Source organism: Populus alba, chromosome 6 (genome assembly GCF_005239225.2).
Source record: "Populus alba chromosome 6, ASM523922v2, whole genome shotgun sequence".
NCBI lineage: Eukaryota > Viridiplantae > Streptophyta > Magnoliopsida > Malpighiales > Salicaceae > Populus > Populus alba.
Genome location: NC_133289.1, coordinates 10,664,094 through 10,735,202, shown reverse-complemented (window position 1 = coordinate 10,735,202; position 71,109 = coordinate 10,664,094). Strand labels below are relative to the sequence as shown.

Here is a 71,109-nt window from a genome sequence, read left to right as displayed (position 1 = left end):
AAGTCTTCCAAATTATATAGTTTTTTGAGATTCTTTTAGCCGTTGACTGATTTTGTTTATGGAATCAGGGTTGAACATCAAAGGTGGGGATAAAACTCAAATAATTGCAGTAAGGTTTGCTTGAAACTGACTAGCTGCTAGTCATTGTCAGGAGATGAATAGCCTACTCAGTAGGCCATCACAGTCACTCCCGTGTAGCATGCAAGCTGATTTTGCAAGTGTTCGATTGGTATCCGACGATCACAGCTAGTATTGGTATTTCTGCTAGCGGTCACCATGCAACTAACCTTTCCTCAAAGAGTTTCTATTGGGTACTATCTGGTTAAGTGCATTTGATAGAGCCTCAAGTTGAATATTGTCTTTGCTGTTGTTTGACACACTGTACTTTCTGTTGATGTGCTTCAAAAGGAAGTGTAATTGACTTTGGTTTTACTCAATCAACATTTTCAGGTGAAGAAGTAGTTAGTGTTCCTGTTGAATGGTTAGTGAAAAGAGGCATAAATTATAAGGAGGTGCAGCTCTAAGCAGCAATGTAATTTATTTATTTTGGCTTTTACTGGGAGGCTCCTCTGTTGCTTGGAAGTGATATTAAATATCATACTGATCAGTAACATGGAAACTGAGTTTGTAAATGCTAACCATCTACCGCATTTTCTTCGTCGGGTGTTTCCTGCTGTGGGACCTGGGCTTCTGATTGCAATTGGATATGTTGATCCTGGAAAGTGGGCAGCAACTGTCGAAGGAGGTGCACGCTTTGGGTTTGATCTGGTGCTGCCAATGCTTATTTTCAACTTTGTTGCCATTTTATGCCAGTATCTCTCTGCTCGAATTGGTGTGGTAACTGGAAAAGATCTTGCCCAGGTATCATCCTATTTCCTCAAGGATTCTATGTTTCTTTCATTACTTTTCTCTACTTGTTAATACCATGATCACACATGTTCTATTCAAAGATGAAATAATTTTGTGTTGTTTTTGTGTTCCAACATGATTAGTTTCTCTTGAGCTCTTTCTCCCTCTTGCAAGTGGGAGTAATGAAATATTAGAATTTGGAAATGGGAATTAGATTGGTTTAAGTCCACATGGTACTGCTCATGCCCCTTGCATTTTAATGGAACAGGTAGAGGTCTACTAAGGACCCTGCTATCTACCCTACTGAGAACCTGCTTTTGCATTATTTTTGTGTTCTGTGTCATGATCCTTGCATTTTAATGGTTGTGCTTTTCTTTAGTATGGCCTAGTTTTGCAATGAATGGAAAGATAATCTACTTTCATTAAGTGATTTATTAGATAATCGAAAACAGAGAATTTTGAATACTATTTGAAATTCATAAGAACTCTGACTAGGAGTTGGGGGCTCTTATCTTTGTTTTACAAGTAGGTGTTGTAATAGCAATAGGAGTAGCTGGGGAAGCAGATGAGAACCTGCTTTTGTAGTATTTTTGTGTTCCGTGTCATGATCCCTGCATTCTAATGATTGTGCGTTTCTTTAGCATGACCTGAAGATAGCAGGGTTCTTGGTAGACCTCTACCTTTTCCATTAGATTAATGTCTGAGCAACACATCTGTTTCCATATAGAAACTATTTATCCATTTGTATGTACATTCGTACATGTATATGTGGAGATGTTTTTCCAGCTATTAATTGTATTTTGAAGAATATTGGCCATTTATGATTATTTGGTGTGTTCACTTTCTATTCTGCAGCCCCCTTTCCCAATTATGATTTGAAATCTAATTAATTCACCTCTTCTTTATGATGCCATTAGATTTGCAGTGATGAGTATGACAAGTGGACATGCATGTTTCTAGGAGTTCAAGCAGCGCTTTCTGTGATTGCATTGGACCTCACTATGGTAGTTCCTCTCATTCTTAGTTATTTGGTATATCTGGTTGCCTTTTCCAAAGATATGGATTTAAGGCATCTGGTATGTGATGTGATTTATACTAGAGATCCCTTCTTGTAGTCCTAACTTGTGAATTGTTTTCAATAGATTCTCGGCATTGCACATGGTCTTAATCTTCTCTTTGGAATGGACTTATCCACCTGTGTTTTTTTAGCTGCTGTTGATGCTGTTTTATTTCCAGTTTTTGCTACCCTCCTGGTAAGTCCAGTTGCTTGCATTCTTTTATTTGCTCACCTTATAAATATCTATTGATTTTCTTACCTTTTTTTTCTAGGAGAGATGCAAGGCAAGTTTCCTCAGCGCATGCATTGCAGGCTTATTATTACTTTTGTATTTCTTCGGAGTTCTCATCAGCCAACCAGAAATCCCTCTTCCCATGAACGGGATGCCAACAAAATTAAGTGAGGACAGTGCATTTGCTCTGATGAGTCTTCTTGGAGCAAGTATCATGCCTCACAATTTTTTCCTCCATTCTTGTATTGTGCTGGTAAGTTTCTTTTTCCTTGCATTTTTTTCTTCCAGCCCTTCTGTATGTCTCTGGCCTTGTGTGTTTTGGCAATACCATTCTGTATACTGTTCAGAGACTCTGTTGACGTGCCTTATTTGGCATGCTGTTAGTTTTATCTCAGTATCTGCCAGTTTTTTTTTTTTTTTTTTTTCAGTTGAGCTTTGAGTGTCTATTTGACATTTGAGTTTTTAATTTTGGTGCAGAGAGGATTTATTTTGTGTTTTCTGCTCTTCGCCACTTGAATGTTGGTGCTTATTTTATTTTATGTCATTTTGTGTCAATTATGCCATGCATGGATGTTTGAGAGTTGAGTCCAAGTGTGCACTTTGCGATTGTTGTTGCCTTACATGGTTTTCTTTTTCTAAAAGAATTTCTAAGTGTATGTTTGGTATTGTGGTGTAGGGTGCTTTTCGCTTGAAAATGCATCAAAATGATTTTTTCCCCATTTTTGACATGAATACATTAAAATCATCGAAAAGCACTAAAAAGTAGCATCAATTTGATGCTTTTTTAAGTGAAACGCACCCAAAAGCATAAGCTACCTTACTCGCAAACACTCACTTAATGGCTCGTGACAATGATACTGGCAATTGGGTTAGTGAGGTATTTGATATGAGAAATCTGAGAATCTGTACCTGTCCTGGGCTGATGCTTTATGGTGTCACTATCCCAACAACATCCAGCCTGCTTTTTTTGTTTTTTCGAGACAACCAAAAGGCCAAATAAGCGTATTCTGTTGATATAGCTTGGTGAATGGATATCAATTTTCCCCAATAATGCAACTATTTCCCGTGTCTGTATGTATACATATATCTTTTGCATTGTTAAGGTCGTGGGTGTTTATAAAGCTAGTTAGGTGCGTGTAAATGTTTGGTGAAGGCTCCTATGGAGCAAGGGTAAAAAAATAGACCCCATAATAGATTTCAAGACTCAGAGTTACAACCATCAAGTTGTCCATGTTTTTGGCTAGTTGCGGAACACATCATTCATGGCATCACTAGTCTCCAGGTTGGGGAGAAAAGGCTTTGGCCAGAGAGGTGTTACACACTACCTGTAGCAGAATCGTTATAACTTAGAATTTGATAAATAGGATTGTGGTACTGATTTCTTATAATTGTTGAATCTTTCAAAAAGTGCTTATTTGATGTTTATATACTATACCTAAGAGGAGCCCTGGATTTTGATGACATTCAACTTTGGGGTAGCAATTATGATAGACATTGTTTTGAGATTGCCCATGGAGACCCTCCTTTGTTGGGAATACAGTATACCTTTGGTGGAAACAAGTTGCTGAAGTCCAAAATTAATTTTCGACACAACTTTATTTTGTTTGGGTGGTGGTAAAAGCCACAAACTATTTCAGAGGGAATTCTAGGCTGGTTTTCGCATCTCTTTCTTCTGTACTCGAACAACAATTTTTAAACAATTGCTGCTTTCATGCAAATGTGTCTGGATAATGAGGCTTAAGCTTATCTTATCAGTTTTTTGTTTGTGATGCATTGCATTTGAAAAATAATTCTCAACCTTTTCTTATTAATTTCTTGGTGTGCATTTGGAAGCCATGATCTCATTGTATATATATATTTTTGTTTTCAGAGACATTTGAGTTTGCTTGTTTCAATTGCTTAACAAGCATGAAAGCTTCTTACTCTTGCACAATGTTGGAAAATAGAAATGAATTTGACATTTGCGCCTTGTTGATGCTTAATCACTGTTATTTAATTAAGCTCCACCAGTGTCTTCCAGTTATTTGGTTTCATATACTTTTGAAATGAGTTCGATATTACTTGATAGCTTTTGTTGGATTACTTTCTGAAATCTGATATCTTTAATTTTCTTGCAGCAACATCAGGGACCACCAAATATTTCCAAGGGTGCCTTGTGCCTTAACCATTTTTTTGCCATTTTATGCATCTTCAGTGGCATCTATCTGGTAAATTATGTGCTTATGAACTCCGCTGCAAATGTGTTCTACAGTACTGGCCTTGTTTTACTTACTTTTCCCGATGCGATGTCACTTATGGAGCCGGTACAACTCTTTTCTCATATTCATTACTTGTGAAGATGTATTTTTTGGCATGCAAGCATTATTCTGTATGAATTTGATGAATACTTATTACTTTGATTCCAAATAATGATTTTTTCAGGTGTTCAGAAGTCCAGTAGCACTCTGTGTCGTTTCACTCATTTTGTTTTTCGCGAATCACATCACTGCACTTACCTGGAATCTTGGTGGGCAAGTAGTGCTTCAGGGTTTTCTCAGACTGGATATTCCTAATTGGCTTCAACGTGTGACAATCAGAATTATTGCAGTAGTTCCAGCTCTTTATTGTGTGTGGACTTCAGGAGTTGAAGGAATATACCAGTTGCTTATATTTACACAGGTTATGGTAGCTTTACTACTTCCATCTTCAGTGATTCCCCTTTTCCGTATTGCTTCATCTAGACAAGTGATGGCTGCCTACAAAATTTCTGCATTCTTGGAGTTCTTAGCGCTGATTTCATTCATGGGGATGCTTGGCATAAAGATTATTTTTGTGGTGGAAATGGTTTTTGGGGATAGTGATTGGGCAGGCAATTTGAGATGGAGCACAAGTGGTGGGTTGTCAACCTCTTACACTGTTCTTCTCATTACTGCCTGTTCATCATTTTGTTTGATGCTTTGGCTAGCAGCCATCCCATTGAAATCTGCAACCCACTTGGATGCTCAGGTATGGAATTGGGATGTACAAAATACCGTGTCTGAGCCATCCATACAGGTAGAGGGGGAATTTTTTAGTGAAACCAGATATACTGAAGAGGAACCCATAGGGGGACAAGAACAATTATCAGGTCCAGGGAAATCTGCACAGAGTTACTCGGATGTAACTGTTGCAAATGCTGATCCTGATTTGCCTGTGACAATTATGGAGTCGGATCAGGAACATCATTTGACTACTATAAAAGAAAATCATTCTGAAATTACTTTCTCTAGTCCTGGAACATTCTATGAGGAGGAAACATCACCTATAATAGAGTCAGCATCTCTGTCAGCTGCTATGAATGTGGTCCCTGGCAGTGAATTGCTTGGTGCCAAGAAGACTGATATTGAATCAATTGACCCAGTTGATAAGACTGTGGATATAGATGGTGATTTCCATGCTGAAAAGGAGGACGATGAAGGGGATAGCTGGGAGCCTGAAGAATCATCCAAAGGGGTTCCTGGAAGCACTTCATCTTTGACATCTGATGGTCCTGAATCATTTAGGAGTCTTAGTGGTAAATGTGATGAGGGTGGGAATGGTGCTGGAAGTCTTTCTAGATTAGCAGGGTTGGGTCGTGCTGCAAGACGCCAATTAGCTTCAGTTCTTGATGAGTTTTGGGGACAATTGTATGATTTCCATGGGCAAACAACTCAAGAAGCAAAGACCAAGAAACTGGATGCCCTGGGGGTTGATTTGAAGCCTTCTTTGTTGAAAGTGGACACTACTGGGAAAGAATTTAGCGGATATTTCTCATCTGTTGGTGGTAGAGCATCTGATTCTCTGATCCATTCAAGTTTGGGTGACTCTCCCAATCATTTGAGGGTGCAGAGCAATATCGACTCATCTTATGGAGGTCAGAGGGGACCATCCTCTTTATGGTCCAACCACATGCAGTTGTTGGATGTTTATGCACAAGGTCCCAGCCACAGTATAGCTGACTCAAGTGAGAGACGGTATTCTAGTGTACGCACGCTACCATCTTCTGATGGCCGGTGTATTCAGCCAGCTACAGTGCATGGTTATCAGATTGCATCCATCATCAATCAAATTGCTAAGGAAAGAGGTTCCAGTAGCTTAAATGGTCAAATGGACTCACCAGCACCGATATCACCATCCTTGGGCCCTAGAAACTACAGGGACCCACTTGCTGTTGCTATGGGGCAAAAATTGCAAAATGGACCAAGCTCTTCACAACCTCCAGGATTTCAGAACCTTGCAGTACCTAGAAATAGCACGTTGCAATCTGGAAGACTTTATCATGATGTTTACTCTTCTGGATCTGCTGATGATGCTGGCAAGTCAGCTAATACAAAGAAGTACCATAGTTTGCCTGACATCGCAGGGCTTGCTGGTCCTTACAGGGACCTATATATGTCTGAAAAGAATGCTCAGTGGGACAAGTCTGTAGGATTTGGTTCATCGGTTAGTAGAACAGGTTATGAACAATCTTATTATTCAAATACAAGATCAGGTGCAGGAGCAGGAGGCCCTTTGTCGTTTAATAGACTCCCAAAAGGACATGGTGATGCTTTCTCATTTCACATGACTCCAGACCCTGAATCACTCTGGTCTAAGCAGCCATTTGAGCAGTTTGGTGTTGCTGACAAAAGTCGTGTTGTTGGGAGTGGATTAGGAAATCGGTCTAATTCTATCAATCGTGAAGTAATTTCTCCTGTGGATCCTGAGGCCCAACTTCTTCAGTCTTTCAGGCGTTGTATTGTGAAGCTTTTGAAATTGGAAGGATCTGACTGGTTGTTCAGGCATAATGATGGAGCTGATGAGGATCTGATCGATCGCGTTGCTGCAAGGGAGAGATATTTGTATGAAGCTGAAACAAGAGAAATGAACTGTGTAGCTCACATGGGTGAATCTCCATATTTGTATTCTGATAGGAAGTCTGGTTCTGTTTTGAGGAATGATGATGCAGCTATCACCAACATTTTGGTTTCCTCAGTTCCTAATTGTGGGGAGGGCTGTGTTTGGAGAGTGGATTTGATAATAAGCTTTGGGGTCTGGTGTATTCACCGCATTCTAGATTTGTCACTCATGGAAAGCCGGCCTGAGCTGTGGGGGAAATACACTTATGTGCTAAATCGTCTCCAGGTAAATTTCTCTGATCTTTTGCCATCTATTTATGCGATTTTGATCAAGGGATTTTGACCCCTGCATAAAATGCTCCTGCTTGTAGATCGTCCAGGAAAAAAAAAAACCTTGCTATGCTCTTGAATGGTGGGCAACGCATTAATTTCCTGCACATATTTGCATATTGTTGTTCATGTTGAGCCAAATAGTTGCTGGGCGTCTAGGTTTTTATTGTTGCAACTAAATCATCTGCAACATCCCTTAGGTAGCAATATATGTGCTTCATTTTTCTTGGCTCTTGAAATCCTGTTCTGGTGTGTTTTTTCATTGAGGTTTTTTCTTACCCGTCCTCTAAAACTGACAGCTATACTTTATGAATAACAGGGTATCATAGAATTGGCATTTTCAAAGCCCCGTAGTCCCATGTCCCCATGCTTCTGCCTTGAAATCCCTGCATCCCACCAGCACAGGTCAAGTCCACCTGTTTCGAATGGAATGTTGCCACCTGCTTCGAAACCAGGTAGGGGGAAATGCACAACTGCAGCAACGCTTCTGGACTTAATTAAGGATGTAGAGATTGCCATATCTTGCCGAAAGGGACGATCAGGAACTGCTGCTGGCGATGTTGCTTTCCCAAAGGGAAAAGAGAATCTGGCTTCTGTGCTTAAGCGCTACAAGCGCCGACTATCCAGCAAGGGAATTGCTAGTAAATGAGCAGTCTGGGTAGAGCAAGGTTCTGACATCAGCTCCTAAGAGCTCGTTGCTTTTGTTCCATCAGTTTGCCCAACTGGATGGTATCAAGCTGTTTAATTTTGAAACGCAGCTTACTAATTCAGGAATTCTTACTGCTCAGTTGTTGTGGGTCGCTCTCTCTCTCATTAAAAGGTCTGCTGCAAAAATTAATTTTCCTTGTATGTTATGTATACATAGGGATATAGATAACTGGATATGTAATTGCAGCAGAATTAAAGAAAAATGGGTAGAAAGGTGGAAAGTTTGAGTAATTGCATTTCAGCTTCTGTAACTAATAACCACCTTATTTATGTTAAAAATCTTGTCAAGTTCTGTAGAGCAAAATTATCCATCTGTTCTTGTCTTAGTTCGAGATTGAGAAACACAAAATAGGACAGGAGTGTCAAGATTTGGCTACCTGATCCATGACCATGAGTGGCATTGAACTCTTTCACTCAAGGGAAGGTAATAAATACAGAAAAAAGGATCTTGCATATGGGATTTTTTTTTTTTTTTTTGTTTTTAATGTTATTGGTCCTGATACATGGATTCATTCAGTCGAGGGAGACCAAGTAGTTTGGTTGATATTTTTTTAAAAACGTTTTCTTTAGAAAAATATTAAAATAATATATATTTTTTATTTTTAAAAATTTATTTTTTGATTTCCCCTCATTAAAACAATCTAAAATTATTAAAATAAAATAAAATTAAAGAAAAAATAAATTAAATTTAATAAAAAATATATTAAAACTCGTCCCGAAACATGTTATGCTTATATTTCTAAACGGTGACAAAAAAACAAAACAAGGTACCTGTAGTTTTGATTTGACCATTATAAATTGAAATCACTTCAATCACCCTTCCTTCACAGGACGGGGTCGGCAAGAGTGTTGTTTTCTACCTCACGTCACCGTAGTGATGATGACACGTGTGGTATGGAACCCATTATCTATCGCTCAGCAAGAAAATATGCCACCACGCACGCTTCTCCATTGTTTATGAATTTTGCTTTTCTGCTTCGTATCATGCGACCGACGAGGATTTCTTGCTGAATTTCAATCGCAAACAATTCACAAAGAGGTAAGCTCTGCCTTTTCTGATCATAAGAAAACTCCTCGTACCATAATTCACTTTTTATTTTTTTATGGGAAACCAGTTTCTTTATACACAAGGAGCAGTTTGGATTGAGTGGGAGTGTCGGTAATTTAGATGTATCTTAATTTATTGGGAATCCATACTTGAACATGTAGCTAGAAATTTGAGTATCAATGAAATTGAAAGTGGAAAATGGGTTTGTTTCCTGTGCCAGTCAAGTGATTTTGCATGTTAAACATGACATATACTTACTTAGGTTTAACCTGTTAACTGTTCCTTTTCATCTCCACTCACTAAAATTAACATCAATACTGATGTTGTTCTTTCCAAGCGACGACGACGACGACGATGATTAGTTGATCCCAATATATACGTATGTTCTTACAAACGGGAGGCAAAAGCCCTAAAAGGAGGGGAAAGAAAGGGGTAGAGCCCTTGAGCCAGCTTTCTGTGGGGATTTTGGCAGTTGGGTGTCAATCTCCATGTGTGCTCTTTAGTTGTCAATGTGGCACAAACTTCTCACATCGGATCGGAGAGTAATTGTGAATTTGAGAATATATAAAGCTCTGCACTGCGTGTCCTAAGATTACCCTAGTTTTTGTTTTTCTTTTTTTACGTAGGGTGTCTGGTCCCCGTTCAAGAAAGAAAAAAGAAAAAAGAAAAAAGAAAAAAGAAAATCTGTTCATCCTTAATGCCAAAATCTAGGTTTCGAGGGACATTTGAATGAGGCAAGCTCGCATGCTTGTTTTCTATAGTTCTTAAGAGTTAAGATGCTGCTTTGTCCAGATGAAGTTTTCATTTGCACCCCAAATGTTCATAGGGATTCAATGCAGAAATGCTTTGTTTCATGCTTCTATCTTTTCGTTGCCATGCCCAATTTATGGTGTTGTTTTGACTGGGTAATTCTCGGTTATGCCATTTGGATTCTTGGCCGTGAAGAGAAAGGTGTGATCTTAGATATGTTTTAATTAAGATGTCTATTGGAGAATTCTTGTTAAAACATGGTTAATGAGATTTTTTGAGGTTATATTAAAAGTGAAGTTTACTTATAGTGTTGAAACTTTATTCGAATTTAATCTTCAATATAAACTTGAAATATTAATATGATTTCAAAAAATTATAGCCAAATAAAAAATTGATCTAAAAAAAACTCTCAATTGACATGTTTTTGAGAAAACTTAAAAATCTTCTAAGACGCCTTTCCACTTAGAAAAGAAATGTTTATATAATAGGAAGATTCGAATTTAAAATCAGGCTCATAAAGCACCCAAGCTTATAAAAATAAAGATGACCTAAGTAAAGTGAGTTTTGGATTTAAATTCATGTGCATGGCCTGACTCGACTTTGCTTGTGCTTAAGCTCTAAGCTTTATTGTAAATTAATTTTTTTGTGCTATAAAAATTTCTTTTTATCATCTTAATTTTAGGCTCAAGTTTGTTTTATGAAGAATTATTTTTTTAGTCCATTCTTTTGTTCAGCCTATATATTAAGTCTGATAATTTTTTTTCATTTTTTGTCTAGAACTTGCTTTTTATAACCTAGATAGTTTTTTGGACATACTTTCTAGCTCTTTAAAACCAAATCTATTAGGTTTAATTATGGTTTTATGATGGGTAATCAAAGTTGATGGTGGATTCAAAATCAATTCTTATTAGTTTTGATTCTAAAATTCAATATAAAAAAGGGGTTGTAGGAAAAGTTTTCTAAATTGTTTTTTTTCTAGAATTTTCAGATTCTTCCTTTATATTTTTGGTTTTTCTTATTTGTTTTGAAGCTTTGGATTTCCTTCCAATCTAGATCTTATGATCGGTTTTGTTGAGAGATACTTGAGTATATTTTCTTATGTTTGTAGACTTTATTTAGAAATGCATTTAAACAATGCGGTGGTGGTGTAATCTTGAAAGGCTTATTGCAACTAATTTTTTGTACCAAGCTAGAAAAACAATAAAATTTTATGAACAAATGATTCATTATTGACAACAAAAATTTTAAACTTGATATACCTTTAAGTGCTTCAACAAGCAAGTATTGTATACCAGTTTTGCTTAAGTAGAAATAATATATATTCATAGCATGCATGTTATGATTGTGTTAATTTTTTATTATTCAACATTAGATATGTGCTAATGTAGCTATAACCCATGCTATACATAAAGCTAAAACATGTGGTGCTTTCAATGTTAACAAAAATATCATTCACCCTCTTATATTTTATTATGAATTACAATAGTGCAATTTTTAAAATTTTCAATTTGATTATCGAACTTTTTTGTTTTGCACAATTGAGCCATTTAAGGATCAAATAAGAACCTAATTGCATGTCATATATATGTATAAAAGGGAGGGTTAAATTGAGAGAAAAGGGATTAAAGTGAAAAAATGATAACATTGGTAGTAAATTGAAAATTTTTGTTAAAAATTTATTTGAGTCCGCTATTTTTTTATCTATTGGGTTACAGTCCCTAAAATTTTACAAAATTCAATTTTGATACCAAAATTCATTTGACTCATTTTCAGTTCTTTTTTGGTTAGAGGAGAGAGAGAAGGTCGCCAGATTCCAGCTTAGAGAGAATGTTTGTTAGTGGGGAATTCGACCCAAAAAATGATCATTTTTTTTTATGTCAAATGGTTCTATATGATTTAGGGAGTTAAGATTATGTGTTTTTTTTTTCTTGAAAACACCTAAAAAAATCATATTTGAGTTCAAGAAGATTTTTTTTTTTGAGTGGATTTTGGGTTTTAGGGCGGCTTTTTATGTTTTTTCGAGGTCATGGATTTGTTTAGCAAGGTTTCTAAGGTATTTTTTAGGTGTTTTGGGCCAAAAAGGGTTTGAAAACTAGTTTTTAGGTAAAAAAAACAAATAACCTTGTTTTTTTGCCTACCACAGTGGCTGGATTCCAAGGATGAACAAACGACGCGTTGTTCGTCTCATTAAACTTTTAAAAAAATATAGGCCCAAGCGAGGGCCGTTGCTTGATTAGGACAAGCGTTAGGCCTAGCCTACTAGGCCCAAAAACGTCTGACTTGATTTTTTTAAAAAATTTTTTTTTTAAGAAAAGAATAATGCATTAGTAGATCTTTTTTTTTCAAATAAATTTTGGGTTTATATTTTAATTAGTTTGTGATGATTTTTTTTAAAGTATTGGGTGTGTTTAGTTTGGAAAGAGGTATGAATGATTTTTTTTTATCATGTAGTTGTATAAAACATGTTTTTGAAAAAAGTAATAATATAATCTCACTGGAGTGAGGAATCTATAACCCGGTTCATAGGTTTTGTGTGCTAGCCTGGGTTACTTGGTTTATAGGTTCAATGAGTTGATCTACTGGCCCGATATGGTTTTTTGGTTTGTTGATTGTTTCTAATAGTTTTTTCTGGATTTTATCCTTTAATATTGGATTGGTTGAAAAATAAACTACATGATTTATTTATTTCTTTGATTTCTTTAGGGTTATTATTGTTTCAAATAAGTTTTTATTTTTAAGTTGATGCTCAATTTTGTCACTATATATTTTCATCATATAATTTAAAAAAATTATAACAAATAAATTATTAAACTCAATGGAGATCATGACACGATTTTCTTAGGGACTGATCGATCTAATATGTTATTGTCTCAATAGTTTTTGTGAAAAAAAGTTGTTATCTTGAAGTTTTGTTAAAAATTAAGCCATGTTTTTACAAGTTAACAAGATTGCATTTTGATCCATGAAATCAATCAATTTAATTTAGGCAAACTCTTGTGCAATTAAGTTTAAAACTCAAGTTAAGTAAAGAGTTGGGTTGTGATATTGTAAAATTTACTCATTAAGCAATATTTAATAACATAGTCAAAAAATTCTTTGCGCTCTTATTGTTGTTTTTACATTTTAAAAAAGATTTTCAATCCATGGTAGAATATGGGCCATTGACCCGCGTGTTTCTCTCTCTCTCTCTCTCTCTCTCTATATATATATATATATATATATATATATATATATATATATATATATATATATTGCATGTTTGTTTTGTCATGATATATAAAACAACATGCATTGAAACTAAACTTGTATAAATACTAGTTTAATAATTCTTGGATATCTTTTTTATTAGTATGCAATAAACTAAATAATACATGGTGATTAATTAGTCTAATTTTTGGAAAACAATGTCATTAGATTCTTAACAGGAGACAAGATTTCAAACATTTTGGTTAGGATTAAATTGAAAAGGGTCCTGATAAGTAAGTTGTATATTTGGAGCTAACCCTATTCGTCGATAAATATCCTTAATCTCAAGTGACAATGTGCAGGAGTAGCCGTCCTCCTGAGATCCTCGATCAGATCCAAAAATGGGCTATGTGATGATAGTGTCCTTACCTGTGATACTATTCATCTTAATAGTAGCCCTTGCATTTTACCTTCTTGGCAGGGCTCGGGGTCGAAGTGAAGCAGCCAGAATTCCCCAGTACCATGGGCCTCCTGCCCCTCCTGCCCCTCCTTTCCAATTCCAACCTCCGCCACAGGAGAAGCCATCACCGTCTCATGTTTAGAATTCCCCAGTATCATGGGCCTCCTGCCCCTCCTTTCCAACTCCAGCCTCCGCCACAGGAGAAGCCATCACCGTCTCATGTTTAGAATTCAGAGTTGGTGTAAATTAATAGTCTCTGTGTGTGCTTTTCCTATAAGCAAAGGTTTAACTTAACATGGATGCCTGAGCAGTGAGCAAAGAACTATTCTTTAATTTGTAACAAAAAATTAAAAGCTTTTATTTTATGCTTTGTAGAATACTAAATATATTAACTAATATTGGTGTTTGTTTCTATAAATTGAAGTTGATTTCTCATTGTGGAGCACGGGGATGATATATAATGAAGGTCTATAAAGATAGAGGATGTACCCTTCATCTTCCCCTTTACATATACCTTTTATAGTAGGGGTGATGATATTTGATTTTGTTTGGTTTTTATATATAAAAAAATAATCAAACCAATATGTTTTTTAAAAAACCAAAACCGGTTTAAACTGATCGGTTTTGATTTGATTTGGTTTGGTTTTTTAGGATAAAAACCGGTTTGACTTGGTTTTTTTCTTGTTTTTTTTTTTTTCGTTTGGGTTCGGTTTCAAGGCTTATAAAACTGAACCGAACTGGTTGGTTTTTTTCAAAATTTTAATCGACGGTTTTTTTTTCAATTATTGTTTTTCCAGTTTTTCTCGATTTAATCAGTTTTTTTAGTTTTTTTTATAACTCCTACTTTATATTATTCTCAATTCGGAAATAATTCTCAATTTTTATTATCATCTTATTTTAGAGGTGGACTTCAATGGGAGTCTATTTAATTTTTTTTATGATCAGTTATCATTAAATAGAGTGAAAAAGACATACAAAAAAATTAAAACATTCTATATTCATCAAATGATTTTAGGGGAAAAAACCTGTACAAACAATTTTAGATGGATATATATAAAAAATAATATAATTATAACATATTATTCTTATATATATAAATTCGGGTATAAATTTGTATTAAGTTGGAGCCCACTTTCATATCCAAATAAGTTATTTATTTTCTGTTGCTTCGCTTCATTCGGACAAGTTATTTATTGATTTATATGATAATTCGGGTATAATTATCATCCCTAGTCAAGTGTCTACCTTATTAGATAAGTGGCAGGCTGCGGAATTCAAAGGGCAGTCTTGATTTGAAAATTTAGAAATTCATGTTAAAAATAAAAATAAAAATAAAAATAAAAATATCTAAATTCGACTGTCTTTGACTCATTGCCAATCGTCTCGACCAGACCCGGTGACCACACATGTTGTCTGATTCGATACCTGGCTCAGGCTGTTCCTTCTTAAGAACAAGAAATCCCTCAGCTGCTCTTAAAAATTTGCAAGGCAAAGATAATAATATTATAATTAAGATCCATTAGATTTTCACTTAACGCCTAACAACATTTTCTTACGTCTCCAACACGTTTGGGCTTTGAATTTCTTATTAAAATTGTGGTCATAATACATAGCAATCATGACTATGAAACGAGCACTTGTTGATTATACTTATCATAATCCAGGTTGGTGTTAACATTTTATTAGATAATGATTATTTTTGTATTTTAAAAATATTTTTTAAAAAAATTTAAATTTAAATTTTTTTTTTGTTTCAAATTAATATTTTTTTTGTTATTTTTTTTTAAATTATTTTAATGTGTTGATATCAAAAATATTTTTTTAAAAAATACAAAATATTATTTTGATACATTTCTAAATAAAATTTATTTTAAAAAATAACCACAACCACACACTCAATCAATCATACTTAAATTAAATAACTTTATGATAAACATCGGCATTTATTTATGCAAAGGCACAGTGCTCTCACCTCCCTTGGGAACTTCTCATGTCATCATAGCCAAATCAAAGACTTCCTAAAAATTAAATTGTTATGTTTAGGTCATAAATGATCATGATTATTACATAACATATATAAAGTTTCTTAATTTTTAAGTTATACATTCTTAAATTGTAAAATTCTCAAGTCTAAGATTAATTGTAGAGAAAACTCTAAAAACTCCGTAAGTTTTGAAAAGTCTCTTCTTCTTTTTTTTACCATTAATTCTCTTATGAAAAATAGCCTGCAAAGTTGCTTAAATATACAAGAAAAACATCAAGTTAATTATTAAAATCCTAATCTAAATAGAAAAAAAAAAATCTAAATACACCAAGGAAAATAAAGAAAATCCTATGCAACAACTTCTAGGTTGAATTTGGTCATGTTCACGAACTCAGTTGAATTTGATTATGTTTTGATTTTATTACATGATGTCCTAATTAAGGGTAACAAATGAGCAAATATTTGATATAACATAAACTATATAAAGGTATTTGAGTAATCAAGAAAGTACTCATCGTCTTATGTGAATGAGGAAAAATACTTCACATGTTCTCAAATTAAATTAATTGTAAATCCTTGTGCAAGGCAGAATGAGATTTAAAAAGAGTTTCAAATATTATTCAAATAATTAATGACTATGTTGTTGAGAAAAAAACATGATTTTTCATAGTAAATACATTTCATGCTATGATGTCTAAATCAGAACATTGTTGATGAATTGATAATAATTACACTAAGAAACTAATTACTAAAAGGTTAAGTCAAACAATTTATGACTTTTCTAATATTTGGAGGATCATAACAGGTTGTTAGATATTCTACTTGATCTTTAAATATAAATCAATTAATTGTTGAATTGATAATAAATTAAGTTGTTTAGTTTATTTGATCCTATTTTATTTAGGATTGTGATTTATATTTGAGCCAACTTATAAAAGAATCTAATAGGTTACACATATAAGAACCATTAGTCAGAAATTAAAATGGAATGATTATTTAAGTGTGATTTAATTTAGAAATTGAGAACTGAAGTCTAATTTATACAAGAAATTACAATTCTAAACCTATAAAAATTAAGTACAGACTTGATTGAATAAATTTCTAAAATTATTCCTAAAATAATATATGTGATATCATTCAGGGCAAATTGATATTTTGCTACTTATAGAGTTTTCAGGTTTTCTTATAAATAAAATGTTATGCTTCTTATTTTTTAAGTAATACTAAATTGTATGGTATATAAACCTGAAAAAACACAAATGAAAATAGCTAGTACTTAAAGACATAACAATTATATTATTCTAAAAGAGTTTAATATTTCTTATTGGTGGTTCGTGTAAATTACCGTTAGAGGTCAAAAACTTGGACAACTTGTGGTTTATGACAATCCAGTCTTTAAGCAATTATTCAAAGTCAAAAATAACATTTGATCTTAAAATAATCTTCATAAAAACCCCAAAAAACTCTAGATTTGTCTAACGAAATCCTTGGAAATCTACAAAAATTTAAATTTTACCATTTCTTTATATATGTGTTTCGGAAAACCCAACAACTATCTCATTTGAGAATAACTCATCCCTGAGCTCATCATTAAAATTGATATTTTCCATTTCAAAGAAACAAAAACTTTGAATATAGCAATTTTGATTTCCATTCAAATGCATGTTAAAGAATACCTAGAAGTTCTCTCACCATGTCATTGATATCTTATGCAGTTTATTTCACCTTTAAGTTTTTGATTTGGTCAACATTAAATCTAGTCTTAAATATTTGTTCTCCAATGTATGTTTCTAACTTTCTAGCTCTTTGATATGTTTTTTATGCAAGCGTGTATATTTTATTGTGTTTGGTATGGAATAATTTTATGGATTTATCAGTATTTTTGTTTTTCACACATACTCTTTAATGTTCTGATCCGTGGTTTTAGTCCCACCATCATTTTCCATAGAGAGAAATGCATCTGATGGTGTGTAATTGTGTTCTTTTAACCTTTTTTTTTGGGCAAGATTGCCTGACATGAAGGACTCACCTTTTTTTTTAAAATAATTTAAGATTATGAGAATCAATACATGGTACTAATTTAGGAGATTTCTTGATTTTTCCTTCATTATTGGTAGATAAAACATCGATAAGTAGAGCAGTGACGGCAACAATATTACCTGCAATAATGTTATTGTTATTGTTATCACTCTTGCAATGTTGAAACTATCTACTTTAAAAAGATGCCACCTCCTTTACATTTTTTTTCCTCCTTGCTATTTGAGGAGGTTAAACAAAAGGCAAATTATAATAACCTAATTGTTTGTTCATCCTATATAAAATCTTTTCATAATTATCATGTACAAACTCCTAAATTAATGGTTGTATCAAAGCTTGCCATGATGAAATTAGAGGCTTATTAGTACAAGTTTTATATTTTATAACTTCAAACCACCATTTTATAGCACCGCAAGCAAGTTTACATATGGAAAATTTTACTTTTCATTAACAAGGAACCTTATTCAAATAAAATTCTAACAACCAATTAATAAATTTTTACTTTGAAAAATTCCTATAAAAAAGGAATTTCATTGAATTTACGAATGCATCTACGTAAAATTTGACTTTGAGTTAAGTCTCCAATGCTACACCTATTGTAAACACCATTACATATAAACTTGATGTTTATATGGGTTTGTAAGAATAGATCTAGGAATTGGCTAATTCCGAGGTAAGTTTCTAAGCACATCCCTCTTCTTCTCACAATTCTCGTATATCCCTCTTATTAACTGAATTTGATGTTCCAAGCTATTTTATATTGATATCATTATTTGCTCCAAATGGTCTAGCTTTTTCAATTAGATTCCTTGCATTGCTTCTTGAGCCTTCATGGTGCCCTAAATGACCTTCACTCGTGCATTGTGAGGTGGGTTGTTATCATTTTCATCCATAAAAGAGACCAATCTACTATGATACCAATTGATGCAATGTACAATATGAATAAGGCTCCTTAATCTTTAAGTTTTACAGTTATAAATTGTACAGAAAGAAACTAAGGATGTTTAGTCTAATGTTACAACCCTTAACCATAAAGAAAACTCTGAAAACTTAGATACATCTAAAAAGTCTTTTTTTCTTATTATTTTAAAATGAATTTAGATTTGATGCAAGGACGTGTAGTCATTAAATTGATTTATAAAGTAATGAAGTAGTAAAAACTTCAAATTGGATTTGGGTTTTACATGACTACATCTTGGGTAGAAGTCTTTAGGTTAGTCATTTCATGCTCTCTTGCAAAAACAAGTCTCCCAGAGGACCCTTTAATACTTCAATAAATAAATTATAAAAAGGAAGAAAAGTATAACAAAAAGGATGAGAAAGTAGGAGAGTGTATGCCGTGATGGTTGTGTGGACTTGTGTTGTTTGTGTATACTTCGTGACTCGATGTTTTTATATACCTTAGCTACGTGAAATTATCTCATGTAGTGTGGAGTTGTAGCATGAGTAATCATGGAGAATAATTATTTTACCATGCAGGTAACCTGTAAAATGAATTCTTGGTTGTTGCATCTTGTTGTGCCATTGGTTATAAAAAATGATAAGAAAAGTTAGCGCTTTATTGGCAAGGTTACATCATGTTTACTGTTGGTGGTAGTTATTAAAGAGAAAACTAGGCACCACACTAACATCTAGGTGTGGTGTATGCCAATACTAAGCCTCGAGATTGAGAATTAATCCATGATTTGTTGTTGGATGAAAGCCCAAAGCTTTGTGGATTAAGAAGCCTTCTTGAGTAAAAGGGCCATTAGAAGACAAAAACTATCCAAACAAACACCCATGTTAGCTTTTCATTCCATTGTATTATTATTATTTTGGTAACCGTGAGTGTCAGAGTTAATTTACGTGCACCTCGACTAATTTTCTAGGACCCTGAAGTTAACAACTAGGTAAGCTTCGAGTAGCCCTAAGGTTTGTGACACTCAAATTGGTGACATCTGGGGAGCAAACTCAAGACTTGACTAGTTGAGTTACACCTCTTAATGTTGCTATATTATTATTATTATTATTATTATTATTATTTGATTAACATGGGTGTCTGATCAACTTGTGCGCACCTCAACTAATCACACGGGCCTTGAAGTTAACAACCATGTAAGCCTCCAATGGTCTTAAGGGGACTCGAACTCGTGACCATTGAGGAGCAAACTCAAAGCCTGACCAGTTGAGTTATTATTATTAATTTTTTTTTATAACCCGGGGTGTTTGAACCAGATTACGCACACCAAAACTAATCCCCGGATCCACTGAACATCCTGCAAGCTTAGTAGGCAGGTAAGGCACCGCGAGGATGACAGACGTACATGCTAAGGCTCGAATCCAAGATGCAGAGACAAGAAAACCCTTGCCAGGACCGCTGGGCTACAAGCCTCAGTGCTATTATTATTAATTTATTTTTATTTTGGTTTCATAAAAATAAGGTTAAGAAATGTCCAAATAAGGGCGGGAAACTTTATTGTGTCCGGGTCATTCATTGCTTATGCGCCCAAAAAAACTGAATAACTATGAAAAATTAACTCCGATTAAACCGGCGGTTCCACCACCAAAACCGGTGAACCGAACCGGCTACCATTTTAACAATTAAAGCCAGAAACGTCCAGGCTCCTAGGCAGGTACAGTAAACTAGTAAAGTCAAACCTAAAGCGGGCCGCCCCACACCAGACCCTGACAGGCTGGTACTCTTGAGGATCGAACTCGGGACAGTCGCAAGGTAAGTCTTGCAGTTGACCACTGATCCTCTTGCTAGACCTTTCTCAAGTGTATTATTATTAATTTATTAGTATTATTGGTTTGGTGGTATCTTTGATCTTTGATATTTGTGGTTGATAGTATTAGTAGTTAAGGTATGGAATGTCTCAAATAAGGGAGATTTAGATATTTCTAAATCTGGCAATATACTAATTAAATGAAACTTTATAGCAAACTAATTAACGTTGTATATCATTTTATGGAAACTACATCGATTGAGACTCGAAAATTTGTCATTCATTGTAAATAGTCAAAGTGTAAAAAATTTCTATATAAATTGCTGGGGGGAGGGGGCGCTAAAGACTACATGAGTGGCTTCTAGTTATTCGGCTCCCAAATTATGTTTTGTTGTGAGGTAATTAAATAAAATACTATGTTGGGAGTAAAATTACTTAGTTGTTTGATAATTTATTATTATATTTTTTGAACTAAGATTTTCAAAATTATAAATAAATAAATAAATTATTTGAAGACATGAGAAATACTTCATTGAAATCAAAAGTTATAACTAATGTAAGTAAAACAAATATCGAAGCTTCATATAATATGTTTTTAATCACCATTATAATAACTATATATTAAGATAAAGTATGCAACAGTGGTGTTTTTTATGATTTAAAATTATTTAATTTAATTCTTATCTTTTAAATAAAATAAGCAGCCTTCTGTCTTGAAAATCATTACCTCTCATGTTTTTTTGAACTGAAAAACATTATATTTTTACACCTGTTTTTATAAAAATTACTTTTCACTTTTAAAAACTAAACAAGTAATTTTTAAAACCCTTACCATTATTTTTTTTGTTGATATTATATTGCTTTGCTTAAAACAAGTAGTAAAAGCTATAAAAAAATATGAATTTTTTTTTAATGTCCCCAGCTTACAAAGATAATCTCAAATAGACTACCATTACCTCTCATGTCAATGGATTTTTTTAATAAAATTTCTAAAATCCTCTAGAAGCAATTTACGTTATAGAACAGATTTTATAACAAAAAATAAATGCTATGATGTTATTCATACTGAGAAATCCAAGGACGAGAAGGAAAAGGAAAACATAAAGAAAAAAAAGAAGAAGAAAGAAGGACAATTTATGTGTGCCAAATAATTTGTCGGTTAATCTATAGTTTTTAGATCTGGTCCGGTTCAAGATCCGGATTTTGAGTTTTGACTGGGTTAATGGGTCAAATTATTTTTTTAAATCAAAATAACATTGTTTTAGTAAAAAAAAAACAAAATAAAAGTCAACAGGTTGTAACCGGATCTTGCCGGGTCAACCCGCTGGTTATACCAGGGTTTTTTTTTCTTCTGTTTTTTTTTCAATCCGACCTGGTTTCGCCTCGGATTTTGAGTTGACCCGGGTCGGACCGTATTTTAAAATATGGGTTAATCTCTAAGAATGGCGTGTCAATGATTGGATTAGATTTTCATCATTATAACGTTATTTTTCCTATTACATGTCCAGTTTTTTTCAAGCTTCATCCCAAACCTATTTGGACGAGTTTTCGAGCATCAGAACTCCCTTGAACACCATTTATACACTTCGTATGAGATTTTTACTTCACACGTAGGTCTATGTTATTAGATATACTTTTTAATTTCATTCTTACTAAAATTTTGTGAGGAGATTCTTAAGATTTTGTTTTTTATAAGGTTAAGATTTTATAGCCATCAAAAATCTTGAAGACTTTCAAATAATGTCCTAAAGTTATTGTTTGATATTTATAATGTTTTTCTAGTGGATTTGAGATTTTTTTTTTATTTAGTTCAAAATAATTGTATTATTTTTTTCAGTTTTATTTGAGATTTTTTTCTTAGTTTGTTTAGGATTTTTATTATTTTTATTATTATTTTATTTTTAGATTTTCTTGTTGGTTTATATATATAAGTTTTTAAATTTATTTAAGGGGTTATAAACCTCTTATAAAGATAGACAATTTGAACGGAAAATATTTAATAATAAAATTTTAAATTAAAATTTTTATGTAATCTCTAATATTTATAATTTTAAGTTCTTATGCTTTCTAGCTTCCTTGTGTCATTTCTGTTTACGTTATTAGTAAACACACCTTTTCATTATTTCAAGAATTGTTTTATAAAGATGAAGTAGATTTCATTCATTCTTTTCATTAACTGAACAAAATTTATAAAAGTGTTTTAAGAAATTGAATTCCATTTCAAGTTTCACAACTTGACGAAGATGTGGAAACTTCAAAATTAAATTGAAATTTCCATGATTGTTTATTATCTGGAGTGTATAAACTTGAATACATAATTTATTTTTGCGCTTAGTTTTTTCTACAAAACAAGTTTTTTATTAAAATAAAAGATCCTCCATACTTAAGTTAATAAATTAGAAGAGAAGAAGAATACATGTAAGAGTAAAGAAAGTAAAAAGTATATGTTAATGTAGCGCATTTTGCATTGTCTAATGAACTTGTATTAAACCCAATTTAAATAGCTTGAATATTTACCTCATAACATGAGATATTTATAGACTTCAATCATGTCAATTTACTTTGCAGAGAGTAGTATTGTTGTATCTCTTTATGAATTGCTAGTTGTTTTACCATTAACAAAGAGATTAATGTTTATTATTGGTTGGGGTACCATGTTGTGCTATTAGTGGAGTGATTGTTGATACGCAATGCCTCCTGGATGGCATGTGGACATGAATAACCATTAATGATAAAGGAGGCATCTATGCTTTGCATGGAAAATTTGGTGTGCGTTAGTTAGTAGATGGGGCACAATGTCGTTTTATCTTCTTGGAATTAAAAATACAAAAAAAAAAAAAATTAAGATGCATGTTTGGAGGTTAATACTAAGTCAAGGCTAAAACAAACACAATGAATAAAACTCGGTGAAGAAGGTGAGGTCATTTAGGCTTAGCCTGAATAACTAGAATGCATGACTATAATCATTATTACTAATGTTGTTTATTTTTGATGCATCATCACAAATAATATATGTAATTTTATGGTAATAATCACAAGTTTTTTAAAAATGAATCGATGCAGTAAATAGCTTTTCGTGCCATACATGTCAATGATTTTTTTGATTTAAAAATCATTTTTGATATTGATTTGAAAACATAATATTAATTTAAAGTTATTTTTTTTTTTTAAAACACTTTTATGCCCAAATTTGAGTTATTTGAAAAAATATATTGAAATAATAAATTTTTATTTTTTAAAATTTATTTTTGATATTAACATATCAAAAAAAATATAAAAACAAAAAAAAAGTTTAAAGTAAAAACTAAAATTTAAATATTTTTAAAACAAAAAAAAAATATCATCCTCATTTAAATTTGGCCCCGGACGGTATCCTCATCATAAATGTAGTCTATTCGAATAACAGTCCGCAATACGAACAAAGCAGTGACGTGAGACAGCCCCGATATGCCATCGCTGCCTATAATGTGTATCACACAGCCATCTTTTTTTTTTTATTATTATTATTATTATATTACTTTTTGATTAATCGTACACAGTTAGTTATCAATTTAAAGTATCAAATAGAAGTAAAGTGGCTTAGCTAGCTAGTTCAGCTGATCCCCGCCTCCCTAAAGTTACCGCTCTCTGTTAGGTACCCAACCATGGCTTTTTTTTTTTTTTTTTTTTAAAGAATAAAAAGAAAAGGTGGAAACTAAAAGCCCAGTCTAGGTTTCAAGAAGAATGGTCCTTTTAATTTTTTTTTTTTTTTTATCTGGAGGCAGTTTGGAATTTCAAATGATGTTTCATTACAATTTTAATTTTTTATAATACTTTAAAATTATTTTAATATATTGATATAAAAAATAACTTTTTTATTATTGGTAATGGTGTCTTTGGGTTATTTTTTTGCATACAAAAACCATGACTTTTTTCACTTGAATTTTAATCCGGATTGGAATAATGATCTGATTACTATAAATTTTTTAATTTTATTTTTTTTTATAAAAAGATAATTTAATTTTTTTTATTCTATTTTTTTTTGTATTTCAAAAATAGTTTTTAAAAAATTTAATTTTTTTTATTTTTTTTTTCAAATTAATTCTTTTTGATATTTTTATATTTTTTTGATGTATTAATATAAAAATAATATTTTAAAAAATACAAAATATATTATTCTAATATATTTTTTTACTTCAAATCATTTTAAAAAATTATTATTATTATAATCTAAATTAGTGTTTGGCCAGGGCCAAGCATTATTTTCCCAAGAGATAGACTAGCCTTGCTAGCCATGGACCACCTGACATGAGAGTTACTGACGGCGTGGAAGTTTTATTTCAAACAAAAAATTCGACTTCAAAGAAGAATGACCTTCGTAAGGACAAAAGGGTTTGGCATTGACAAGTCAACAACCACAATTTTATAATTATCCAGGACCACGTCTACATTCTCCATCAAACGATTGTACTACACCATTGCCATGGACCGAAAAAACTTTAGATTATTTTTAAAATAATTGTCAGTAGTTACTCTATGTATATATTTTTATATAACTAGCTATTTAGCATGCGTGTTGTAATTTTTTTTTTTAAACAAAAACTCTGGATATGCATATATTTTCTAAAAATATTTAGTATAATTAAATAACTTATACAAATATCTAAAATAGAAACTGATAATTATTTATATAAATAAAGAAATCATTAATAATAAGCAAAAAACTAGAAAAATTGAGAGATGAATGTAAGTTTTGATTAAGCAAAATGAGATATTTACTTATTTGTGTATATTAAATTTGCTTATTAAAATCAATAAAAAATAATAGAAATATAAACAAATACGGAATTGAAAACATTATGCAAGGTAAAACATATAAGAAATTTTATTTAATAATAAATATTTTTTTATAAAAGAAAGCTCACTTGTATAAAATAAAAATAATAATTCAAAAATTAAATACAAAAATGTCATTTAAAAATAATTATTAAAAAAAAGGTTTGCAAAACCCACGATCTAAGCCATGATACCAGGATAAATCGATAGAAAAAATTAAAAATAACCACAAAACCAATTATTTTTTAAAAAATAATATTGAAAGTTAAAATCATAAAAGAAATTGAGAAAAAAGGATCTTGAACCGCATGGACCTATCAAATTGTTACTCATGTCAATAGATCAAAAGCATCACAAATGAAAAAACTCTGAAGCTCATTCCCCATCAAGTCAAAGGTTGAATGATGAAACAGGAGAAAAAAAATCACACAAAAATTGTGATTAAAATAATAAGGAAGAAAATTGAAATAAAAAATAAATTAGAGGGTATCAAGAAATTTTAGATCAAAGGGTTAATTAAAAAACAATTAAACTTTAACCAAAGGGAAAATAAATCAAAATAACGAGGGATAAATTGAAAACAATAAAAACATAAAATATTAATTGGAGGATGAAATTGAAAACCAATAAAATTTTAACAAAAGTGTCAAGGAAAAAAAAATCAAAAATCAAAAGAGTAAGGATTGAATTGGAAAAAATAATATATGATAAATTATAATTAAAGGACTAAATTGAAAATGACTAAAACTTTTATAATAGGACCAAGGGCAACAATAAACAATAACAAGCAAAAGGACTAAAATTGACAAATCTAAAGAAAAGAGGAAAAAGGTGCACATTCTCTAGAAAAGAAAGAAAACAAGGCCCAACAAGAAATGACATGTGCACGGTCTTTAAATTATTTTTTGAAGTTAATGGGTTGGGTGACATTTTGTTCGCCTTATTTTTTTCAAAGAAAATAAATGACATGTCATCTAGATTCCCCAGATTCTAGCTAATATGGTGCTCAAAAAAACAAGATTCATGTTTTTTTCACCTAAAAGCTATTTTTAACCTAAAAAACATAGAAAACACCACAAAAATCTTGTTAAATCAATTCAATGACTCCAAAAACACAAAAAAACAAAAAAAAAACCTCAAAACCCAAAATTAATTTGAAACAAAAAATCATCTTAAGCTTGGATCTAGTTATTTTTAGAACTTTCATGGTAAAAAAAAAAAAAAAAAATCAAAACTCATCTCGTCATATGAAATAATTCGACATAAAAATTGATCATTTTAGTGATCGAGATTGTCGTCAATGATAACTTTCTCGCTTTATTACAAAATTCAGCAAGTACCTCTCTTTCTTCCCACAAAAAGACTGGAAAAATAAGAAAAATAAAGTTTGGTATTAAAACTAAATATTTTAAAATTAAAAGTACCACTTAATTTTAAAGCTAAAAAAAATGAGGGACTAAAATTAAATTTTCTAGACAAATCTCAAAATTACCACCTATTTTATCCATTTTTCACTCAAGACCTCTATTTTTAGATTCAACCCTCACTCCAAAAAAGAATGCAATTGAGTGTTAATTTGGATTTAGAAAAGACTAAATTATGCAAACTAAAAGTTTAAATATCAAATTGAATTTTTTTTAAAATCACTATTCCAATCCATAGTGATATTTGAAATAATGAACAATAACAGCCCTACAATGAAAACACAAGCTCTTTTAGTTTCTTATAATTAAGATATAAAGATAAAATCACATGAGGATTTATAAAATAAAATAAAATAATATTAATTTTATCTAATCTAAAAAATTCAACCCTCTCTTTTGCTTATCTTTTTTTTTTTTGTGCGTGTTAGTGTTTCTTTTCTTCAATATTAGTGTGTAATTATTGATATTTATTCTAAAACTTCTCACCATGGACTCTAGACATTCTTCTATTTCTTGTAAAGAGAATCCCTTATTATCAAAAGACATTAAAAAAGGACTCCTCCTTGATTTTGCATTTTTGTTATGTGTATTTTCTTGTAATTAAAAACTGGTACTTTTTATGAAATAATTTATAATTTCCAACATAATAATACATACTTACATAGCAACACCACACAGTTCAATTTAGCAAGATAACTAAAAAAAAAGACTACCAATTTAGCAATGTAGGATGTTTTTTTTTTAAAAAATATTTTTTTAATTGAAAATATATTAAAATAATTTTAAAATTTTTAATACTAGTATATTAAAATTATATAAAAAAATCAATTAAATACATTTTCAAACAAAAAATAATTTTTAAAAGTAGATTCCACTAAAACAAACACACACTTAATTTAATACGTGCAAAACAAGAACTAAAATTTGTCAGCAATAATTTTTGCCTCTGTTACAAACAATGTCGCTATTCTTCGCAGTCTCTCTCTCTCTCTCTCTCTCTCTAAATTTTGGTGGGACTTCTAGACCCTAAAAAAAAACCATTAATGTCCCTTCCATTAATCACTGAAAAACTCATAAGTTCTAACACGCTTCGAGTTCATGGGATCTCTCGTGCATTGATTACTGTATGCTTTAAATGCCGAGCTTCGATCACGAGAGGAAATAAAATGGAGAAACCCACATGGAGATTGGAGTTGTGGGCACAGCAGTAATGGAGCTCTCACGGACCCAGCAGTTATTACTGGACATCGTGTCCAGCAAAGATGGAGGAAGGAGACGCAGATGACCATATCATGCAGAATGAAAGAAAAGACAAATGACCAGAAAAGAGAGAGCACATCTTTCTTGACAGGAGATAAAAACTCTGGACCTACAGTCATGCCACGCCAGATGCTGACACGTTGATTAATAAGCCCTGCCCTGTTTTCTATCAAGGATTTTATTGGATAAATCACTGGTGATTGGCCACGATTCATCGAGCAATCAAAAAGCAGCCTGTAAGAACGAGGGATGCCCAGGAGCTCAAAGTTCTTTCTTTCTTTTCTCATATTCATATCCATGAGAATAAAAAAATATGTTATTTAAATATTTTAAAATAATAAATATCTTAAAAAAATAATCATTATTCAGTCAGTTGTTAGCCCATTGATTTGTAGCTTGGCAGAGTTTCAAAGGGGATAGGTAAAAGGAGAAGTTTTGATTATTTTTTGTCAATAATTAATTTGCATTTATTTTGATAATTTCGTCGTGAGTTAGGCCTTCCTCCTCACCTACTCTACAAGGAAGAATGGACGGAGGTTGTTGCCTACGAAGACTCGTGAGTGCCCAACAACCACAGATGTCAACAACGCCTCTCTCTCTCTCTTCTCTTCTCCAAGTCTTTTGCTCTCTCTCTCTCTCTCTCTCTCTCTACTATTTATTTACATACCAACCGATCTTTAAAAGGATCCTATTATTATTATTATTATTGAAAATACTAATAAAAGTATGAGTTATTCACCGTGCATACGTGCTATTTATCCTTTTATATTTTACTATGTTAATTTATTGTTTATATATTTTTTTAATTTTATCTTCAAACTTTATTTTACATTGTTGTATCATTTTTAGGGAAGATTAAAAGACAATTGAATAAAATTTATTAATTAAAAACAAATTTGAATAATAAAGGGTCAAAGAAGAAAAAACACCACAAATAGATGATTATTTCAATATTTTCGCAAAACATTCACTTCAGTCCTTAAACTTTACTTATTATACCTATTTGATCCCTCAATATTTTTACCATTTAATTTTGTTACAAAAATTTATTTTTTTATTGTTTAATTTCTAATTTGAAAGAAGAAAGAGAGAGGTTATTATATTTGATTTCAAGTTGATTTTGAATGGTAAAAGAGAAAAAATTTACTTTAACATCGATTCATCATCAAAATAATCTATTTTTGATGTCAACAATTTTTATTTGTCCAAAAGAATTTTGTTTAGGTGTTTTTTCACCTTGAAATTACCTAAAAAATTAAATTCAAACTCGGGAAGATTTTTTATTTTGGGTTTGTGTGTGTGTGTGTTTGTGTTTGTTTTTTTAAGGCCATTTATGGTATTATTAAGGTGTTTAGGCTCTTTTCTATATGTTTTGAGTTAAAAAAAAAAATTTTAAAAAAGTTTTTAGATAAAAAAAAAAACTTTATTTTCATGGCTACCATAATAGCCAAAATCTAAAAAAAACAAGACGATGCATATATCATCTAATTTTTGAATGGACAATCTAGTCCAGATGATAAGAACGACTAACTATCGTAGTATTGAAGATCGTGTTGGGTTAGAATTGTTTTTGCTCATTCTAAAATTAAATTACCAAATCCTGCTTGCTAGATCTCCAGATCCAATCACACAATTTACAATTTTTTTTTTTTTTTTACAAATTTTCTCATCAAGGCGGCACATAAAATTGACAGGTTCAATGAATTGGTTGAAGCAGTAGATATAAGCAGTAGAATTGTTGGCAGTCAAACAAGTACGTACAACGCAACCCACAAACGTAATGGAATATTTTAATCCTCACGTGCCTATAACATCAAATATCCTCAAATTATTTTGTTTTATTTTTTTTGAATTAGTTTTATTTTTTAAAATTATTTGATGTATTTATATTAAAAATAAATTTAAATAATAATAATAAATTAATATATTTATATAAAAAATACTATAAAAATAACTGTTTTAACAACACCGAAGAAGATCCAATAATATGATGTTAGAATAGTTGTTAGCATTCGTTATGGTCTGTGTATACCCTTTTTCTTAATATTAAATATAGCTAGAAAGAGCATCTTTCACAATTTTTAACCTTATCGTAAAATAAAAAAGGCTTTAATCATATGATTACATGTCTACCAATATCCACGCGTTCATGTCTATGTGATCACATTATCCCAGCAACAATGTGAAAGTATCATTCATTTATTGTTTAAGATCCGATCAACTAGAAATTCAATTTTAATATGCAAAATGGATAGAAAAGCGTTTTTCAATCTTGTTGACGAGGGTAGATTTCTTACCTAAACTGTAATTAAATGAATCACATGACGGCGACAACAACCAAGCCCACTAAAGGGTGAGTTGGTGGTTGTTATGCCGCATGACGCCTACACCTTTTTAAATAATTACGATGAAAAAATCATCTAGTTGGTATTTAATGATAAAAGTCAGAGATTAAAGATTTTTTATTTTTATAATTTTAAGTTTATTAATATTAATATTTATTAAAGACTTATGATGGATAATTTCAGTGTCTATAAAAATTAATCTAAATACATATAAGTTAATCCTAACATTGCTATATAAATAAATAAATAAATTCCTTCAAAGAGGTTTTTCAAATTCAGATAGACAAAAATCAACTATATAGCAATTCTTAACTATCAACATTACATCTTATATTATCAAGATTAGCACTCAGCTGCTCTACACCTTAAATTTCTGATGATGTCTGGAATAAGAGAGTAGTTTGAATCTAAATAATAAGAGAATAATACGACAACAACTTCACATTATTGAAGTAGCTAATTAACATAATATTTTTTCCAGCTCCAAATAAATATAATTAAGAGGATATATTATACTTTCATGAGTTATAGCTAAATTAATATTACTATCATTTGTCTCTCTGTAAAGACTAGACTTCAATCTTTTTTTAAAAAAAGATAGACAATTAACTGGAACTTTTAGCTACATGTATAATTTTTTTTAGTGTGCTTTTAAATTATTTTGATGTGAAGATATTAATAAGAGTTTTAAAAAATAAAAAAAAATAATATTATTTTAATTTTTTTTAAAAAAATACTTTTATAAAGTAATTGCTATCACAATGTTAAACAGGCTTATTCTTCTGGTTCATTTTTTGCTGGTTTATTATATAGTATAATGATCCATTACATTTCTATATTTGGTAGTATAGTTTTCAAAATTATAATATAATGGAATATTATAATTGTAATTACTCACTGCATTACAATTACAAATATAAGCTATGTAATGAATAATTTTCATGGTTAGAAGTAACATATAATATAAACCACAGTGAACCTCTTAATTACATATTTTTTTTAATTGATAAAATTGGTGTTAACAAGCCATCCAACTCAAAAGTTACGAGAACAGTGAATGTTTAGTGATGGTTTTATTTTTTAAAATAATTTTTATTGAGAAATATATTTATAATATTTGAAAATTAAAACAATAAGAAAACATTAAATTACCACAAAAAAATAAAAAAATTTTAAAAACACAATTTATGCTGAAAAACAAACATGCATTTATTCTTTAACCGATTAGATTTTAGATTTGTTTCTTAAAAATTAATAATTTAAATCATCTTAGATTGCTGGAGGTTTACATGATCATTAATTAAATATGCATATAATTAATCGAGATATGAATAAACTAATCTTGTTATTTATATTAATAATAAAAAAAAAAATCCAGCAGGCCATTTGCATGATTATTAGGAGGATCCATGTGGTTTTATTAATTACAGGAGCCTATATATATATATATATATATATATAAAAGAAGGGCAAGACGAAATTTCTCATTCTCATTTCTCACCAACCACAACCTCACCACCATGCATCACACTGCCACGATAGTCAAATTTACCCTTCTACGCCAATCGCCAATATGGATCCACAAAGAGACCACGCTCCATAATATTGACCCTTGAGATTATTCAAGATCAATGGCCACAATTGAGTTTCAACAAACCCACTTTGTCCCCTCATGCTTACCTACCGACCTCCATGTCTCTATGCATAGTCTTCAAGACTCCCAACAATCTATTTAAACCTCCTTCCCTCCCTCTCTTCTCCTCAGGAAATCCCATCTTCCCAAACCAAAGATTTCCTCTGCTGCCTCTGCTCTTCCTCTCACAGCAATCATTCTTCGATCTTCTTCTTCTCTCTCATTTACGCTTTAATTTCTTCTATCAAAACGAATGGAGACAATCACCAAGAATGGCTACCAAAACGGTTCTTCGGAGAGTTTGTGTACCCAACGTGATCCACTCAGCTGGGGTGTTGCTGCTGAGGCAATGAAAGGAAGCCATTTGGACGAAGTGAAACGTATGGTAGCTGAGTATAGGAAGCCTGTCGTGAATCTTGCTGGTCAGAACCTGACCATCGCTCAGGTTGCATCTATTGCTGGCCATGATGCTAGTGATGTCAAGGTGGAACTTTCTGAGTCTGCAAGACCTCGTGTCAAGGCTAGCAGTGACTGGGTCATGGATAGCATGGACAAGGGAACTGATAGTTATGGTGTCACTACTGGTTTTGGTGCTACTTCCCATAGAAGAACCAAGCAAGGTGGCGCTCTTCAGAAGGAACTCATCAGGTGAGCAGATTTAAAGACTCCCCATTTAAGCAAATGCTTGTTTATTTTTTCCCCCTAACGTGGTTGGTGTGAAAGTGAGAGAGAGGGACTTGTTCACACAAAGAGAAGAGTTCTTCAAGATATAGTAGAAGGAGAGAGAGTTGGTAACTAGCTAGGTCGAGTTGACTCGATGATTTTTATATCATCTCCTCTATCAGGAGAGATGATTTAACATCGCTAATCCCTGAAATATTGATGAAGAGGTGGGTGGGATGGGATTGACTCGACCGAGTCGTGTGGGGTATGGTCGTCCATTCAATGGGCTGTCTAGTCCTGAAAAGGTTAGAGAGGAGTTTCCATTTGAAGAGTTCGACATATAAACTCTATACTTTTAAGCTCCATGAAAGTGAGGGAAAATATTTTTACACGACAATTCTTTAATGATTTTGAGAAATTTTAAGTGAATCAAGATTTATGAAATTGTTAATACAAGCTGCCAAACTTTAAACAAAAGTAGGAAATTGTTTTCTTTTTTTTATATATCTTTTTTATTGATGATGACTTCAAGTCCCCACCAACACATCCTACAGGAATATTCAATGCGGAAGTTTAGGCGAAATTGATGACCAAAAGTGCATTGACATTTCCCTTTGAACTTTATTTTATTCTTCCAATATTTCTTAATTTCTTGACATTGTTAGGAAGCACCTGCACGTTTTGGTAAACCCTCTCTAGCTACCAGTTAGAATGGTCAAAGACATTGTTTAATTTACTGCTTAACTTCATTTTTGATTGACTGTTTGTGATCATACACACAACTTCCATCTTGTGATTTTGTGCCTTGGAAGCATTAACTAAAAATATGTGAAAACTATTTTAAGTGAAGGCATCACTGTAATTAATTTGTCAACAGTGTTTAATTTTTTTCTCCCCCTCTTCAGATTCTTGAATGCTGGGATCTTCGGCAATGGAACAGAAACTTGCCACACACTGCCTCACTCAGCAACTAGAGCAGCTATGCTTGTCAGGATCAACACTCTCCTCCAAGGCTACTCTGGCATCAGATTTGAAATCTTGGAAGCAATTACCAAGCTACTTAATAACAACATCACTCCATGCTTGCCACTACGTGGTACAATCACAGCTTCGGGTGATTTAGTCCCATTATCCTACATTGCTGGATTACTGACTGGCAGGCCTAATTCCAAGGCCACTGGTCCCAACGGAGAAGTGCTGGATGCTGTTGAAGCCTTTAAAGCTGCTGGTATTGATTCTGGATTCTTTGAGTTGCAGCCTAAAGAAGGCCTCGCTCTTGTTAATGGAACTGCAGTTGGTTCTGGTTTGGCTTCCATGGTTCTTTTCGAGACCAACGTTCTTGCTGTCTTATCAGAGCTCATATCTGCAATTTTCGCCGAGGTTATGAATGGTAAACCTGAATTCACTGACCATCTGACACACAAGTTGAAGCACCATCCAGGTCAAATTGAGGCTGCTGCTATAATGGAGCACATTTTAGATGGCAGCGCTTACATGAAGGCAGCTAAGAAGTTGCATGAAATGGACCCCTTGCAGAAACCAAAGCAAGATCGCTACGCTCTGAGGACTTCACCCCAATGGCTTGGCCCCCAGATTGAAGTGATCCGATTCTCAACCAAGTCAATTGAAAGAGAGATTAATTCAGTGAATGACAACCCTCTAATTGATGTTTCAAGGAACAAGGCCTTACATGGTGGCAACTTCCAGGGAACTCCAATTGGAGTCTCAATGGACAATGTACGTTTGGCTATTGCATCTATAGGCAAGCTCCTATTCGCTCAGTTCAGTGAGCTCGTAAATGATTTCTACAACAATGGATTGCCATCAAATCTCACTGCTAGCAGAAATCCAAGTCTGGATTATGGTTTCAAAGGAGCTGAAATAGCAATGGCCTCCTACTGTTCTGAGCTTCAGTATCTCGCTAATCCAGTCACTAGCCATGTGCAAAGTGCCGAGCAGCACAATCAAGATGTTAACTCGTTGGGACTTATTTCTTCAAGAAAGACAGCGGAAGCTGTAGATATCTTGAAACTCATGTCCACAACTTTCTTAGTGGCACTCTGCCAAGCAATTGACTTGAGGCATTTGGAGGAGAACTTGAGGAGCGCTGTCAAGAACACTGTTAGTCATGTATCCAAGAGGGTTTTAACCACAGGTGCTAATGGAGAACTTCACCCATCAAGGTTCTGTGAGAAGGAGTTGCTCAAGGTGGTTGACCGTGAAGATGTCTTTGCTTACGCCGATGACCCCTGCAGTGCTACCTATCCATTGATGCAAAAACTAAGGCAAGTTCTTGTTGACCATGCATTGGCAAATGGAGAGAATGAGAAGAACGCAAGCACTTCAGTGTTCCAAAAGATTGCAGCTTTCGAGGACGAATTGAAGGCCCTTTTGCCTAAAGAGGTTGAGAGCGCAAGAGCAGCATATGATAGTGGGAATTCAGCAATTGAGAATAAGATTAAGGAATGCAGGTCCTATCCACTGTACAAGTTTGTGAGGGAGGAGTTGGGAACTGGATTGCTCACCGGCGAAAAGGTCCGATCGCCTGGTGAGGAGTTCGACAAGGTGTTTACAGCTATGTGCCAGGGGAAGATCATTGACCCAATGCTGGAATGCCTTGGTGAATGGAATGGTGCCCCTCTTCCAATCTGTTGAGTGTTTTCTCTTACTAAATAAATTTGTTGTAATGTTTTTGAACATTGTTTCCAATCCCTTCTATGTTCTTAAAGTTTCATGGCTATGTACTACATAAGTTGTGATAAAAAAAAAGTTTTCATTTCGGTGTATCTTTCTTAAATTTTGCTGTGGAATTGAAAGGGAGAGTGGTGGTTGGGTGTCTAATTTTTTTACGATCAGCAATATAATTAAGTCTAAATCTCACACAGCTATTGATGCATGTAGAATGAATATACATGTATATTTACGCCCGTGTTAAATTTTACAAGCAAAGCATCTCATTTGAGGATTGACAAGTTATGCCCCTAATTGTTTGTTTTTTTTTTCATGGGATGAATAAAAAGTTTTGTTTTGTTGCCAAACCCAAAAAATATTAAAAGATACTTGTACTTTCATTATGAATTTATTATTGTGCACCTAAATTTATTGTTTATGTAAATTTAAATAGTAAAATTATTATAAAATTATGTATAGGAAGTATACAATAAGAAAACAATATAATTAATAAAAAGTAAATACAATATATAAGAACAATAAAAATTAGAGGGATGAAGATATATTTTTTTTTTTATTTCGTATGAATTTCTAATTCTATGTGTGTATATCATTCTCTCAATAACACTCTTTTATATATATATATATATATATAAAAGCTCAAAGGTTATAAGAAAATGCAGATTCAAATGAAATTAATATAACCAGCTGTAAGTATAAAAGTAGACGAAACTACAAAAAAAAAATTTAAAATATTTTTGTATTCACACTTAGAAAATGGGGACAATAACAAGTGTTACGTGCATGATAATGTCTGAACATCAATTTTAAAAATAATTAGTTTTTAGGCACATACTTTGCAATTCAATTATCAAGTATTGTTAAATATTATTAAATTAGTGTTTTATATTCATAAATTATGTTAAAAAAAATATATAAAAATATAACATCAACAATTTAAAATATTTAAAATTTTCTTTTTTTTAATTTTTTTCTAATAGCTAAATACTATTATGAAATGATAAAAAAAAAAAATTCCTTAAAATTATAGAGGGATTGGAGAGCAAAACTGCAGTCTTGATTTTTATTGATTATTGAATCGGTTTTAAAATTAAAATAATCTATAAATTAAGAGAATAAGGGGAAAAAAGGCTTTTATATGGTATTTTGATGTACCTTAAAATCAAAGATACTTCTCTGGTGGAAAAACATCACATTACTGTTGTATTATCAATCTTGCATCCAAGCTATTATTTTTTTAATCAATTTTACCGTTAAACTATTTTTATTTCTCAATTAAGGACCTCCATTAGAATATTTAACAAAAAACGTTAAGTTTCTAACAAAATAATGCCATTTCTTAAAAAAGAAATTGTATAATTTGGATTAAAAACCTTAAGATGGATGGAATTTCGTAATTAAATTTTGTTGACAGTTTAAAATTAAAATGGAAAAAAAACTTATTTAGTGCAAACATTGAGATTATCTTGGAAGGTGTTTTTAATATGAGTGAGAAAAAAATTGAAAAATTAATTAAACCGAGAAAATTAAAAAAATAATAATTATAAAAACTGAACCGTGAAAAAAATTGATTAAAATTTTAAAACAACCGACTGGTTTAGTTCGGTTTTATAAACCAAAAACCAAAAAAACCAAGCTAAACCTAAAAAAACCGAGTCAAATCAATTTGAACTAATTTTTGTCCTAAAAAATAAGCTGAATCAAACCAAAACCGATCGGTTTGAATCAGCTTTGATTTTTTAAAAAAATAAAATCAGTTTGATTTTTTTTTTAATAAAAGATAAACTAAACCAAAAATAATCACTAAGGCTCCTTCAAAAAGAAAAGTTCTTATGGTATCCAAAAAAAGAAGAAGAAGGGTATATTAAACATATTATATACACACACACACACACACACACATATAGGAAACTTAAGAATGGGCACTGAATAAAAAGAAAAAGAAAATAGGAAACATAGTGTAATAGGATAAGGTAAAATAAATTATATAGGAATTTGTTTTTTTTTTAAATAGGAAATAAATATTCAAAAAGTTGTATTAAAAATAAAGGAGACACGCTTGTATTAAATAAGTGTACAATAAAAAATTAAACAATTTAAGGGTATTATTATCTCTTGAAAGTATTTAAAAATATTACAGTCAAAGACGCTTGTGGTTTTATATTTGAAACAAAAAATTAATAAAGGAAACACACATTCTTAACCAACATACTAATCTTTTTAAAATTAAAAATAATATTCAGAGTGACAGGGCTTTTTTTTAAAAAAAATATTTGAGAATATGATAAAAATTATTTTTAAAATTTTTTTTATTTTTAAATAATATTTTTTATTTATAATATTAACAAATCATAATCATTTAAAAGTATTGAAAAAATAATTTTGTAAAAATAATTATAAATTCAGAAGAAAAACAGGCTGTACCTGCGAAACGGCCACTCAAAATAAATATAATTCCTATTGGGCTTTTCTTTTTCATTTTTACTTTTGTTAATAACAATCAAAGGCAGCAACGCGAATCGATCAATCAATCAATGGCTCTTACGCAGGTGTTGAGGCGCGTTATTGGCTCCACCCCGATCTCTTCAGCGGCCAGGGCTTTCTCTTCTGCTCCGGATCCCATCCCAGCAACTCTCTTTCCCGGTGACGGTATTGGCCCCGAGATCGCCGAGGCCGTCAAACAGGTCCCATTAAACATTGTTTTTTTTCTTTTTTCTTTTTTCTCTTCTCTCTGTTTCCATCTCAATCTATTGTTGTTTTGCTGCAATTCAATTGAAGTATTTTTTTCTGTCAACGTTGATAAAAATGAATTATGTTTCCAATAAGTGATTTTTTTTTTTTGTTTTTAAATAACTTGCTAAGGAGAAGCTTCTGTACCTCAATTAGGCAGGCTGCTGACACCGCTTTTTCGAAAATGTTTTATATATATTTTTAAATCTTTTTCGCTGTTTTCTGAACGGATGTCTTAGTCTCAATGATGTTTATAGAGGAAAGAAAGGGTTTTGTGTTGATCAGATATAGGGTTAATAACAAAATCTTCATGTTTAGAAATTCTTAGTGGAGGATTAAGGGTTTAGGTATAAAACTCGATGTTTAATGCTGTTTATAGAGTTTCAAATTCAAGATAAATGTTTAGGTTCTTGAAAATGCATGCGTGTTGTCTCTATTCCGCATTCTCCCTGCCCCGTATTTGTTCTGTTTATCAATTTTTTCTTTTTTTTTTCTTTTGTTTTTTGAGTGTAGCTATGAAAATTTATCTTCATTTCCACCACCACAGATATTTCAAGCAGCTGAGGTGCCAATTGAGTGGGAAGAGCACTATGTGGGCGATCAAATAGATCCAAGAACCCAGAGTTTTCTAACATGGGAGAGTTTGGAATCAGTAAGAAGAAACAAGGTGGGCTTGAAAGGGCCAATGGCCACGCCGATTGGAAAAGGCCATCGTTCCTTGAATCTTACCCTTAGGAAAGAGCTTAATCTGTATGCCAATGTTAGGCCTTGCTATAGTCTCCCTGGGTATAAAACTCGGTATGACAATGTTAATCTTATCACTATTCGTGAGAATACAGAAGGAGAATACAGTGGACTTGAACACCAAGTAAGTTTCTTTCAAGAATTGCTGATGTGTACTAACAAGTCTACAGGGTGTAAAAAATTAATCAGATTGTTTTATTTACTTGTGGTGCTAGGTAGTTAGAGGTGTAGTTGAAAGTCTCAAAATCATTACTCGTCAGGCAAGTTTGAGAGTGGCTGAATATGCTTTTCACTATGCAAAGATCCATGGACGAGAGAGAGTATCTGCTATACACAAAGCTAATATTATGCAGAAAACGGATGGTCTTTTTCTCAAGGTGTTCCTGTTGTAACTTATGCTTACATCAGATGTTTCTTTATTGTTTTAGCCAAGAATCTTCATATTTAGTTGATTTAATTATCTGCAGTGCTGTCGTGAGGTTGCTGAGAAGTACCCTGAGATCACTTATGAGGAAGTTGTTATTGACAACTGCTGTATGATGGTATAATAAATTTCTTTCTTTGAGTATTTATAAATTGAGGGGGGTTTAAATATGAAATCAATTGTTTCACCCATGTGCATTCCATGCTGTTAACATGTGGGTTCCTCTTCCTGCACTATCAATATTGTCAAGGATATGCTAGTATCTTTCTGCTGAAGAAGAGAAGCAACATTTCTCTTTTTTGTTTCCCTTGTTCAGCTTGTGAAGAATCCAGCACTTTTTGATGTGCTGGTGATGCCTAACCTCTATGGTGACATTATCAGTGACCTTTGTGCGGGGTTGGTTGGTGGTTTGGGCTTAACACCAAGGTATTTAAATATCTTCATTCATCTCCAATATTATACATTCAGTTCTTCTGACGGGATTTGAATTCTTCTGCAGCTGCAACATTGGTGAGGGAGGAATCGCCCTGGCTGAAGCTGTGCATGGTTCTGCTCCTGACATTGCTGGGAAGGTTAGTGTTCATAGTTAATTTACATGTTTTCTTTGTTCTACCCAGAGTTTCACACTATACAGCCATGCAATGTGCTTTGATGCCTATCCATTTTATGTTGCACTGCTTCAATTATTTGAATAGCTGGTCTCTCTAATTTGTTCTCTAATGCTCCTTTTTTTTTTACCTCTGTTCTTCTCCCCAACTTCTATATTTGTCACATACTAACCTCTTCTGTGTTGAATGTACGCAGAATTTGGCAAATCCCACTGCTCTGCTGTTAAGTGCTGTCACAATGTTGCGCCATTTAGAGCTCTACGACAAGGCTGAGAGAATCCAGAATGCTATCCTTACCACAATTGCAGAGGGAAAATACCGAACTGCGGACCTCGGTGGTTCTTCATCGACTACTGATTTTACTAAGGCAATCTGCGGTCATCTTTAAAGATTCTTATGGCGGATTTTAGTCTTTCTTTGGTATCTCGAAATAGTTCTCTATGATGTCACTTTTTGGGGAATTGTTTTTGTTCAGTGTTTTAAAAGGGATGAATAAGACCACATTATCTTGATGGGGTTGTATAGAAGCTTACGGAGTTGCTCTTCCAAACATGAAGGCCATATATAATTTCTTCTTTTTAGCAAATTTGTGTGTTCACTGCTTACCCCACGATGAACAAAATTATTAGAATGTCAAAACGCAAAAGGGCTATTATTCAACTGCTGCAAGTCTTTTGAGTTAATTGTCTTGTTATTATTCTTATTCTAAGAAAAAGAGGTTATCACGATGAGCCCTTTTCTAACATTTGTTTACGTTTGCATTCCATTTGCAAGACTTTCGAGCATGCCACTGTGATTAAGGTTGACAAATCACTCTGTTGGCTAATTTCTTCGTAATGAGTTAATACAACTATTTTAATACCTCTCTAATTCTTGTCAAAATCGATCCTAGCCAAAGTCCCAACTCCAAAAGCATGCACAATCCATTTAATGGCATCTGATTAGCAAGAAATCCAGCCACCCATGTATTCATCGTCCTCGAAACATTCAGTCCAAGCATCAAACAGTCAAATCGAATCCTATATATATTCACCCTTAGCCTCCATTTTCAGCAGATCTTGTGCAAAATGAGATGATACAAAGCGATACCGCTATGGGCACATGACAATCGAATGCATCTTCCTTTTCCTTTTTTTGTAAAAAAAAAAAACTGTTAATAACTATTTACATGCCCTTGATTTCTCCAATTTCTGTACTGTGATTCAATCCCACTTTCTGACTGAAGAAAGTTATATGATAATGGAGCTCCATTGTAAGGAACAGGTAGGCATATGATCTAGAGGCTTGAAGGAGTGGAGCTGGGGCTCGTAACACACTTCCATTTTCAAAGCTTATTGGGAAACAGGTCATGGGACTGGTACATGGTTTCGCATGGCTAGCCGAGCGGTTCATCACCTAGACAGACAGAGCCACTAGCGGGCTGGTCACATATGGTCCAAGTCTTGAGGCAGGCATCTGAGAAGTTTGCGGGGTTTGTAGCTGGATAAACTTATTCGCAAGAGATCCTGTAGCTGTAACAGAAACATGTCGAAAAAGCTGTCTGGAGTGGAAGATGCAACTTTTATTGAAAGGTTATGCCTGAAAAGAAGCAAGCATGGCGTAGATCCAAGCAGATGCCTAAGAATACATTCTGGGCACAGATTTTGACATGTTCAAAAAAGAATAAGATTCCAGACATCCATGAACAACTTAACATCTCAAGATCAGTTCACATATTCCAGTGTATATGGCTGCTTAGCACAAACAAATACCATGAATCTCAACATCCAACCCCCATGAGATGCATTGAACCAAAAAAAATGAGAGAAGCACAATATCATTATCCATAACCCAAGAATTCCCTACAAAATCATCTCGAGCTTCGTCCTATGATAACGATAACAGGCTAGGGCACAATCATGTAAAATTACACGAGGAATGAATTGTCATGGAAAGCTCTAATATGGAACCAATACTTGCATGATCACTTCAAAGTATTCGGTAAAAATTACAAGAAATATTCCGAAAACATTATATCATCAATATTTCCCCCGAACTCAGCCTTGCATTCTGTCTAAATTTTCAATATTACCCTGTTGTCATCATTTTTTTTTTTATTATTTTTGCAAAATTTAGGCGAAAGTTTCGGAATTTGATGCAATCTATATTCCCCCCCAAGATTATCCTTGCTTGCTTCTTTTTTTTTTTTTTCAATTTTTAGAAGACATGCGAGCTACGCTGAGAGGGTGGGAATGGCGCTGAGAATAGGTAAATATCGGTAAAAAATGTGGCATGAAGCTAATGAAACATTTTTACACCTTTGCATCCCTCCTTTCATCCGTCCTATTAATCCTTGTCTAACTATATCAGTCCTAGCATTATAAAGTTATTCATACAATAAATGAATTACATTCAAACTTGCACTTGACATTAGTGTCCTGTACAATATCCAATTATCTAATTCAATAATCTAATAAAATTGAAATTTTCAATCAATTATTAAATCCAAACAACACATTTCATAATTTAGTTGTTCATAGTGTTTATACCTTGTAACCAATTAGTTGGTTAAATGTTACACTAACTTTATTCATGTAAAAACATGACATGTACACTAAGTATGAGGAATACCTGAAACTAATATATAGGTGCTTGTTATATAACATGTACACTGAAGTATAAGGGATATCTGAAACTAATATATGGGTGCTTGTCATATGACATGTACATTGAATTGGTCTGCATGAGAATTCTATAAGAAAAGATCACTTATATCTATGAAAAAATTCACGAAATAGTTGTGTAAGTGATACTTAGAGATGAGATTACTAAGTTATTTTATTTAACAATATTATACTTTGATCCTGACTATATGTTGTCCTAATTAAGGGTAAAAAACATACATATATTGAATTTAACATAAACTATATAAAGGTATTTGAGTGATCAAGAGATGTTTCATCACGTTAAGTTAATGATGTAAAATGCTCCATGTGTTCTAAAATAGTGTTAATTGTGAAATCCTTGTGCAAGATGCAATGAGATTTGAAAAGAGTTTCAAATTTTATTCAAATAATTAATGACTATAGTGTTGAGAACAAACATGATTTGATAAAACAGATACACTCCATACTATAATATCTAAATCAAAATATTTTTTTTATGAAGGGATAATAATTACACTTTGAAATTACTTACTAAAAAATTCAGTCAAACCAATTATCACTTTTTCTAAAATTTAGGGGATCATAACGTTGATACACTTGATCTTCAAATGTGGATCAATTAATTATTGAATTGATAATAAATTAAATTATTTAATCCTAGTTTGTTTAGGATTAAAATTTATATTTGGGTCAACTTATTATGTATTTAATGGATCAAACACATTAACAATCATTGGTTAGGAACTAAACTATGATAATTAATGAAATATGGATTGATTGTAAATATATTTTAGAAATTAAGGATTAAAATGTAATTTATATGAAAAAATTACTATTTTATATCTAAAAATGGAATAAATTTATAAAAAATTATGATTCCATTTCCTTTTGCCTCAATTTCCGCCACTTTGCCACCATACAAACCTAAGATGTTGGAAATGAGGATGTGTTGTTGGAGAAATTAAGATATAATTTGAAGTGGTTGCATAAAGATTGAGGGCTTATCTGTATCTCGATTAATTTCACGAGTTTTAAAATTAACGATCATGTAAATCTCCAGTAGCTATGAGGTTTATGAGACTCGAACTGATAATCTCTAAAACTTAATTAATTAAGTTATACCTCTCAATATTTTGTTTTGTTTTGCATATTTTAAATTGCTAGCCAGAGCTTATTTATAAGACTTAAGTAATTGAAAGTCAAGACCTCATTACCATCAATTAGGGGTGATCAAAAAAATCGAAAAACCGAGTAAACCGATAAAACCGACAAAAAATTAACCGAAAAAACCGAACCGAATAATAAAACCGAGTGAACCGAATAGATTATATAGAAAAAACCCCGGTTCGGTTCGGTTTTCGGTTCTGCAGTGCAAAAACCGAGTTAACCGGACCGAACCGGACCGGTTAAGAAAAAATGTCCGCTCCGTAACCCCTCATATAAATAGAAAAATATGTTGCACGCCGCGCCCCTCTCTTCTCTCCGCTAACTCGCTAAGTCGCTAAACCTAACCTAAACAGTAAACTTTCAATTTTCAATCCTCTGAGCTCTCGCCTCCCAGCCTCTCACTCACTACTCACAGTCCCCTGTCCCCCTCGCCCCCTCGCCTGTCCTCTCGTCCCCGGTTGCCATAACTACCTTAATACCCTAGTAGCCGAGGCTAAGGTCATAGGAGTCTCCGTAGACTACCGAAGAGCACCTGAGCATCCTCTTCCTGCAGCATACGATGATTCATGGACAGCCCTCAAATGGGTTGCATCTCATGTTAATGGAGACGGGCCCGAGGAGTGGCTAAACTCTCATGCTGATTTTAGCAAGGTGTTTTTTTACGGCAGAGATTTTGCAGAGGTTTGTACAAGTCTTTCCAGAATGCTTCCACATATTTCCAGCCTTGCATCGTTATTTCTCAATCAATCCTTTTGATTACTTTCTTTTTAGGGCTGGACGTACATCGGAAGATGCTGCAAGGGTTGCTTTAAAATCACCATGGTGGACTTTAGGCTGTGCATAACAGGTATTGACCCTTCTTTAATCTGAACTCGTTGTCTTTTAGATCTAACTTTTCCTTCTTATTTTCCCCCTTTTCTTGATTTCGGTTAATCCTGATCAGGAAGCGGCAGGCAGTGCACAATGGGAGGATGAACAAATTGAATACATTAAGGAAAAGGGGAGTGAAGAGGGTAGGCAAGAGGATTTGAAGAAGGGAAAGGCAGCAGCACAGGTACCACTTTAGCCGGTAAGCAAGAACCAAATTTTGATTAGAAACTCTCATCGAATACATGTGGGCTGGTTTTGATGCTCATATTGATTTGGTCTGCAGAATGCATTGGACGAGGCTGCTTTCTCTTGTTGGATTTAGCTTCTATTCAAGGAACCTGGCATGGTGTTTTGGAGCTCGTCGCTGAAATCAGAGGGTATATTTGTCAACAAGGTGAACTAAGCTTGGCTTGCATTCTAGTTCTGAACCTAGTTCTAGATAATTTTGGATGTTTGTAGCTGATCAAACTCTAGCTTTTCTCTCTTCATGTTTATTAATGTCATGTTCTGTGCTGCAGACATCCTTACCTGTCCTCATTTCTTGTTGTTACAAGAATGTTGAATATTCTTTTCTTGGCCAACCAGCTCATTTAACCTTTTTCCCTGTTTGATTTATATATTCCATCTTTTAATGTCTATATGGATGAACCTGGAACTTCATTAGGTTCTTAACGAAGGAGATTGCTTCTTATGTCATACTGAAATTAGAACTACATAACAATACTTTATAATTGTTTTGTGCCATTTAATTTATGATTGATATGGTTGGTCAATCTTTATGTTGGCCAGTGAATGATTATGTTGTACTTATACTTTAAGTTGGAATGGTGCAAGCATTTCCACTTGATTGCAGCATAATTTTCTAACAATTGCAGCATAATTTTCTGAGATGCAATTGTGTTCTGCATGAATAAAGTTAGTAAAGATTCAAGGGAATTGAAGTGGATTTTAAAATTCTTAGCAAATTTAGGAAATCGAATTAGTGTTTTGAGTTTCATAGGCAAGTCCCGAATCAAATTTTGTTTGATAGTTTGTATTATTTGAGAAGATATGTGCACTGACCTCTTGGAAGCAAATATGTGAGGATAACATTTAATTAAGAAGAGCTGTGATACATGGATTTATATAAAAGGAAGGGATGGTTGTGCTGTGTGGAGATAACTTTATATTTTTGGTACTTGAATGGTGTGATGATTTTTATTGACTCTGATGAAATTTTTATTTAACAAATTCATTGACTCTGATAGGTTGATTTTTATTTTCTGGTGAAATTTTTATAATAGATATTTTCAATTCGACCTGTCTTTTTGGGCGAAGCATACAACAAAAAGACTGAAAGTGCAGCGGAAAGGTTTACTCAGCGTCATTTATATATTTTATTATTTATTAATTAACACATTTTTATTCTAACATGTTTAATATTTTATTTTATAGAATCTGGTGGAAAGTTGCATTTAGCAACGGATGATAATTAGTTCACAAATTGTGAATTTGTGATGCATGTATTGAAAACGTATGGTATAAATATATATGTTTTTTAATTTTTATATCTTCTGATTTAATTTATCATGTTATAATTCTAGATTATGAATTTCAGGAATCAAAGTGCAATGCTCTTGAAGTGCTTTTTTATTGAGATGATGTGCACATGAAGATTTATTTTTGTGGCTTGGAGTGTTTTATGATAATGTTATTTGTTGTTTTTTTTTTTAAGCCCTTTGAAGGCAATGGTTTGTATTTTGTAATTTGGATTTTAACTTATTGGTGTGTGATTGTGAGTGTGTGTTATTTATTTAAACTTTTCGGAAGTAGAAAAATATTAATAAGTTAAAAATATATTGAACACAAGATTGACACTAATAATTTCATATAAATGAATATTTAATGGCCAAAAAAATTAATAAACATAAGATTGATAATAATAATTTAATACAATTGAATATTTAAGGGTAAAAAAATTAAATATATTTGGAATCTTCAAAGAAAATGAGATAATAGCAAATTTAATTGGAAGCCCACCAGAAATCTGTTAGAAGCCCATTAAAAAGCCCATTAAAGGTCCAAAAAAAGCCCAAAAAATGCATATAGGTTTTTCCGGTTTTTTGGCTAAAAAACCGGACCGGAACCGAACCGGAACCGGCCGGTTTGGGCCGGGTCCGGTTCGGTTTCGGGTGTTTTTTTTTTCTTTTTTTTTTTTCGGTTTGGTTGCTTTTTTTTAAGAAAAACCGAACCGAACCGGAAATGATCACCCCTACCATCAATCATAAGGATTACCATCAATGATAAGGATGATTTTGCTAGCTGGACAGAAAGGGATTGCGATTTGAGGGTCGGGATCTTATAAAGTTAAAGTAGCATATAAAGTGTTTGTAGATATGCTATAATTACTGGATTACTATTTTTTGTACAGTGATATTTTTATTATTTTGTTTTTAATTATTAAATAGAATGTAATGATAATCTTATAAATAATTAAAATATTTTATTGATTTTTCTAGTGTTTATATATTATAAATAAATAAATTTCAGTATATTTTATATAATTTTTAAAAAAATAACACTACCAGTAATAGTAATGAAAAGAAAATAGCAAATAACAAAGAAAGATTAAAAAAAGAAAAAAAAAAAAAAGATGAAGCAGCGTTTAGTCACCACTTCCATTTGCATCGCGTGAAAACGATGCCCTCCCTCCCCCTCTTTCTTAAACGAAAAAAATATCTGAAACCCTAAAATCAAACCCAAAATTGCCACTATTTTCCAATCGAAATGACCGATCAGTCGTCTCGTCTGAGCATCACCAACCTCCGGACAGCTTCACAGCTAATCAAACAGACAGTCTCAATCTTCTCATCCAATCTCTTCACCTTAATTTTCTTGTCTTTATTGCTCTTCTCTTTCCGTACATTCATCGAAAATGGGACCCACGTCCTCACTTCTTTCATCGACCGCGACCCTTCTCTCAAATCCCTCCTTTCCCGTCTCGACCTTGCCGGCCAACCCCACCCCTCACACCCCCACCACCGCATTCACACTCGCCTCCCTCGCCGTCGCCGCCCATTCCTGCACCTCACCCGTGTTGGTACCCTAGATGATGATTTCTTTTCTGCTGATGACGAAGCTGATTCCTCCCACTTCCCAAAGTTCCCTCCCAATGGCAGTTTCGTGATTCTCCACAACTTCGACCCCAAATTTGGATTCTCCGATCCCGTCATCGATAATGGGATTAAATTCCCCGAAATTGTCAGGTCTGGCATTCAGTTCAAGGCTGCGGAAGAAAATCATTCATTTCTTGATAGTACAAACAACAATAACGAGATTGAAAGCAGCCACGAGGATTTTAATAATAATGAGAGTGGAAAAGAAGGGGAGGATAAGATTTTGGATTTGCAATTTTTAGTGAAGGGATTGGAATTGGGGAGACGCGACACAGCTGCCTTGTTTTTTCTTGTAAGTTTTCTATCTGCTGCTTATGGTTGGGTTATTTTGGGATTTACAGCAATATATTCGTGGATTTTGGGGGTTGTCTTTATTGTTGTTGTTAATGATTTGTTAGGAAGGTATGGTTCCTTTATTGGTGTTGTTTGGAATGGGTCTAGATTGGGGAGTAAGAGATTAGCTGGGTTTATTTTGATGAGGTGGGCGGTGAGGGATGCTTTGACTCAGTTGGTGGGTTTGTGGTTTTTTGGTGAAATTGAAGATCAGTATTCGTTTTTTAAGCTTTTCGTGAGGTTGAAATTGATGCCCTTTTCTGTTATGTTTCCATGGATTAATGGGTTTGACAAAGAGATTTCGGGGTTTTTTGTTACTTGGATGTTGGTGGATGTGGTTGTGGGGTTTATTTTCGCTGTGGATGCTTGGGTTACTGTTGTGGATACAAGGAGGACCGGGAGAGAGATTTTGAAAGAAGGTTGTTATTTGATATCCACTATGTTTCATCAGGCAGTACAGATTAAATGTTATGAAGAAATACTTTGTGGGTCAGCTGCAAGATGGGTTTTTGCCCGGGTTTTTGGAAAGTTTTTCGCCATTCTCTTGCAGTCAGCTTTTGAGGTTTACTTTATGGTGGCTTGGCTGATTTTTTACTTTGTGGCGAGGTGTAAAGAAGCTGATTCTGATGGAAGGAGGTTTGGGAGGAGAGAATTGGAGGTGTTGATTGATGGCCTAAGATGATATGCAGTGGTGATGAAACTGCTGCTCTTCCACTTGCAGGCTGCTTCAACTACAATGCTGAAATAGCGGGTGTGGTAATCTGTCAGTGCGCTATGTGTGTGCCTGTTTCTTGAATTCCTAGTGAGTCAGCACTGCCACTGGTTGCTGTAGCCATCAACAATGTTGTATGTATTTTTATCATGAGGCAATATACTGCTTGTGTATAAATCCACGAGTGCGTCATGTGTATATTTGTTGCAACCATTTTTCTAAATGCCTATCAATTCTGTTGCTGCTGTTGATCATGAAATGAATGAAGGTATTTATTTACATCATCCTGAGTATTTTTTATACTACTTAACTTCTAAGCAAGGACAGTGGAGTTCAGTTTTGTCGTGCATTTCATGACTCTTTCTTGATGCACCTTACTGCTTCTTAGAAGAAACAATCTTGGCCATTTTATTTTGGAATAAATTAAGTATCTGAATCAGAAACAAGTTGAAAGAAACTTTATCACTTACTATAAGGCCCTGTTTAGCAATACGGAAAAGGCTTTATGTGTTGCTGTCTCATACTCTAGTTAACTTTTTGGTAGACCTAAAAACAACATTAGGTATTTGTTGTTATCTCTGGTAGTGTTTGGATGCTGTCCCATTTAACTGCTGTCCTTGGACACAATCTAAACTCCACCCTTAAGTCTACATATTCCTATGTTGCTGAGCTAATACGAAGAGTTCCTTCAAGGAAAATAGATTGCATCTAAAATATTTAAAATTTATCATGACATTTGTCATAAAGCTACGGTGAAATTACTTTGTTTCATATTTGTTTTCATTCTGCTTTCTATATTGTTTCTCTGTATACTTCTAGTGTTCATACATGTGTTAGACAAGGTGCTTGTATTTACTTGATTTGATTTATCTTAGATTCTCAATTCTAAGAATTATTTTGCATAGATGCTACCAATTCAAGTGTGTTTAGAAGTCAAAAAGGATACTTGATTACCCATGCTGGGGTAAGAGAACTGATGGAGATATTCTCTTAGTTTCCTTGTTTACTTTGTCACTTCTATACAAATGGAATCATTAGTTTTATGGACAGTGATTCTGGTTTGAGAAAGTCTGATGTAGTTGCCTTGCAATTTTAGATATATGAGATTTTAGATGAAGTTACTGTTTTCAGTTCTTCAGCTGCTTTCTCTGTTTTTAGTGGTGTATCTAGAGACATGGTATATATCAGGGACAAATCCAGGGGCACCCCCTAAATTCATCCTTGGTTAATACATGTGTATGAATACGTAATATTACATGTTCAGTTTGGTTCTAGATTTTATATTTAGTAATTATTTTTGAAGAGATGCTTATATTTCGGGAGTGTTTAAGCTGAGAAGTGTAGTGATGGATTCTTAGATTACCTATTTACTTTATGACATATTTTAACAATGGTGAGGATATTAGAATGTGGACAGTGCTCTAGATTTGAGAAAGGCTGGTGTAGGGGGTGTAAAGCTTCTGAGGCATTCATCTTCTGGTGAGAAAAAAAAAAAAAAACTCTTGGGGTTAGTGCCAGTATAGACTCTCATTTCAACTTCTAGATTATGAACTTCATTCTCACCCTTTTTCTCTGTGATTTACGAGTTTAGTTTTGCATTGAATGTGGGACTTTTCTTCGATGAATCTTGCTTTGTATTGGGACCAGCAATCTTGGTTGTGTCACCCATGCAGTGGATTAATTATCTGAATGAGAAACAAATTACTTCAGTTATGCAGCAAGGCCTTGCTCGGTCACTGCATCAATCCCTTGTTCATTGTTTTGGTTTACGTTCAAGAAAAAGAGAGTTTTACTATTTTAAAAGGCCAGCCATTCCTTAGCATTGAGTTCTTTGTCATTTTCAACTATACACGTGTCAATCATTTTTCCAGGTTTATTGTTCGCGCCAACTTTCTTGGAATTAGAAAAACTCGATCTCATCGAGTATTGTCATAACTTAATATTTAGATTCACTAATTTTTTTTATAAAAATATATTTTTTTATTTATTTATTATTATTTAAAAATCCAAAAAATTCAAAAAAATATTTCACGTCACAAATAAATAAATAGATAAGCTTTTTGAGTTACAAGTATGACAAAACATCATATTAACATTTAGATTAAGATATTTTTGACATATTAGGTTGAAGGAGGGCTTATTTGAAGCAAAGTTTAAAGTTGAAATCCAACTTAACCAAAATTGAAAGAATTAATTAAGTTTAAAGGTTTAATTAAATTTTTAATGAGTTTAATTAACTTAATTAAGGATTTATTTGAAGAAAAAATTAAGTTTGAAAGCTAATTTGGTCAAAATTGAAAGAATTAATTATGTTCAAGGATTAATTAAACATCTAATGAGTTTTGTTTATTCCATTAAGGACTCAATTGAAAAACAATTAAGTTTGAATGTCTAATTTAGATTAATTCAAAAAAATTGAAAGGCTAGGGAGACAATTGAACTTTTAAAAAGCCTAAATTTGTGCAATTAAGGTATTAATTGAAACAAATTTGATGTTTTGAAGGTTAATTAAAGGCCAAATTGAAGAATCCTAAAATCAAAGACCAAGATGAAAAATGCGCAAGAATTTAGGATTAAAAGTGATCAAATCAGAGAGTCAATTTGAGACAAATTAAAAGTTTGATGATTAACAAGTGTCAAATTACATAATCTAGAAACTAAGAACTAATTTGTAATAGACATGATAATTAAAAGATTCCAATTAATGTTTCTAAGGATGCAATTACAAGAATTAAGAATTTTTCAGGCTAATTAAAAATGCATACATTGAAATTAAAAATTCAGGAACTAAATTGAAAAATCTCAAAACCCTAAATTGAAAACTCTAATTTTTAGGGTTTAGCATAAACGATATGTCACTCAGACTTTAAAGAAGAGAATGAGTGACACGTCGTTCGATCATTATTATTCTTCTTCATCAACCAAGATGGCTAATAGTGAGGTCACCTTTAGACGAATGAATCAGGCTAATTAAGAATGCATACATTGAAATTAAAAATTTAGGGACTAGATTGAAAAATCTCAAAACCTTAAATTGAAAACCCTAATTTGTAGGGTTTAACATAAATGACATGTCACTCAGACTTTAAAGAAGAGAATGAGTGACACATCATTTGATCATTATTCTTCTTCTTCATCAACCAAGATGGCTAATAGTGAGATCACCTTTAGACAAATGAATGTGACATCTCTAATCATCTCAAGAGCTCTAATAAGAACTAATAGATTGAGATACACTTCATTTACAAAGAACAAACATTCTTATAAAATGTTTACACCTTATTTGGCCCAAAGAACTTAGCAACATCTTGTCTCTAGTTAGTCTCCCCTGCATTGACAGATGCAAGCTGATTGGGAACTAATCTTCTAATACATTAATGTAGAGCTACAAATCTTCAAATCAAGTGTAGTTTGATTCCAATGATATATGTACACCCCATCTACATGATTCAAGTCTATAAATGGTGCATTGACATCCCAAACTTCATAATAATTCCTCTAAAGTGCCTACCTAGTCAACTTTGACTAAAGAAGAGAATCACTCATAAATGAGCTAACTTCAAGGTTGCTTTCTCTTGTGAGGATTCAACACACAAAGTGACAAAATAAATCAGACCACAACTTTAAGGGAAAGGTTATAGAAGAAAGAGAGAAAAAGAATATTTCATAACTTTCCTTTTGCAAAACCATCATGGTTTTGTAACCTCCTGGTTTTCCTTTCCTTATAAATGAAAGTGTTTCTGAAAAGGAAAGAGAGGTCCAAAAGAGAAACCATAGAGACAATCAAGAGAGAAATTATTGAGTGGATTGAGAGAAAAAACCAAAAAAACAGTGTGCAAAGTTTGGATGAGAAAAGATAAAAGAAAAGGGGCATACAAACCAGGGATTTGGAGCTAAGAAAAAGAGGAAAGAGACAATAAAACTTGGAAACAGAAAGCTACATTGCTGAAGAAGGTATATCCTAAACTTTAATAAGAAAGAGTAGCCTAATGGGCACACCCCTCTTTTAATCTTTATTAAGTTCATTTTTTTATTGTTTGTTCTTCATATTGTTGGTTTTAGTTTATTAATCATATCATTATGTGACTCCTAGATCAATTAAGTAACTCTTTGTCTAAACATATTATATATGTCTCACCTAACTACCTTTAATCTTATATATATATGATCATAAGTAATTCATCCAAATATAAGTTAGTTAAGTAGGAAAAACTTGGTGTGGCCCGGCTAACCTAGCAGGTTGACCCAGCAAGACCCGATAAAAAACCCGGTTGCATCCCATATATATTTTTTTTTTTACTAAAACAACGTCGTTTTGATTTAAAAAAAAATTAACTAGGGCGACCCGGTCAAAACCCGGAACCCGGATCTTAGGCCAGGCCGAATCTAAAAACTATACATTTTACCCTGGTAAACAGGATTCTATATCAGAAAAAAAAAAAAAAATACCGTACTTCTGAACTGAATTACAATTATGAGCTAGACAATCTTTATGTTACAATTCTTCTTGGTGTGCAGCATATTTTGGCTACGTACATATTAGCATTAGTGTACATAAGTCTCTTGAATCAATCAATGTTTTTGCAAAAGCTCCACGGATTAATTCTTAAAGAGAAAAACAGGACTTTCGATCCAGTGGAGAGCCAGCGCAGCGCACAACATCAAGGAAAATGCTCTCATCGCAAGGAATACAGAGTTTGGAGTCACCAGTGAAATCATATTCATCCTGAGCTTGATCCAGCAAAGCCTTGAAGAGTGGATGCTTGAGCAAGGTAATCTTGATTACAAACCGTTTGTTGTTCTCACCTATATAGACCACCAAATGACCCTTTGGGACATCCCTTGGAATCGATTTCCCTTCATGCATGGAAGGCCACAAACCCCATTGATACGCACAGCAAGGAATGACTCTACTTCCCATCTTTCTCCATCTGTTAAGGGATGCCACAAGAAGGTTCCTCTTTGTGTTCTTCATATTTGATTGTGTATACGCACGGAAGCTACGGAGAAAGGAAAAGAGAGAGAAAGTGTTGCTGAAGTCTATATGAAAGAGAGCAAAGAGGTGGGCGTGGAGGTATGACAGTGAAAGAAAGCCTTAAATAATTGTAGAATCGGAAGAACAAGCCGTTCTTCTTAAGCAGTTAAGTTAGTGTTTCTGAACATATTAAGTTATCATATTTATGAATTGCAATAATTATTTTATCACGTTTAGAAATAATAACATTTAATAAATGAAGCGTTTTAGAAACGTAGTGTATTTTTTCACTAAAACTTTTTAAAATGGTGTTATTCTGTTAAAAGTTTTAATTATTTTGTTGTTTTTTATATAAAAAAAAGTCCTATTTTATCTAGGCTCTCTTTAGTGAGGATGGTGCTTGATCAGTGATCTTTCAAAGTTCTCGAAGTTAAGACCCCACGAGTTGAAAGAGTGGAAAAGATAAGATATGGAGGGATGGGATAAGCTTCTTGGGCAAAGTGCGATCCTGCTTATGTTTGTGATATATACATGTTCTAATGTATATAATAAAATATATACACCTGTTTGCTCTGAATTCTGATCAGAGACAAATAGCTTTTCCAGCTCAGTCATGTACATGTCAAGAGAATTCAATTCAAAATATATTATATATATATAAATGGGGTTTAAATAATTAATTAAGCAAGTTGGCTATTTTAGTTGAGTTTCATAACCAGTTAACCAATGAAATTGATTGTGTTATGTGTTAAAAAATCATCTCAATTCAAAAACTTAGATTGTTAGGTAAAGTTTCAAGATATGATTTATATTATTTTTTAACACATCTCCTCAAGTGAAAGCCCTTTAAACTTGAAATTTGCACAAATTCACATTATCTTGTGCTTAATTTTTAGGAATGATAAGATTTGAACTCATGACCGCTTAGTTCTTAAGGCTATAATACTATATTAAAAAATTATTTTAATCCAAAAACTTAAATTATTAAATAAAATCTCAATAAATAATTTATATTATTATTTAAGTTGGTATATTTAGTTATCTCTGCTGTAATCCACGTTTGGTGTGAGCTAAGCCACCACTAGCCAGCACATAATGATCACCTGTATCTTTGGTGATAGAAACAGCAGCTTTTGCCTATGCAATATTTTCCTTTATCATCTTTTTGGATCAGCCTTGCCATGCCTTAATTATATCAAACAAAGATTTTTAGGGTCCAAGTTGTGTACTCTCCGTACAACAGTGTTGTTGATACGGGATATGTATTTTGGGATCTCTGCAACTTGAATGCATGCAGGAAATGGGCTGTGGCTTATGTACTGCAAAATGGAAGGAAAGAAAATATGACCATAAAAGAAAATAATCTTTCAGATACGTAGTCAAAGATACAAAAAAGAAGGTTAAAAAATCAATTCAACACAATAGTTTAAACCACCGAGGATATTACAGGTAATTTATAGCCAGAGAGGAAGGCTCTGTACATATTTCACGGTGTCAAAACATAGACCTGTATTGATTTTGTATCATGGTTTTTAATGTTCTTCGATTGAAAATACGCCAGGTTCAGCTGTATCTTCCTAGCTGTGAACACTCGCTTCCATCTGGACCAGCCTGTGCATAGCAAGCCATCTAACCATGCGGTGCATATGGTCAATAAATTAGATTGAATTTAGGAATTCTGATTTGATATTACTTTGGGGTCAAGTCCTTTCATTGTTTGTGGGACTCATTTCATGTGGGTGAGGTTCGCGCAGGTGAGCCTAGAGCTAAGGCGATAAGTCCAGAGAGTAGTATATTTCTGCTGTTGTGTGATTCTAGATTAATAACATACCAATCCTCCAAGCAGAATTTTCTTCAGATTTTGACTTGAAAGCAATTTCAAAGATGGTTGTACAAGTCTTTCGTGATCTATATTTTGCTGTTTAGCAAAATCTGAATTGAAAGCAAATGAATTTGGATTTTTTCTGGTACCTGAGGAAAAACAAAACACAATAAGACAGTAGAAAAGAAAGATAGAATTGTTGCAGAAAGGGGTTATCAATACTAGAACCCTAATTTGTAATATATTTTTTAATTTGATTTCTTTTAAGAGATTTACTGTTTTCTAAATATAGGTCAGAAATCAATTTTACAAGGTTGAAAAATCAGACTCCTAAAACAAATAGAAAAGAAAACATAAAATCAAAATTAAACTAAGAATTCAAAAAGAAAAGGAAAAAAAAATAAAATTTACTCGAACAACATCTTCTATAGATATTTATGATTGACCCCATTCACCCACCCACCCATAACTTCCTATAACTCCCTCCCATGCCTCCCAGGAGGAAGCAATGGCCTCAGATTTCTAATCTCTTGCAGTTCTGAGTTGACATTAGCCCAACCGAAGACAATACATTATGCTGTATTTTTCTCAAATTTATTTTTTATTATTATTAACATGGATGTCCTGGTTTGTTTACGTATATTTTTATTAATTTTTTAGATTCTAAAATTAATAATTATATAAACCTTTATAATCCTAAAATTTATAAAACTGTGAATTATAAAAACAACTTCAGTATCTCACCATTTAAATTTGAGATTACTTATTTAACTTGCCAGTGGCCCATTTAGACTGGAGCCAGTCGACAAAGAATTGAGCAAACAAGATATCCATCCCAGTGAACTGAATCGTGCAAGCTAGCTAGAATTATTGAAGCACAAATATCCTGTGATGGCTATCCAAAGTCATTGTCTTTGTGTATAATGTTTGCCGAAACAGTATATAATTTTTGTAATTTTCAAAAATAAAATAGAGAAAAGTTTGTCAAGATAATTGAATTAGATACAAAATATCATACAGTATAAATTATGAATCACATTTAAATCGTATATCAGAACACGGTGGAAGCTCCCCCATTGAATCATAAAGATGTAAAGCTTAGATTTTTCTACAATGGTTGGTACAATATTGGTCTAGTTGAAGAAGGTTTTAGGATATTTCAGTGGAGAGACAAGCTTTGTTACAAAATCACTTGCCTCCAAAACTCTTAATTCATTTCTAATTTTAGTTATGTCAATAACAAATGATTAATTACAATGACACTTTTCATCATTCACTTTGGAGGAAAATCCTAGTAGAATAACATTGCCACGTTCAAAGTTGATTTTTGTACTAAATTAATGTAACAGCATTCATAAAACATTAAATTTTTTTTTTATCCTCTAATAATAAATTATTTTAGAAATTGTGTTTCATAATTTTTTTAAATTATACATTAATGTCAAGAATTTAATTTTTTTTCTCGTTTTCAACCTCTAACATTAGATATGTTAGAAGTGGGGCTTCGTTGTTTTTTTCGATTTGCTTTCTATGAATTTATTCTGATCTTATAATTCATGTCGCGAGTATAAAAAGTTAAGTCAGGTTAACTCGGGTTATTTTTTTTCTACTTTTTCCTTTTGATTTTCTTTTTTTCCATCATTTAATATTGGGTTAGTCCGGGTTGAATTAGAGATTAGTTTTCTTCTCAATTGTAACCTTCAACATTGAATCTTTGTAAATTTTTTAATATTTTTTATGAAGTTATCTTAATCTTATAAGTCAAATCATAAATTTAACAAGTTAGCCTAGATTGACTTAGTTTTTTTTTTTTTTTTTCATATCCTTCAACATTAGATTAGTTGGAAATTAGGCATAGTTTTAATACTCAATCCAGTGGTCAGCCCGGTCCAAGGCCCGGGTTCAGAGTTTTAATCGGGTCACTTGGTTGGTTGGGTCATTTTTTTTTTTAAAAAAATCAAAACGACGTCGTTTTGGTAAGAAAAAACAAAAAAAAAATCAAAAGTCAATGGGTTTGCTGCCGGGTCAGACCGGGTTTTTCCTTCTTTTTTTCTTAAACCCAGCCCAGATCCACCCCCAGGTCGACCAGCCGGGCCGAGTCAGGTTTCAAAACACTGAAATTAGGGACTTTATAATTGTTTTTAATTTTCTTTATGGTGAGTTATCATGATCTTATGGATTTAGTTTTTATTCTCGATTTCAATCTTTAACATTAGATGTATTATAAATGGATCTTTGAAATTTTTTATGTGCTAGTTGTAAAGTTATTTTAGTTTCATGATATATTTTTTGTTACCGTATTCTTTTTTTTGTTTTAGGAGATACTGATGTAGGTGAAAAATTCATCTTAGAATACGGTATCAAATTCAATTATGAGCTTGCATACTTACAGAAAGGCTTTTAGATATGTGAAAGCACTTGAAGATCGAAGATCTATTCTCAATCCAATCAAGCAAGAGAATTTCAACTAGAATATGAAGTTTCTTAATATAGTCAATTTGAGATATTCAGACCTCTTATTAGGGTTTATGATACTCCGGTCTTAACAAGAGTACTTTATTATGTTAGCATCTGTAAAGTATGTCATAAAAGAGCGTAAAAAGAGTCAATTAATGCAATTCTTGATGGAATTACGCCCGGAGTTTGAATCAGACTGTGCCATCATCAAATAATACTGAATCAAATGTCGACGATAACTTCATTTGGATTCTCTTCACTAGGTCTTTCGTTACTAAATTACACATTTGGACAAGAACCATGTTCTTTCCTTCAAACTATTTACTTAATCTTTCTCTTTTTTTTTTTTTTTTGGTAGATGTTGATTAGGCAGGATGTTCAGACTCTCGTTGCTGCTACTAGATGTTGTATGTTTCTAGGAGAATCTTTGAAATGTTGGGAATGCAAGAAGCAAGAACGTGTATCCAAATCATCAACTGAGGTTGAATGTCGTTCCAAGTCTGCAACTTGTTCTGAGACTATCTGGCTTTCCTGCTAAGCTTGGAGAACAGTTTCAATGTCCTTCATCACTTGACGCTGGCAATATAGGTGACTGCAAATACTTCATAAAAAGACGAAAATGGAGTCTCATTACATAAGACAACTTCTTCAATAAGCTGGTATTATCACTTTATTATCTTGTTATTGATCTAGATATCATATGTTTGCTAAATTCATAACCCGAAATCGACATGATTTTCTGATTAGCAAATCTGTGCTCCAATCTAATTATCATCCATTTATAAGAGAAAGTGTCAATAACATATATCAGTCATGATCTGTAATCATGACAGTATCTTATATCTTTATGCGTGTAAATAGTAGTGTAGCTGTCATTTATTAACAGCAACTCCTTTCATATTTAATGTCAGATATTCTCGTCTACTGTTAATTTCAGATATTTATATAAGCAAAAAGCTTCTTTTATTTGACTGTTGGGTCACTAAGGCTGTGTGATAACTCACATTCTACATGAACAATGTAAGGAGAGGACATACAGATTAATCTATGGTGTTAGTTACTGACATCCTCTATGCATATATTATATAAACTAGGATAAAAAAAAAAAAAAATTAAAACAAGTTAAAATAAATTGTGTGGTTTTTCTTCTCAAGTGCTATCATCATAGAGCACCTCAAACAGGAAATCCATTATGTCTTTTTTTACTTCATATAACAATAGTAAATCCATCCACTTAAGAGGTGGAGCTTCCCTATTGATTTCCGCATAAAATATGGACAAAAACTCATTCTCAGCCATCATCATACCTCTTGCTATAAAGTTTAAGGGTGATATTTTATTTTAATCCCACTTGTATTTCATTTTTAATTTGGTATAGGGCTCCATGATTTCTGTTCTCACACTGGATGATACAAACCTAACAAATTAATTTCCTATATAAAGAGTATTTTGGACTTTGAAATGTGTTTACATACAAGTAAAGGTCCAGAAGCAAGAGGGAAGTCGCTATATAAAGTAGGGAAATGAAGCAAGTGATGGCGTTTATTTTCGCTGTGATGTTCATGGTGGGATCTTGCACGGCGGCACCGAGAAGGGAAATGATCGGTGGAGTATACGGGCAAGAGCAGCGACAACATGTTGGGAAGGGAAAAAAAATTGAAGGCAGAACGAGCAAAGTTCACAACCCAGACAGAAACATTGACAACCACCATAGCATACCTAGACAAAACTACGACGACTGGGGAGCTGGCAGCAGTGGCAGTTCTCAAGGAGATAACGGCGATGATGGAAGCGGGTAATTATAGCTAGCCAGCCATGCTCACATGAATATCTTAGAGCTCTGTGATATGTGTGTGTATATTTACAACTTAATAGGTTCCTACAGGCTCTTGCTCATGGCATGAGAAATGACTTGCATGCATTTATATCATCATGTATTCCAATTTCCCAGTGTTGTGGCTCTTGTTGCCATGTTTAGTCAGTTTGTTTTTAATTTTAAGTAGTTTTTATGGTTGTGGTTTTAAAAAAGTAGTTTTTGTAGTTGTGGTTTAAAAAAAATAAGTTAAAAAAAATATGGTTAGGTATGATTAGTTGTATTTAGATATGTATTTGGTAAAAATTGTGATTGAGGTTTATGTGCAGTAAAAAATATGTATAAAATGTTTGGTAATTGTGTGGTTGTGGTTACTTTTCAAATTATTTTTTACTTAGAAATGTATTAAAATAATCTAAAACACCAAAAAAATATTAATTTGAAGTAAAGAAAAAAAATTAAAAAATTATTAAATTTTTTCAAAAATTATTTTGAAAGGCAAAAACAAATATTGTTTTATGAAATGCAGTTAAAAAAACATGTGATGGTTGTGGTTTTAAAAAAATAGTTTTTGTAGTTGTGGTTTTAAAAAAATAAGTTAAAAAAAATATGGTTGGGTATAATTAGTTGTATTTAGATACATGTTTGGTAAAAATTGTGGTTGAAATTTATATATATGCCGTAAAAAATATGTATAAAATGTTTGGTAATTGTGTGGTTGTGGTTGTGGTTGTGGTTGCTTTTCTTCAAAGTATTTTTTACTTGGAAATGCATTAAAATAATATATTTTTATTTTTTAAAAAAATTATTTTTGATATCAGTGCATCAAAATAATCTAAAACACTAAAAATATTAATTTGAAGTAAATAAAAAAATAAAATATTATTAATTTTTTTCAAAAACTCTTTTGAAAGGCAAAAATAAATAGTGTTTTACAAAACACGGTTAAAAAAACATGTAAAAACTTCATTTCAAATTTAATTTTTTAATAGATTTTAATATAAAAAATAATTTTTACAGTTATCAAACATTATATTTTTTACATTGCAAATGCAAAAACAGGTGCCCTTAAACTACTTACTGCTGTGGATAGATGATAGCATAGGTTTGCTTGTATGATAACATCTCCTATATCACAAGTCATGTAGGCTCCTGAAACCTGAAATTATTGTTGAAAGCGAGTTGTCATGTGAGAAAAATGGTGGAAATCAAGATTTATATGTAATTAATTAAAGAAGCATTATACATACCATGTAGCCGATGATAGCTATGAGCCTAGCATAACACTTGATGCCACCAGATTGCCGAGATAGGATGGTATACATCACGACTAACAGTGAAAGGGTTCCACTTCGAGAGAACTCGAACTTGGACCGAACTTGAAAGGGGGACTATAGAGAGCAGAGAGCCATTATTTCATTAAAGCAATAGCTCCCCTTTTTCTAAGAAATCAGCGCTTCGGAATCATAATCAACCTTATTGTTGGACACCCAAAGTAGTTTCGACTTTTGATACTGGGGCATAGTTAGCCAGGCACCCCTGGCCCCATGGGATCAGGCTGCCTGTTGCCGCCCCGGAGCCACTTCAAGGCTCCACCGGATCCCTTTCCTTTTAACTCCTTTTAATTTCTAACTTGTTACAATATCACAGCCATAACTTGCACACACAACTTCATTCTCTCGTGAAATGCCGGTAGGACAAGGTGACATTACTGGTTTTAGTCTAAATGATTGTGTTTCGTTTTCAGGTGAGAAAAAAACCAATTAAATTAAAAAATTTAAACCATAAAAAAAACTAATTAAATCAGTTAAAAAAATTAAAAAAATATTTGATTGAGTTCAGTTTTGAATTTATAAAACTAAAACCAGAATAACCAAACTGGGCTCAACCAGTTTAAATATAACTAAAAAACACGAGTAATAAATAGAAAAATTTTCTTTTTAACCCTAGTTTCCTAGCAAGCCAGTTGCCCCCTCCCTCTCCTCCAATATTCATCTAGCAAATCAGCCACCCCTCCATACCGGACCTTCCACCTCCTTACTCTAAAGCTTGTAAACCAGTCGCCCCCTCCCTCCCATATTTGACCTTTAATCTAAATCAATCCAGATCAAATGAGTCAAAGAGTCAGCACTCATTAAGATTCTACTCCAAGTGTCCCCCCGCTACAAGTTTTACAGATCCAATGCATAGAAAAGGAGACCAATCTTTTCTCGAGATCCTCAACATTGATAGATTCAGGACTTGTAGAGGAGCATTCTTTGATGCGATCTGACCCTTTGGAGCTGAAAATAACGAAGATGAAACATCCACACCAATCTCATCAAGCACCTGGTTAGTGAGCTCCCTTGTTTCCTCTTCAGCCTTGTTTTTGTCTAAAGTCCATTTGCTCGTTCTAAGCCACCGTCGCCTGAAATTGAAGAGCTGGCATGCAATGCCTGTGGATGAGTAGCAACGCCTATGATTTCGGTTTTTCTGGTTTTTAATGTAGATTAACTAAACCAAACCGAAAATTGATAGTTTTGAACTGGTTTTAAAATTTAAAAAAAAATGATGGGTATGGTTGTTTTCGAGTAAAAACCAAACCAAGAAATGATCACCGCTATTTTTCCATTATGTTGTGTACCTCTCTGTCAATCAGCAGCATTAGGATAACGGATGACTGGGTTGTCGGTACCACATCACAGGTTACCCAAGAAGCAATGCAATCACAAGAAACCTAAAACATGATTAACTAATACCTGCTTAGCATAAGATTGCAGGGAGTCACCTCAAATCGGGTCCCCTTAGAACACTTTATGCACAAGGGGCGATAATCTGAGACAAAGCTACCTACATGGAAGGCATTGCGAAAGAGCACTGGTTCAAAGACCAGCATGCCTTCCAGCCCCTATTACAATTGAAAATTTGGGCCCACTGTCACAACATTGGAAAACAATCATCAAATTCTGTGATCAAATATTTTTAAAGATCTGTGAGTAAGATGAGCATGTGCCCGGCCAGAAAAGTAGGAAAAGAGAGACTACTGATATCCAGCCTTTTAAAACTAAATCCCCTCCTATGATTTAGGACAGATCGATGAAGTGATTCTTTGAGTTCAGTTCTTCCTGCGGATGTATCTCCCACCAGGACTAAACCTTGGATATGGGTGAAGGGAAGCTAGCTCACGGACACGGCGAAACACGGAACTTGGTAATGACCGCACCACATCCTTCAGCTTTTCCTTAACCTGCATCAACCACACCAATTTCATTGCTCCCCATCTTTGGATAATATACTATATTAACTTTATCATAATACTAGCAATTATTCTTGCAGTAGCACCAAAAAAGAGTTCACAATTCATGGACATTTTATCAAGCGGTCATGTGCGTACTGAATGACAAATGCATTTCAACACACACAATAGTGTACTTAAAACGCACAAAATATTGTGTTGCTCATTCAATTCCACATCTCAGATGCATTTAACATAGATTCTTGACCTGATGTCCATGTAGACCAAGAGCCAGAATTAACACCATATGCTTACAAATACTATGCAATAGAAACACTGATGGCAGTTTGACTTTTTACCTCTCTAGTAAAATTTACCAATCCTGCCTCCATTTCCACACATAAGTGGCACAAAAGATGCAGAACAGTGAGTGTCACCCTAGTAAATTCAATACATGGGTGCTGTCCGATACAAGTTAAGGTAAACAATGATCCGCAAGATGAATAATTAACTAGTTAAAACTCATTAACACCTATACACTTGACATTTGCAACCTTGAATACATTCACTAGATAATATAACACAAGTTTCTTCAAAGTCACCTAAGGATTTTAAGCATACCAATATTTTGAATTGACACTTCATTTGATTTTGGAAGCCCGCACAATTTTTTCCAATTGATTAAATGTAGATGAGCTCGAGGAACTACAAGCCTCAACAAATTGAGAAGAACCACAGCCAATCAGGTAAACCTCAAATATAATCAATTATTGATAAATGGAATGCGGAAATCTAACTGATTAGTGTTCTATTTTTATTCTGTTTTTGGATCATGAAATTCCCGTAGGCATGTAAGAAAAAATGGATTAAAGATATCATGGATGCTAGTTAACCACTAATTTGGCTACTACACTCAAACAATCATGTTGCACTCGTATTAAGGCAATCTAATTAATGGAGAGCAGAAGCTCCACTCAAAGACAAATCTCCAGCAGGAAAAAAAAAAAAAAAAAAAGCTAACCTCTTTCTTGTTTGATTTTCGTTTCTGCGCGCCGCTAGCTCTTAAAAGATTCCGCCATTTGTCCTGCAGAGCTTACTGTTAGTAACCAGATTGGAATCATGAAACAGGTGGACTTCTTTAATTGGATGAAGTGCTTGAAAGTACCCTAAGATCTATTGGAGTTCGGTAAGCAGTTGATGAGAACATGAGCTTCTTTATATCAGTCCACCTTCCAGTTCCATACTGAGCAATACCATCAATCAACTTCATGACCTCAGGAGTGGTCCACATTCTTTGATGCTTCCTTCTGTCATTGCTCTTCTTACATGTTCTTTTCTTAACACAGTCATCTTCAGACTCATCATCTTCGGATTCAAGAAACTGTTCAGGAAAGGCAAAGGTTAGTATAAAAATTCAAAAACTCTTACCAATCAAGGGTATTTCTAAGTGAAATTCATGATCAAATGGGAAAAGTAAATTCAATGCTCAAGAGAAGTTTTTATTAACCAAATATCAGGTAGCAATCTTTTCATCTGATTTCTGAATCTTTAACCTTTCACTCAAAGTGTATAATAAAAAGATGCATTTCATTGTAGGAAAATATCTCCAGTGTATATGCTTCCAGAAGAGATTCCACCTCAGCTGATGCACAACTATCCTCAAGCACAAGGAAGGAAAGGTTACAGTAAGTTGACGTCCAGCACAAAACTAACCACTGTTTCCATCGAAATTGTCATAACCAAAAGCAGACCATAATAGATAGAAAGGACCCCATCTCGTTGAGAACTCAAGCTTGGAAACGCTGAATTGAGTTGGGATATAAAGCCAGGAGTGAAAACACAAGCAACAGAAATTTTTAGTCTATGAAAGGCATATCCACTCATTCAGTTCAAAAGCCACTACATGCACACTTGCAAACTGCCAAATGTAAGTCATAGATACATGCAAACACATGACATTTGGCACACAAATGAATGCAAGAGCGTGGGAGGGTATACGATTTCCATTTCAAAGAACTAACAGAATAGGTTCAAGAAGATGAGAATTGTTTCCCTACCGAAAGAGGCAAGGATTTCTTTGGACGCCCTCTCCGTGGTCGAGATTCAAATGGCGCTTGAGCACTGGGTGCAGTTAAGGACAACTCCTTTGGAGCAAATTTCACTGCTCTCACTTGATAAGGTTCATTCTGAGATCTAATACTCCAGCGTCTACCCTTTGAAATAAACGACGGATTTGTTCGTCTTTCAGAGACAGGCTTTGACCTTAGATGTAAAGGTTCATCAGTGCCTTTAGATGTTGCTTGAGTAATATTCTCACTAATAGGCTCCTTGGGAGTACATGTCAATTCTCCCCCACTATGAAGTTCATCATGAGATCTGATCTTTGGGCGTTTATCCTTCAAAGTGGCAGACAAGTCACTTTTTCTTTCCATCACATGTTTTGACTTGGGATCTGAAAGTTCTTCAATGTACCTCTTTGTAGGCTTACGCAACCTCTTCTGTCTGACTGATGTACCAGCTTTGGCAGCTTGAACAACTTTCTTTGCATTTTTACCAGATACGAGACTTATCAAGGGCTTTGCATCATCATCCAACTCATCAAGATCCTCTATATCATCTGAAGCGGGGCACATACTATCCTCACCTGGTTCTTGACTATTCCATTTGTCACCAGAAGAGCAACGTAATTTACATTTGACTGTCTTGTGATGCCAACCATTTTTGCTTTCAAATTTTGGAATAGTTGCTGTTGACGATTCTGACATCCCAACAGCACCATTACTACTTCCACTGCATCCAGGGGATTGACTTTCTGAACTCGAGTTTCTTAACCTTGATCCTCCACGTGGAGTATAATCCAGGTAAGACACCTTCTCAGCTAATTCAATATCTGCATTCAACAGTTCCATAAAAGAAAAAATCCATACAAATATTTAAATCAATGCATCAAAATTGACACTCAGTTGTGGATCATTAGGTGTTTAAGCCACGAGATTTACCCAAAATAAAATCTTCATATGCCCCAGAGAAATCATTAGCTGCATGAATATCATCCACCTCATCAACTTCATCCAGGAATCCATCAAGAACCTACTAAACAGTAGTTCATCAGAAGATCATGATGCCCATAAAATTATTACCGGAGATAAAGAAGTATAAAGCTAAGCACAAAATGTTGTAAGTTTAGCCTGAGGAACAAGAGAATATACTTATTTTCATGAGAAAAAAAGAGCAGGATAAAAGGGATTTTGAAACAACAAGTATTGACAAGGAGAAGCACATACTCCAAGATCCAAGTCATCTGGTCCTTGAGTAATATTTGAATGCAGCCCACCTAAGCAAACAGCCCCAAAGAAAAAAGATCATCATCATTAAAAAGACTAATGGAATACCTTCAAATATTTAAGTGGACAAAAAATCCAGAAAAGCCACTAGTGTTCGTAGCATTAATGAAAGGTTCATATACAAGATTCTAGTCGAAGCATATCTAAGACATAATATAACAATGCAGAGGCATGTTTAGAAAGTAAGGCAGAAAATGCTCGAGTGAAGGATGCACAGGTGGACAGCCAGGACAAACCAAGTCACAGAAAACTCCTAACTGAATGTCTCAACTTTGAATAATGACCTTATCCACAAAACATACAATTTTTTAGTATGAGTATATCATCTGAAGTTCTCCGCTTTTTTACCTCAGCATTCCCAACATTAAGATATTCCTGGTCTAGACAGGATAAAGATTCACTTTGGGATTGGGTATTCAGAACCCCAAGGAAAACAGGCAAGAACTTTCTAGCCATCTTTTATCACACTAGAAAAAAAAGGAACCATCTTTTTTGAATTCCCATGTACTGGTCACATACTTTTACACACATGCATGTGTGTGTGTGTGTGTGCACACTGGAGACATGAAGTAGTTTTTACAAAAAAAAAAAAAGCATCAGCAGAAAGAAAGCAATAAGCAGTTAGAAAATTACCAATATTTTTTCTCATGCCATCATTAAATCCATATGAAAAACCATCTGTCTCTGAGCATTTTGATGAATTCTCCTTTCCCAAACATAACACACCATCTACTGAAACATGATCAGTTTTAGGTTCCGCAACTAAGTGCTGTACTTCAATTGCTTCATCTTCTAATGCAGGAGCAAAGGAATCATCTACCTTTACCTAACAAAAGAAAATAAGAAACTGTTGTAACGACAACATTGACACGGATTTTTGAGGGGAAAATAGATGCAGAATTACTTGTATGAGAAAAATAGCCCGTTAACAAGAAATATCAGCAAAACCATGAACCAAGGAAAAGTACATAATATTACAGAAGGCTTATTGCAAAAGTATGTCACCTATATGCCATGATGAACAGAATGAAACCATCAAGAAAATCGTATTGCAACACACCTCCCGTCTTCAATTAAAATGGCACAATACCAACCAACACGTCAAATACACACACAACATCACACAAAGCCTCAACAAAATCACTTTTCCCATATAACAAAAAAAATGTCTGTCCAGCAATTGTTGAATCCAAAAGGGTAGGCAGAGCGAGGTACAAAGATTTTCCCAACCACAAACACTTTGTATCATTTGATTTTGACATCAGCACATTTAATGGAGAGGAGCCCACTGCCCATATCACCAATTTGAAGAAATATTGAAAAACAGTAACCCACTAACTGTTTAATTTCTGTAAAACATTGACTATTTTTTCCAACCTAAATCCAATAGTTTGACTGACACGTAGCCAACCTCTTCTGTCTTTGTAATTAGTCCAGATTATCAAGTAAATCATTACCTTCAACATAGCAACCAGAGAAAATGGATGGGGAAATATCCTTCAGCATAGAATGATTCCAAGCATTTCAGAGAACAATATTATGACAGTAGAAAGAAACACTAATAACAAAAATTTCTCACCCTTTGATATTTCATACTAGAAAACTTCTTCGGAAAATGTGCTTCTCGATCCAACCCATCCATCCTAGGCATAAATTCTCATTGCCAAACATGCACCACTGTTTTGTTCAGTTCCTAGAATAAAAACTGCTGAGGAAAAAATAACAGAAATTACTATCTGCTGCCATTAAAAAAAGACCAATGTGAATGACTGATATGACAATCCACATGAAAATTGCATGTCAATAATATAATTTCAAGAATTAAGCAATCAACATGAAGTAAAAAGACCCAATACAGGGTGCTAGAGATGCTGAATAAGCATGTGCCCCATTCAACACATCTTGCACATATTAGTTATGAAACCATTTCCACTTTTAGAGAGTTGGTATCTTCTAGGCTAGGTTTTCTGAAATGTGAGGAGCTAATCACAAGTTGCATAGTATAGACATTCCTGCCAGTTATACCCATCACTTCAGTTCTAACCACAAACAGAATATATTTTTCTACTTTTATAGCATGTATATTTTAGAGTTTCTTTGAGCATTGCATCCTCCCATTAATTACAGATTGCTGGGCTAGTACTAGATTGGAGTTTCTCAAATATCAAAGCCCTACTAACTGTCCTTTTCAAATGCCAAGGGACACTATCCTGCTACAATGCCTCTCACTTACCATAAGCAGACTTGGGAAAACAGAAACTGTTGTCCCTCTAATGCAGGCACTCAGCAACTTGCTCCTCAACAATGCCAAACAGGATCAAAAGGATAGCCACAGCCCACGAGTACCTTGATAAATTCATAATCCAATTGCAAATCCAATGCACCAAAATATATGCCATTTCTCATCCCTCTATGTTTTTTTAATGCCAATATACTCTGCCACCAAACCAAACTACCTATAGATTAATTGCAATCAACAAGAAGTCTATATTCTGGTGTATTTGGTATATGATTGAATGGAATGGCACACAAGTATCCATGTAACCGACCACAACTACTTTGGAATTGAGGCTCTGTTATTGTTGTTGAGAAGTTTATGTTCTTTTCGAAACTCACTTTTATTTATTCACTTGATTAGGTATCATCACAGCCAATATAGTCATTAATTATAAACAAACTCATCACAAATAAACCAAGCCTGCCCCAAAGAGAATCATTCAAAAATAAAGAAGCAAAGTGACAAATTTGCATGTACATAAAATGGTGCAGCAAGTTGTAAAGAATAATAAAGTAATGGAAAACAAGTAGATGATTACGAGACAGAGGCAAATGCAGTGGAAAACTCTCTTAAACCTAGCATCCAATCATGCAAGCTCGTTATAGCACTACCCAAGCAAGCAAATAAAAAAAAATATTAGAAAAAAAAAAATCAAACAAACAAACAGCACAACTTAGAGGTTAAGCGTTATTTATCCGAAATTGAAATTCAAAAAAATAATTTAAAATCTCTGTTGGCTGCTAAAAAAATGCCAGTTCTTAAAATAAGAACTTGCATTTAATTTTATTTTATCAAAATTATTTTATTTATTTTTTTGCAAGAAAAAGAATCATCAAGTTAGCCTATGTTTGAGCGTATCCACTAAAAAGGAAAAAGATAACAGATAAGAGCTAAAAAAATGAAAATAAAAATCAATTTATAATATTTTCCTTCGTTTTCCCGAGAACCAAACAGACCAGTAAAGAAAAGAGTAAAGCAAGCTAATAGAAGGGGTATTTAAAAAAAAAAAAAAAAAAAAAAAAAACCTCGTTAATCGGCGAAAAATCCAGATAGCTTGAAATGAAACCGATCTGCAAAGCCTGTAGCGTGAAAAAAACAAAAACAAAATCAAAACACGATCTAGTAAGCGAGAAACAGAAATAGACAGATACAAAGAGAGATGGCGATAGTGCGGCGTAAGAAAGAAGATCTGATTCTGACCCCAGAGAGAGAGTGTGTGTGTGGAAGGAAATTCGACCGAATGTTCGATACCGAAAGAACAAAACCGCCAAGAAGCGGCACGAGATGGAAATGTGAAAAGTATTATGTAATTTGTGTTCTGGTGCTTTCTCTTTTTATTCGACGGAATCGAAATGTTTATTTTTTTTATAATAGTATAAGTTTTTTTTGGACAAAAAAAGAAACGCTCATCTGTCTCTCTGTCTGTTCTGTATTTCATATAATTTCGGTTTGAAGTCCGTCTTTGCAAATCATGGACAGGTGGATGTCATTAGAAGGATTTAACGCCGGGTTACTTTGTTTTGCGGTCCTCCACGTCATTACAGCGTTACGATCCTGGTAGCTGGCTGTTGACAAGGAGGCTGAAAGAGGTTTTTGGAATGGTTTATTTTTTTACAGTTATTTTTGTTTAAAATATTATTTTTTTTATTTTAAAAAAATTACTTTTTATATTAAAACATTTAAGATAATCTAAAGATATCCCAAAAAAACAAATATTAACAAAATAATAGTTCAATCACCGCACCAAATAAGACCGAAAGATCTCCTATATCAAACCGTGCCCTACAACTAGCTCTGTAGCTCTTAGGATTCATTTGGCGCAACGGTGCATCCATCATTTTGTCAAAAGAAAATTGCTACAAATTATTATTTTTTTAGTTTTTTAGATTGTTTTGTATGATAATGTTAAAAATATATTTAAAAATAAAATAATATATATGTGTATTATTTTAATATATTTTTAAATAAAAATTATTTTAAAAAACAATATATATCAATGTATTAGACACCCTGTTATTAGACAAATGGTGTTTTACTGCTCGGTATAGTTAGTCCACTGTCACATGTTAGCTATCTACTAGCACCATCGACTATTTTTTTACTAATTTTTAGATAATAAATATTTGTAAAAATAATTTAAAAAAATATATGAAAATAATATTTTTTATTTTTAAAAATTATTTTTGATATCAGTACATTAAATCAATTTAAAAACATAAAAAAATTATTTAAACAAAAAAAATTCAAATTTAGTTGAAACAAAAAATTAAAACAAAAAAATCAAAATTTTTCTAAACTATCCAATTCAACCACGACACCCCCTTCACCAATCACCAGCACAGCAGGAAAAAGGAAGAGAAAAAACAAGTAGTGACCAATAAAACCCACATGTCCCAGCTGCACAATTGAATGAAATAAAAAGACCTGTATCATCCTTAATTCCTTATTCCTTAATGCTGGAATTCTATTTTATTTTTTATTTTAAAAGTATTTAAAAAAAATTAAAAAATTAAAAAATATATATTATTTTAATATATTTTTAAATAAAAAACATTTTCATGCTCCAAACACTATACACATCCTAAATAGTAGATCGCCAATACCATGTTACAGTTATATGGAAGTAAATAATGACAGGGGCATCAACCGGGGTTGACAACAATCTCAACTAATCACATATCCTTTTGAAAGTTTGCTTTTCGGTGTCATTAAATACCTTCCTCCCACTATTATTTTTTAAAATACTTTTTAATTTTTATTTAAAATATATTAAAATAATATTTTTTTTAATTTTTTAAAAATTTAT

The 71,109-nt window shown here is 33.1% G+C and overlaps 6 protein-coding genes and 1 long non-coding RNA gene across 15 annotated transcripts in view; 5 read left to right on the top strand and 2 right to left on the bottom strand.

The window, feature by feature from the left end:
* Positions 1-13,890, top strand: part of LOC118048306 (ethylene-insensitive protein 2.2) — a 14,910-nt gene extending 1,020 nt beyond the window's left edge. Inside the window, exons 2-10 of one of the 3 annotated variants that reach the window (XM_073410035.1) lie at positions 152-311; positions 451-861; positions 1,767-1,853; positions 1,992-2,102; positions 2,179-2,391; positions 4,256-4,441; positions 4,560-7,259; positions 7,623-9,050; positions 13,358-13,890. In XM_073410035.1, the coding sequence (XP_073266136.1) occupies positions 613-861; positions 1,767-1,853; positions 1,992-2,102; positions 2,179-2,391; positions 4,256-4,441; positions 4,560-7,259; positions 7,623-7,952 (3,876 nt within the window). In that variant the 5' untranslated portion in view covers positions 152-311; positions 451-612 and the 3' untranslated portion in view covers positions 7,953-9,050; positions 13,358-13,890. Of the gene's footprint in view, positions 1-68; positions 322-450; positions 862-1,766; positions 1,854-1,991; positions 2,103-2,178; positions 2,392-4,255; positions 4,442-4,559; positions 7,260-7,622; positions 9,051-13,357 lie in introns of all 3 variants that reach the window. The other 2 variants (XM_035057912.2, XM_035057913.2) reach the window with 2 other exon arrangements.
* A 17,891-nt stretch (positions 13,891-31,781) lies between these two features.
* LOC118048308 (phenylalanine ammonia-lyase) lies at positions 31,782-35,107 on the top strand. The gene is made up of 2 exons (XM_035057914.2): positions 31,782-32,306; positions 33,227-35,107. Exons 1-2 carry the CDS (start codon positions 31,912-31,914, stop codon positions 34,974-34,976), a joined length of 2,145 nt encoding a protein of 714 aa, XP_034913805.1. The 5' UTR covers positions 31,782-31,911; the 3' UTR covers positions 34,977-35,107.
* A 2,381-nt stretch (positions 35,108-37,488) lies between these two features.
* On the top strand, positions 37,489-40,104 carry LOC118048309 (isocitrate dehydrogenase [NAD] catalytic subunit 5, mitochondrial). The gene is made up of 7 exons (XM_035057915.2): positions 37,489-37,696; positions 38,290-38,610; positions 38,702-38,863; positions 38,954-39,028; positions 39,227-39,336; positions 39,410-39,482; positions 39,715-40,104. Exons 1-7 carry the CDS (start codon positions 37,547-37,549, stop codon positions 39,904-39,906), a joined length of 1,083 nt encoding a protein of 360 aa, XP_034913806.1. The 5' UTR covers positions 37,489-37,546; the 3' UTR covers positions 39,907-40,104.
* Positions 40,105-43,667: 3,563 nt separating this feature from the next.
* LOC118048310 (uncharacterized) lies at positions 43,668-46,008 on the top strand. 5 transcript variants are annotated; one of them, XR_012170171.1, is made up of 7 exons: positions 43,680-44,011; positions 44,102-44,177; positions 44,274-44,399; positions 44,484-44,594; positions 45,484-45,551; positions 45,635-45,718; positions 45,798-46,008. It is a non-coding gene; the product is annotated as an uncharacterized lncRNA (long non-coding RNA). The 5 variants fall into 5 exon arrangements; XR_004687453.2 differs by having other exon boundaries at positions 43,681-44,011; positions 45,635-45,713; XR_012170172.1 differs by having other exon boundaries at positions 43,668-44,011; positions 44,274-44,384; positions 44,484-45,713.
* Positions 46,009-46,824: 816 nt separating this feature from the next.
* LOC118048311 (uncharacterized) lies at positions 46,825-48,684 on the top strand. The gene has a single exon (XM_035057917.2). It carries the CDS (start codon positions 46,967-46,969, stop codon positions 48,368-48,370), a length of 1,404 nt encoding a protein of 467 aa, XP_034913808.1. The 5' UTR covers positions 46,825-46,966; the 3' UTR covers positions 48,371-48,684.
* A 4,170-nt stretch (positions 48,685-52,854) lies between these two features.
* On the bottom strand, positions 52,855-53,533 carry LOC118048312 (protein SMALL AUXIN UP-REGULATED RNA 12). Its single transcript, XM_035057918.2, has one exon. The coding sequence runs from the start codon at positions 53,373-53,375 to the stop codon at positions 53,007-53,009; it is 369 nt and encodes a 122-aa protein (XP_034913809.1). The 5' UTR covers positions 53,376-53,533; the 3' UTR covers positions 52,855-53,006.
* An 8,639-nt stretch (positions 53,534-62,172) lies between these two features.
* Positions 62,173-69,747, bottom strand: LOC118048313 (uncharacterized). 3 transcript variants are annotated; one of them, XM_035057921.2, is made up of 11 exons: positions 69,504-69,747; positions 69,329-69,382; positions 68,259-68,461; positions 67,605-67,730; positions 66,659-66,851; positions 65,966-66,015; positions 65,681-65,771; positions 64,739-65,571; positions 63,847-64,062; positions 63,703-63,765; positions 62,173-62,693 (listed from the first exon to the last, which is right to left on the bottom strand). In XM_035057921.2, the coding sequence occupies exons 4-11, from the start codon at positions 67,674-67,676 to the stop codon at positions 62,562-62,564; spliced, it is 1,650 nt and encodes a 549-aa protein (XP_034913812.1). In that variant the 5' UTR covers positions 67,677-67,730; positions 68,259-68,461; positions 69,329-69,382; positions 69,504-69,747; the 3' UTR covers positions 62,173-62,561. The 3 variants fall into 3 exon arrangements, with proteins under 3 accessions (XP_034913812.1, XP_034913811.1, XP_034913810.1); XM_035057920.2 differs by lacking the exon at positions 68,259-68,461 and having other exon boundaries at positions 67,605-67,733; XM_035057919.2 differs by lacking the exon at positions 68,259-68,461.
* Between the last annotated feature and the right edge of the window lie 1,362 nt (positions 69,748-71,109).

What these genes read in the sequence shown, in the direction of transcription:
- LOC118048311 (XM_035057917.2), top strand. Translation starts at nt 46,967, where the DNA reads ATGACCGATCAGTCGTCTCGTCTGAGCATCACCAACCTCCGGACAGCT.
- LOC118048308 (XM_035057914.2), top strand. Translation starts at nt 31,912, where the DNA reads ATGGAGACAATCACCAAGAATGGCTACCAAAACGGTTCTTCGGAGAGT. An exon ending in CTTCAGAAGGAACTCATCAG is followed by an intron (nt 32,307 to 33,226) that starts GTGAGCAGATTT and finishes CCCCCTCTTCAG; the next exon opens with ATTCTTGAATGCTGGGATCT.
- LOC118048312 (XM_035057918.2), bottom strand. Translation starts at nt 53,375, where the DNA reads ATGAAGAACACAAAGAGGAACCTTCTTGTGGCATCCCTTAACAGATGG.
- LOC118048313 (XM_035057921.2), bottom strand. Translation starts at nt 67,676, where the DNA reads ATGCCTAGGATGGATGGGTTGGATCGAGAAGCACATTTTCCGAAGAAG. An exon ending in CAGATGACTTGGATCTTGGA is followed by an intron (nt 65,772 to 65,965) that starts GTATGTGCTTCT and finishes ACTGTTTAGTAG; the next exon opens with GTTCTTGATGGATTCCTGGA. An exon ending in GAACTCCAATAGATCTTAGG is followed by an intron (nt 63,766 to 63,846) that starts GTACTTTCAAGC and finishes TAAGCTCTGCAG; the next exon opens with GACAAATGGCGGAATCTTTT.
- LOC118048309 (XM_035057915.2), top strand. Translation starts at nt 37,547, where the DNA reads ATGGCTCTTACGCAGGTGTTGAGGCGCGTTATTGGCTCCACCCCGATC. An exon ending in TCGCCGAGGCCGTCAAACAG is followed by an intron (nt 37,697 to 38,289) that starts GTCCCATTAAAC and finishes CCACCACCACAG; the next exon opens with ATATTTCAAGCAGCTGAGGT. An exon ending in ACAGTGGACTTGAACACCAA is followed by an intron (nt 38,611 to 38,701) that starts GTAAGTTTCTTT and finishes TTGTGGTGCTAG; the next exon opens with GTAGTTAGAGGTGTAGTTGA.